The 72,089-nt window shown below is 36.3% G+C and overlaps 5 protein-coding genes across 11 annotated transcripts; 3 read left to right on the top strand and 2 right to left on the bottom strand.

The window, feature by feature from the left end:
• Window positions 1-2,184: 2,184 nt before the first annotated feature.
• LOC121414924 (acid sphingomyelinase-like phosphodiesterase 3b) lies at window positions 2,185-7,039 on the top strand. The gene is made up of 6 exons (XM_041607971.1): window positions 2,185-2,616; window positions 3,593-3,803; window positions 4,442-4,689; window positions 5,117-5,280; window positions 5,914-6,091; window positions 6,519-7,039. The coding sequence occupies exons 1-6, from the start codon at window positions 2,550-2,552 to the stop codon at window positions 7,010-7,012; spliced, it is 1,362 nt and encodes a 453-aa protein (XP_041463905.1). The 5' UTR covers window positions 2,185-2,549; the 3' UTR covers window positions 7,013-7,039.
• A 10,768-nt stretch (window positions 7,040-17,807) lies between these two features.
• On the top strand, window positions 17,808-19,689 carry LOC121416070. Its single transcript, XM_041609520.1, has one exon. The coding sequence runs from the start codon at window positions 18,089-18,091 to the stop codon at window positions 19,676-19,678; it is 1,590 nt and encodes a 529-aa protein (XP_041465454.1). The 5' UTR covers window positions 17,808-18,088; the 3' UTR covers window positions 19,679-19,689.
• A 1,508-nt stretch (window positions 19,690-21,197) lies between these two features.
• On the bottom strand, window positions 21,198-22,133 carry LOC121415446. Its single transcript, XM_041608649.1, has one exon. It carries the CDS (start codon window positions 22,131-22,133, stop codon window positions 21,198-21,200), a length of 936 nt encoding a protein of 311 aa, XP_041464583.1.
• A 1,872-nt stretch (window positions 22,134-24,005) lies between these two features.
• Window positions 24,006-35,582, bottom strand: LOC121416068 (hydroxylysine kinase-like). Of its 3 annotated transcripts, none has more exons than XM_041609518.1 (7): window positions 35,413-35,582; window positions 32,491-32,757; window positions 31,856-32,015; window positions 30,882-31,024; window positions 28,254-28,307; window positions 25,561-25,747; window positions 24,006-25,240 (listed from the first exon to the last, which is right to left on the bottom strand). In XM_041609518.1, the coding sequence occupies exons 2-7, from the start codon at window positions 32,689-32,691 to the stop codon at window positions 24,819-24,821; spliced, it is 1,167 nt and encodes a 388-aa protein (XP_041465452.1). In that variant the 5' UTR covers window positions 32,692-32,757; window positions 35,413-35,582; the 3' UTR covers window positions 24,006-24,818. The 3 variants fall into 3 exon arrangements, with proteins under 3 accessions (XP_041465452.1, XP_041465451.1, XP_041465453.1); XM_041609517.1 differs by having other exon boundaries at window positions 32,491-32,708; window positions 35,413-35,581; XM_041609519.1 differs by lacking the exon at window positions 28,254-28,307 and having other exon boundaries at window positions 32,491-32,708; window positions 35,413-35,581.
• Window positions 35,583-35,901: 319 nt separating this feature from the next.
• On the top strand, window positions 35,902-71,870 carry LOC121416067 (ubiquitin-associated protein 2-like). 5 transcript variants are annotated; one of them, XM_041609512.1, is made up of 25 exons: window positions 35,903-36,004; window positions 40,653-40,838; window positions 41,670-41,756; window positions 49,656-49,769; window positions 50,409-50,682; window positions 52,018-52,104; window positions 52,633-52,714; window positions 53,246-53,310; window positions 53,813-53,907; window positions 54,668-55,272; window positions 55,699-55,873; window positions 56,574-56,863; window positions 57,324-57,531; window positions 57,853-57,949; window positions 58,764-58,864; window positions 59,263-59,667; window positions 60,300-60,462; window positions 61,383-61,471; window positions 61,911-61,970; window positions 62,380-62,554; window positions 62,916-63,091; window positions 63,714-63,813; window positions 65,105-65,194; window positions 67,485-67,496; window positions 68,496-71,870. In XM_041609512.1, the coding sequence occupies exons 2-25, from the start codon at window positions 40,698-40,700 to the stop codon at window positions 68,858-68,860; spliced, it is 4,056 nt and encodes a 1,351-aa protein (XP_041465446.1). In that variant the 5' UTR covers window positions 35,903-36,004; window positions 40,653-40,697; the 3' UTR covers window positions 68,861-71,870. The 5 variants fall into 5 exon arrangements, with proteins under 5 accessions (XP_041465449.1, XP_041465448.1, XP_041465450.1 ...); XM_041609513.1 differs by having other exon boundaries at window positions 35,923-36,018; XM_041609515.1 differs by lacking the exon at window positions 65,105-65,194 and having other exon boundaries at window positions 35,902-36,004.
• The last annotated feature ends 219 nt before the right edge of the window (window positions 71,871-72,089 follow it).

Below are 72,089 nucleotides of genomic sequence, written 5' to 3'. Positions count from 1 at the left end.
TGTTGAAAGGGCGAGTACGACAACTTCCGGTTGAATACCCATTGAATATCCCATTTGGCAATTGGTTTCAATTTGGAGTACATGGAAAGTGAAACATTGGTTCCCTTAACCATCATTGACTATTGGCATTGGCCCGAATTGGAACCAATCATTGGTTTCAACTGGAAAAATAGCCAATTAGTCTCATTTTGGAAACCAATTAGGATCCAATTCAAACCAACTACAGTCAATTGGTTTCAATCGGAAGCAATGGGAACTTCTAATTAGCAAAAGCAAAATTAGTGGAACAAAATTATCTTAGTTGGAAATTGGGAAATTCCACCAATATCTGCTCATGCTATACCGAAGCTTGATATCTGTCTGCATGAATATCAAGGGCAAAGATATCGTGCAACATTTTATTCCATCTGGTGAAGAGCGTGTGTGTGTATTTGAGTTTTGTCAGACGTGTATCACTCAATCAGATATGATTATTTACGTCTGGGACCGACGCGTCCGAAAGACGTGACCAGTGCTCGAACCTCGAACCTCTGCATCAATTTGTAACTTCCCCACAGCTTGGATTACAGGTGCACGCCAGTAATGGTGAAGAGCAGCTGCTAGAAGCATGTACATGTACCTTATTTTTGTGTGGCTTGGGTACGGTTAGTGTTCTACTAATAAACTTTTAATCGATTGCAATTGAGATGTTTATCATTTATGGGTATTTCACTGTTTGTTATTCATTCTTTACTTGTTTCTTAAACTAATGTATCACTGGAAAATTGTAAATGATTTAGAAATACATTGCAAAACCAATTGAAACCGATTATTTATTTGTCCGTATTGAAACCAATTGGCTATTGGTCCCAACTGAAACAAATTGTGTCCAAGTGGCTCATGCAGTGGGGTTGAAACCCATTATAATTTAATTTGGGACCAATCGAAGACCCATTGAAGACATATTGGGATCAAATGTCCCCATTAGACATCGATGTGTCTTCAATTGGTCCCCCATTGAACTATAAAGGGGCCAGTTTGCCCAATTAAAACCAATTGACCCTATACAATAGGAACTCATATTAATTTGGACACATTGGGCCTATTGAAACCCACTGACACCAACTAAATCCAAATTGAAACCGATCAATGGGTATTGATCTTCAGTTGGTCCCCCATATTGAATTCTAATGGGGCCAGTAGGCCCAACTGAGACCAATTGACCCTACGTACAATGCGACCTCAACTGGTATCTAATTTGGAACTATTGAAACTCATTGATAACAACTGAATCAAAATTGACACCAATTGAAAATTCAGTGGGTGTTCAATGGGTTTCAATTAGAATTTTGGTCTGGGTGGTGTACGTTTCAACTCAGTGTGCTTATAAACTTGTGTAGAGAGCTTATATGGCATTAGAAATGAGAGCTGACTGACAGTATGATGTTAGATCAAAATATTTAGTATTCAAGTGGTATCTAAACATTCAATAGGTACGAGAGTTGTATACCAAACGGTGAAGGATAGATCGGGGCCTAATCCCATCTCGTTGGAACGAGGTATATGAATGAATAGTAAGACAATGGAATCACTTAATGCTGATTGTGAGCTTAATATGTTATGAAATAACCATGTCATATAGGATTTTGGGTGAAAATAAACCAAGACCTTTAGAAAACCAACCATAGTAAATGGTGAATTCACATAGATAATTGTAAGTAACAAGAAAGAGGTTGTGTATTCCACAAACTGTACATAACAGGCTCTCTTGTTTGTGAAAGTTGAGAAGATCATTTCATCATGTTCATCAGGGTAAATAAATAGATGGTGATTGATATGGTACATGACATGCGTAGAAGTGTAATTATTTGAGTCTCCATGTAACAATAAGGTTGAAGCTCTTTTTGTGTGTATTATTGCAATGAAACAAACGTTGATTTTGTTCAACGATGTTTGGACAAATTTAAATGTCATGTTTCCCTAGACCTTAATGTCAAATGCCTAGGAGCATCTTCAGGCAACGAGTCCGAAAAAATGGGTATTTTTACAAGGGTGGTCGTGTCTGTTGTCACAATGATATAGATAACAAATGCAAAAATATATCGCAGTCTAATGGAAACTTCTTAATCTGCGGCTACAACGATCATGATCAGAGTCCATTCCCGGACAATACTTTGATTGGAAAATCCTAAGTTTGTCAATATATCCGATGACGTCATGATTAGAACGTAGCAAAGGAGATTCAAACATTCCATCACGTTAACAAATATTGTATAAATGCACGGCACAAGACAGACAGAGAGAGAGAGAGAGAGCAGAAAAGAGAGAAGGAGAGATGCAGGCCAGGGTATTTTATCTTCCTTAACTTTCTGAAGGCTTCACTTATTCCTACATTTTGTTGATCGTAATCACCGATTACCATCGGTCTTGATACACCCGGAATTACCTGTGTGATAAGCGGAATTGAAAAACAAACATATACTTGTCGTGAACTGCATCTATCTCAGACTTCATTGCATGAATAGTTCTACTCATAGGAAGGAAACAGGAAAACTAAACCTCGAAGAAACATGTCCACGAGAGTATTGATTGGTATCTACTGTATATCCATAATCGCTACACTCTCACGGGGAGACGGTAAGTGGTTCACTGTAATCATTAATATGCACTATACCAGATTATAAATATATCGATAAGCAAATTACTGATATGTCTTCATGGGTATGTTAACTTTGTAGACTATAATAATTGGTTCAAAGATGTATTCATTAGAATAATATGTTTTGTTTGTCATAGTGAGTAGAAATCGTTACTTAGTGATTTGTAAATGATTCATAACTTGATATAGATCCAAATGCTGGTGGACTTAACGCCCACCAGATCGATACTAAAATAACAAATAACAATTTAAGTATCATTACACTCTTTGGGAAAATATCAGTTTGTGCAGATTAAGCAATATACAATCAACATGTTAAAATGAGTAATGAACATTATCATTTACATCATCAATAGTAGTAGCAGCAGCAGCAGCAGCGATATAGTAGGCCTAGTAGTAGTAGTGGTAGAAGTAGTAGAAGTAGCAGTAGTTTTAGTAGTAGCATCAGTAGTGGTAGTTTCAGAAGTAGTAGCAGTAGTAGTATTAGCTGCATCAGTACAGTACAGTCGTCGACGTAGTAGTAGTAGTAGTATAGTAGTAGTAGTAGTAGTAGTAGTAGTAGTAGTAGGAGTAGAAGAAGAAGTAGCAGTAAGAGTACAAGTAGAAGTAATAGAAGAATAAGTAGAAATGTAGTTTAAAAGAAGAAGAGTCTTCATTTAGTAAAGAATCAAAATAATAATACAAAAAGGGCTTCTACACAAAAGGTAGGTCGTTTTTGTTACATTTCTCCATTGTGTCACACTTTCCAAATTTCCAGGAAAATATCATGGGTGCTTCAGCACTCCCATTGACTTACCATGGTCATGCAATACCCTTACCATTATTTTCATGTTTATCATCATCGTCGTCATCATCATCAGCTTTATTATAGTAAAACTTTGATATATATATATACATGTATGTCTTTTTCATTCATCCATTCTTTCTCTTTTCTCATACACCTTCTCCATCTAGAAGGGAATTTTCTCCACATCTCTGATGTTCATTATGACCCTCTCTATGGAAATGGCGCGTCTCCGAACTCTTCTTGTAGCGAGGCCGTTGACTCATCCCAGTACCCTTTAGGAAGTCATCATTGTGACTCCCCCTGGGCTCTGGTAGAGAGTGTTTTCCAGGCCATGGCTAATACCAAGACAAGCGACACAGATTTTGTAGTCTGGACAGGGTAGGTGGCTCACATACTTACCTATCCCCATAATCGGGGGTAGGCTAACAAAGTTCATAAGAAATATAATAATATGTATATCCCCCCCCCCTCGAAATTTGCATTGCCTCGGTCCTGAAAGTGAAAGGTGTCACTTCGTTATTATACGTTAAGATGCAAGAATGTGCTCATCTTGTAAACAATTGAGGCAGTTATCTTATTCATCTGGCAATTCATGGTTACAGACACTAAGTTAATTATTGAAAGGTGATCTACGTTTCTTGTCACTTTACACACCCCCATCTACAATGTGTTCCAGTAAATATACATGTAGACCGTGTAAAATAATGCTTCTCCCATTGTCCACTATTCTGTATAGATATAGAGTCCTTGCCTCTATGGTGCAACCTATACGCATCAGTCATGTAATTCTGTCTGATTTTGTTAAGCGCCGTTCTATGAATAAAGTATAATCTATGAACATCCTGGGTGCTTTATACATGAAAAAGATGTTGATCTTACTGAATTTCCCTCAAATTAAATCGATGACGTTGTATCGATTCACATACCATACAACCCTTACATGAATGTATACTGTATATTTCAAAAATGTTGACACCGAATTCTTTCTGTTTTATTAAACAATAATGCGCCACCAGAGACACACCGGGTGCTGTAGACCTGAGTCTTCTAAATTCTACAAAAGTTCTCACCATCATCCAAAATGTGACCGATGAGATGAGGGAAAGGCTACCTGGTCTGCAAGTCTTCCCATCAATTGGTAACCATGACAACTATCCTCGTCACATTCTTGATCCCGACCGGAATGACTTCCGGGACAGTCTGGCCGATGTTTGGGACCCATGGCTTGCTAATTATCAAGATGCTAATAAAACTTTCAAAGCAGGTTAGTTTGTTTCGTTTTTTCTTTGGCCATTTTGTTGAATATTTTTGTTCAAGATCAGAATAGTAAAGGTGAAAATCATATGCACCATTTTACTGCCTTAGGCCTGTTACGGGAGCTTCAGAGTACGATCTACTTGACCAGATGACATGATATCCCATCTTGTCATGTCGAATTAACAGAATTATTATGTCGACATGGCGAGACAATTTATCATGCCAAGTCGACCTATAAAGTTAAATGTCGACAAACACTACAAAGGGATAAGGATTATCGCGTCAAGTTGCATTGTCGCACCATAGAGCTATCCATGGTCGCACTGTCTCTCATCGCCGAATCTTATCATTTGGAATCAGAAATGACATGATGATTACAAGTAAATAATATAGAACCAGAGTTTGAATTAAAGTGGTTTGTATTGTTTCAACAGGCGGCTACTATGTCACGCCAATCAACAGCAACTTATGGATGATAGTACTTAACACAGCTATGTATTACTTCAAGGATCCACTGACAGAAGGCATTACTGATCCAGCTGGTCAGTTCGACTGGCTTGACCACACACTAGAAGCCGCACAGAACACCAGTAAAAAGGTAAAAAGATTCAACATCTGATCATGATTTGTAAAGACATAACATAAACTTTTTTCAACTTTGGATCACCAAATACGATGAATGTATATAGAGGCCTAAAGAACTCCGGCATTCAAATCTGTAAGAAACACATAATGGTAATATCTGAAGTTGCAAAGCATCCGGTTGGTAACTAAATATTATTTCAACCCGATGCATAAGAATAAAATTGTTATTTATCGTCTGTTGATATGTTAGTCGAGCCAAGTTAGGATTCTTAGGAATTAAATGTTAATGTTACAAATTGCACAGTACATTGCATATTGCTATAGCAGAAAGTATATACATCAACCGTAACGCTATACTCGGAAACGTTACAACAATTGCAAACATGCTGTTTTCAGATTGTTTCAAAATTGTTATTTATCGTCTGTTGATATGTTAGTCGAGCCAAGTTAGGATTCTTAGGAATTAAATGTTAATGTTACAAATTGCACAGTACATTGCATATTGCTATAGCAGAAAGTATATACATCAACCGTAACGCTATACTCGGAAACGTTAGAACAATTGCAAACATGCTGTTTTCAGATCAGATAAACATTTCGATATTAAAATAATATCTTTGTTTTATAAAATACCTTTTGTATATAGGTATTCATCAGTGCTCACATCTTACCTGGGTCTTTGGAAAGAGAAACGAAAGTGTCTTTTCAAACCAGCTTTAATGTGAGGTATCTAGAAATTATTAGAAAATACAGTGACGTGATCAAAGGGCAGTTTTTTGGCCATCACCATTACGACAGCTTCAGGGTTCTTTACGACGACACGGGTGAGTTCATTCTTTTAACGAGCACAAAAGCTGGAACTATCGTATCTTCTTCCCAAATTTACTCGGCAATCGAAATGGTTTTGGTGCATGGCCAATTAGTATTGGTTTCTCTCAGTTATCGTATTGTGAGATTTTTTTTTCTTCAAAAATATCAATTTATCATGTTTCGGCAACATTAAACATTTACTATATGCCCATCATCATCTTCAGTATAATCATCGTCACCTTATCAGCACAATCATCGTCATCATCATCATCACCATCATCATGATCATTATCATCATCGCCACCATCATCATCATCATTAGATCATCACCATGTACCACCACCATGCATAATTGATATCTTTATTCCACTGAATTTATATTTAATTAAGATAACACGAAATCATTCCTTCCCCGATGATGTATGATCTAATACTTCCCAGGTATGCCTATCAACGCTCTCTACGTCCAGACTGCCATTACCCCTCGCCAAACACCGAGTCCTCGATATCCCAGCTTCCGTATGATAACCTACGATCGTGAAACGGGCGACATCATCGACATCGATCAATACTATCTCGACATCAGCACCAACAACCCGACCTGGGCGCTAGAGTACCGCGCCACCGAAGTCTACGATATCGACGATCTTAGCCCCCTATCTCTGCACCAACTCGTTGACAAGTTTCGTGGTGACGGTTCGATCTCGGATGCGACTACGGATTACTTTGCTCGATATTACACTTACAACACGGCTATGGCTCCTGCTGGCGATTGCGATGACGATTGTAAAAGGTTACATATCTGCGCTATTACTGAATTAGATGTCCCTGCTTACGAAAAGTGTCTAGAAGGAAATGGTAATGTTGTCAGAGGAAGTATCCGTAATATTATCATTATGTTCAGTATTAATCTCTTAAAATCTTTGTTGTCATGATCTGTAGATATCACTGATGGTTGTTGAGTGTCAATTGAAAACAAAACAAACGCGCATTTATATTTTTTTAACCAAAGCGTGTTGAATCATATCTATTTTTAAGCAACACTCTAAAAATTCAAATATTAAATCAGCATTTGAAAGGTTGGAGGAGTGACCTTTTCCAAATGTTACATCCAACCTTGTATAAAGCTTAATCCAACATTTTAAGTGTTGGATAGAACCGTTTAAAGTGGTAAATGCAACATTCAGAAAATGTTGTCACTCCTCCAACCTTTCAAATATTAAGTTAACATTTCTTGTTTTTAGAGTGAATAAAAGCGAAGCAGATAAAAATTGTCAATTCTGAAGGAGAAAAAAAACCTCGTGCACAAAATGGACTTTCACGATTTTTTCCATAATAAGCCCATAAATGAATAGAATAAATTCCAATAATCTTTAAACTAGTTTCTATGCATTTCATTGCTCCAATTTATTTTCTCATTTGCTCCTCTAAAGCTGTGCATGGACCAGGTATTTTTTATGGTAATTTAACAAACTTGAATTTTTAAGTAACGTATCAAAACATCTTTTCAATGTTTTGGAGGATAAGGGCGTTGTTTCTTTCAAACCATGATATAGAGATGTACGTGATTCCGTGTTTGCAAAGATTTAATTACATCGCATATTCTTTTGTTCTTTGTTTGACATGTTGTGTATCATATAAGAATATTTAACATTAAAATTATCACCATATTCGTTTTTTTGTTTAAATCAAGTTTAAATCAATTGCAATAAATATTGGAAATTTGATATGTACATGTAGGTGTACCTGGGTTATTTAATTTACCTTATTTTTTAATTTTCCCGAACGTACTTAACACATTTTCTTAACAGATGACGAGTATTTGACAAAATCATACTAATATATGTTTATATATATATATATATATATATATATATATAGCTTGTATCCTTGTAGATATCAGGTAACAGAGTATTTAATGTAGAGTATGTCTGCTGGTTATTTAACATAACTTTTGTCTTCTAATTTTATAATATATAACCATTAAAAATTGCATTCTTGTCATACGAAATTTAACTTACAATCTAACTTTTATGGATTCCATGGAATGAGAAATATAATGGTCAAAGGGGTCATACTGTTGACAGGTGCAATCAAATGAAATAGTAGGCAGTGTTTCTTCGACTGGAATATAATACCCCCATTACACCAATGCTACGTCCATGCAGTTCTCGCTACGTCAAAGAAAAATTGCCATGACGCAGTGGGAACTGCTGCAGCGTACTGAGAGCGTAGAGAGAAATGTTATTGACGTGGCAAAGTCTGCATGATCTCCGAAAACAAATTTTCCGCTAATAGTCCAGTAGACAGTCTCATAGGCCATGTACAAGACCTGGAAAAGTTGTTAAGTACAAGTTTTTTTTGTTGATTCGTGTTCTAGATGGGTATTGAAGTAAATTCAGCTTGGTTGCCACCTTGGCAACCTTGAGCAATTTTTTTAATTAGCCTAATTAGCATAATCATCTAATTAGCATATGTACGATATGTAATATACTACTTCCCTTAAACCAGAAAGACTAAAAACATAAATAATATCAGTTTTCTAAGAGGTCCTGTGACGTTGAATCCATGCATAACAATATTTTAAATATCTAAGTTATGCAATTATCGTAATCAGCCTAATTAGCATAATGAGCTAATTAGCATAAGTGTAATACACTGTATTTGTGGATGTCTATCCAGAAAATTCACAATACGTAAATAATGCAACCTTTTTATGGTTTTCTATAGCGAGGAATTCATTTATGACATTATTTTTCCATTTTAACCAATGTAATCACTGTAATTAGCGTAATTAGCATAATGCACTAATTAACATATATGTGTGTAATATATATAAAATACATATTTCATTGTCATTTCATATCGAGAATGCCCGAAAATGAATAATACAGCTATCCTACGGTTTTCTATGGCGAGGAATTCATTTATGACATTATTTTTCCATTTTAACCAATGCAGTCGCTGTAATTAGCATAATTAGCATAATCAACCTAATGCACTAGTTAACATATACATATAGATTTATTTGTCCATAAGTACCATACTACAACAGCCTGAAAACATAAAAAATACAGCTATCCTATGGTATTATTCTATGAGGAATTCTTTTGTGAAATTATTTTTCCCGTTTAACAAATGTTATTGTTTTAATTAGCGTAATTATCTTATGAGCAATATTTTACATATGAATATATATCCCTTTGTCATTTTATATCAAGAATGCCCGAAAACATGAATAGTACAGCTATCCAATGATTTCCTGTGACTAGGAATTCACTTATGACATTATTTTTACCTTTTTACCAATGTGATTTTTGTAATTAGCATAATGCACTAATTAACATATATGTGCAATATGTATATAAATATATATAGATATATATATATATATATATTCTTTTGTCATTTTATATTGAGAAAGCCTGAAAACATTAACAATTACAGCTATCCAATGGTTTTTTATGATGTAGAATTCTTTTGTGACATTATTTTCCCCGTGAACAAATGTTATTGTGTAATTAGTGCAATCAGTATACTGCCCTAATTAACATAATTAACGATTTAATTACATATATATATATATATACACATATATATATATATTCCTTTGTCATTTCATATTAAAAAAATGCCCGAAAACATGAATAATACAGCTATTTCATAGTTTTCTATGTCGAGGAATTCATTTATGATATCGTATTTCACTTCAAACAATGTTAATGGTGTAATTAGCTTAATTGACAACGAAATATATGTATTGCACCTGTATTTTAATTACCACTAACCATAGGATAGCTGTATTTTTCATGTTTTCAGGCACACTCGATATAAACTAACAAAGAAAAAAAACAGGGTAGCAGCAACTCCCATCTTTTAACGTCTTTTGGTCTGACGCGGCCGGGGTTTGAACCCCCGACCTCCCGGTTGTGAGACGGACGCTCTACCAACTGAGCCAACACACTGGTCATAGGAATATATACTTGATATATTGCACATAGATGTTAATTAGTGCATTGGGCCAGTGATTCTAATTAAGGCATTGACATTGGTTAAAATGGAAAATTACTGTCATAAATGAATTCATCAACATAGAAAACATTAGAAGAGCTGTATTATATATGTTTTCAGGCCGATGTAGACAGTACTTTGACACAGAAACCTAATATTGCAAATATATATTAATTAGCGAATTATGCTAATTAAGCTAATTACAACAATAACATTGTTTAAAGGAAAAAGATAATGTCACAAAAGAATTCCTCATCATCGAAAAACTATAGGATAGCTGTATGCCTGTATTATTTATGTTTTCGGGAATTCTCACTCAGTATAAATTGACAAAAGAATATATATATTGCACATATATGATAATTAGCGCATTACGCTAATTATACTAATTACGACAATTACATTGGTAAAAAGGGGAAAAAATAATGTCAGAAATCAATTCCTCGTCATAGAAGACCATGGGATAGCTGTATTATTCATGTATTCGGGCATTTTCGATATAAAATAACAAATGAATATATGTATTGCACATATATGTTAATTAGCGCATTATGCTAATTATACTAATTATGACAGTTACAGTGCCAAAAAGGGGAAAAAATAATGTCAGAAATTAATTCCTCGTCATAGAAGACCATGGGATAGCTGTATTATTCATGTATTCGGGCATTTTCGATATAAAATAATAAATGAATATATGTATTGCACATATATGTTAATTAGCGCATTATGCTAATTATACTAATTGTGTCAGTTACAATGCCAAAAAGGGGAAAAAATAATGTCAGAAATTAATTCCTCGTCATAGAAAACCATGGGATAGCTGTTTTATTTATGTATTTGGCATTTTCGATATAAAATGACAAAGGAATGTATATATTGCACATATATGGTAATTAGCGCATTATGCTAATTATACTAATTACGACAATTACATTGGTAAAAAGGGGAAAAAATAATGTCAGAAATCAATTCCTCGTCATAGAAGATCATGGGATAGCTGTATTATTCATGTATTTGGGCATTTTCGATATAAAATAACAAATGAATATATGTATTGCACATATATGTTAATTAGCGCATTATGCTAATTATGCTAATTACGACAATTACATTGGTAAGAAGGGAAAAATAATGTCATAAATGAATTCCTCGCCATAGAAAACAAGCATAGGGTAGCTGTATTAATCATGTTTTCGGACATTCTCGATATGAAATGACAAAGAAATATATATTTCTATATGTATTACACATGTACATGTCTTAATTAGTGCATTATACTAATTATGTTAATTACAGCAATTACATTGGTTAAAATTGAAAAAATAATGTCATATATGAATTCCTCGCTATAGAAAACCCTTAAACAGATGCATTATCTACATATTGGGAATTTTTTGGATAGACATCCACAAATATGTATATATTACACTTATGCTAATTAGCTCATTATGCTAATTAGGCTGATTACGATAATTGCATGACTTAAATATTTGAATTATTGCTATAAATCGATTCCTCGTCACAGGACCTCTTAGTAAAATGACATTATTTATGTTTTTAATCTTTCTGGTTTAAGAGAAGTCGCATATTACATATCGTAATATGCTAATTAGATGATTATGCTAATTAGGCTAATTAAAAAAAAATGCTCAAGGTTGCCAAAGTGGCAACCAAGCTGAATTTACTTCAATACCCATCTAGAACGCAAATCAACAAAAAAACCTTGTACTTAACAACTTTTCCAGGTATGAAAAATATCTACTGGACTATAAGTGGACTTTGAACATGTCCAAAGTCCGCGTAGCGGAAGCGCCGTCTAAACCGAGCGTAGTAATGACGCAGTAAAGACCTACCAACAGCTTCATAGACGTAGCGGACACCGAAAGAACGTGGCAACAACTCTGTCCATGTCTACTGTACTGCCACTACGCGGCCACCACGTAAACTCGGTTGGCTCTACGTCCAAATAGACGAAGGTACAGAAAGTCGCGCAATCTGCTGGATGTAGTCGGAACGTAGCGGGAACCGTTTCGACGCAGCATGGACCGGCTTTGCGCGCAGAATGAACTTTGTGGGCACACTACTCACCCAGCATAAACGTCACATTAATGTGATGCGGACGTAGCACGCACGTGACAATTTCACATCTGTCGAGAAATTCAAACAAAGTTGGCGCCACGTCCCAGGGTTTCTTCTGAACTTCAAGAACGTAGCGGGAACTTCGTCTGGTGTAAGGGAGTAAGGGCTGTCTTTACGGGGACGTACATGTAGTGTTGAGAGGGTATTGATCTTTTTACACAATTATTTAGTCTTTCGTGTAAAATTGATTTTATTTGATACAAGACTTGGTATGAACATGTTTAACTCTTCCAAATTTTGTTACTATTATATCTGAATAATTTAGTAATATGAGAAATGATTTCTGTTGTTTGCAATGAATACATCGACGTGAATTGTTTACTGAATAAAACTCGCACAATCTTTAAATGGAATATTTTTGCTTTTTTAAACCGTTCTTAAAAACTTGAACATGATGTCGCATTCATAATACAGCTCCAATGCCTACAAAAAAGGGTAATCTTGATTCACAGAGCTGATATTCAGACATTTCTGAAGAAAGGAAAAGAAAAGGCAAAAAAAAAACGAAAACGGAAATGAAGAAAAAGAACAAGGGAAAGAGGGGAGAGGGGAAAAAGAATTAAGAGAGAAAAAATATGAAGATAATGGCACAAAAGAGAACAAGAAGGAAAAATGTATCAGCTGTCATGAAGATCTATAATTGTGATTATATAGTTATGATTATATAAAGTTATTAAAATTCAAACCGTTTTCTCTGTCTTAAGGTCTTCTCTTTTCCTCTTTCATACTTATTTTCCCCATTCTTTCATCCCCTTTCCTCGGACTGTTCCCTCTCAATCTCTCTCACACACAAACATCCTCTAATATATGTTCTGTTTTCGCTTTATTTCACATAAATAAGTTGAAGACTTGTTTTGGACAAGATATTTTTTTCAACTTAAAACTAAGAATCCGACTTGTTTGGTCAGTGGAAATAAATAATGGCTTTAGGTAACTAAATAATTTGGCTTCATGGGGGGGATGTCATAAAAGCTATTTCATATTTTGCAATTAAATCTATTTACAAAGAGAAGACTAGATGTTCTGATAGAAACGACAAACTAAGAGTCAGCAAGTCAACACATCAGTGATCTAAAACTAGATGATGAGTTGCTTTAACAAATAATTAAGCAAGTCAACTTTGTCTCTTTTAATGACTTAAATGCACATACTTTTATTTCCCTATAATTACCATAAGCCAGATTTCATGCCATATATCCAAAACAAGTGGAATGCCTCTGGCCGTCTCACCTGCATCACGCGGTTCAATATAGCAGCAGTGCTCACTTTGAATACTACTCTAACTCGCACAAGATGTTCAGTGATACATGGTTACTCTTATTTCCTTTTTTTATGAACTAGACCAATCAACTTACAGAGATATGATGGTTATTCAACAAAAAACCCCAACATGGCCAAAGTTCATTGACCTCACATGACCTTTGACCTTGATCATGTGACCTGAAACTCGAACTGGATGTTCAGTGATACTTGATTACTCTTATGTACAAGTTTCATGAATCAGATCCATAAACTTTCAAAGTTAGGATGGTAATTCAACAGATACACCCAATTCGGCCAAAGTTCATTGACCTTTGACCTTGGTATGTGACCTGAAACGCGCACAGGATGTTCAGTGATACTTGATTACTCTAATGTCCAAGTTTAATGAACTAGACCAATAAACTTTCAAAGTTATGATGGTAATTCAACAGATACCCCCGATTCGGCCAAAGTTCATTGACCCTAAATGACCTTTGACCTTAATCATGAGACCTGAAACTTGCACAAAAAGTTCTGTGATGCTTGATTACTATTATGTCCAAGTTTCATGAATCAGATCCATAAACTTTCAAAGTTATGATGGGAATTCAACAGATATCCCCAATTCGGCCAAAGTTCATTGACCCTAAATGACCTTTGACCTTGGTCATGTGATGTGAAACTCATGCAGGATGTTCAGTGATACTTGATTAACCTTATGTCCAAGTTTCATGAACTAGGTCCATATATTTTCTAAGTTATGATGACATTTCAAAAACTTAACCTCAGGTTAAGATTTCGATGTTGATTCCTCCAACATGGTCTAAGTTCATTGACCCTAAATGACCTTTGACCTTGGTCATGTGACATGAAACTCTAATAGGATGTTCAGTAATACTTGATTAACCTTATGGCCAAGTTTTATTAACTAGGTCCATATACTTTCTAAGTTATGACGTCATTTCAAAAACTTAACCTCAGGTTAAGATTTGATGTTGACGCCGCCGCCGCCGCCGTCGGAAAAGCGGCGCCTATAGTCTCACTTTGCTTCGCAGGTGAGACAAAAATCGAAAAACTTTTTTTTCATTTTAAATGAAATACAGCATTTAATTTTAATATAAAAAATTAGGATATGTAACAAGTCATAATAGGAAGCCTTAATTCTTTATGCTTTGAAAGCATGAATAAAACTTTGGTTAAAGTTCAATAATTGTATATAATATTACATGCAATTGAGTGGTATATCAAATACAGGCTTCTAGCTCTATTTGTCGTTCTCAATTCCCATAAACCTGATTATTACCATGGGCGGAAACCCCAGGGGGTACACGTTCCCCCCTACCCAAAATAGTGGGGGGTGATAACCTTTTTTTTTTTTGCTTGTTAAATTTTTCAGCCCTTGGTCCCCCGTAACTTTGGGGAGAGATTTCCGCCCTTGATTGTTACACTTGCAGTTGTAATGCTTTTTTTTTGTTTTTTACCTTTAATTGTTTCTGATAATTCTCCTGTTTATGTACACATTTTTATGGCAAATTAAAAAAAATAAACTTGAACCTGAAATTGCATTCATCAATATGAATATTGATGTGGAAGAGGGTCATCGTGGTGAAGGATTGAGTAGAAGAAATAACCAGTTGTCTCACGATGTAGCAAACGTAGTAGGAAAGCGACGTTTCGTCTGCAAGCTGCTAGACTTCGTCAGGCAATGAGCAAAGACGCTGCTGCGCACGGGTTATATAGCGTCGGGAGCTATTGTCTGGCTCCACTCGGGCGTGAGCCGCGCTGTGATTGGCCGGAGCCGCTGGCCAATCAGGGTCCGCGCTGGTGCTTGGTGCCCGCTCGGGCGTGCACCGCGCGCTGTGATTGGCCGATGCAGCCGGCCAATCAGCGTCCGCGCTGGTGTCAGGCACCCGCTGGTGCGGGCGCCGCGCGCTGTGAACCGTGGATGCAGTATGCCGTCGGATGGTAGGTAACCATTCATCAGGGATCTCAATGCCGCTGTCCCTGTTGATATTGCTGCGGGTGCTGTCGGACTTAAATATAACTCGGATGCCATGCCTCTCCAAGCGCCGGCGGAGAAGATGCGCGATACCATCAACAAACGGGATTACTATAGCGGATTTAAATTGCGCAAGCTGTTCGGACGGGGCGCTCTTCTTCTTAGCGACGCGGTTAACGAAGGAGCGCGGGTAACCGTTAGAAATAAGAGCCGAGGTGATGTGTTGCTTCTCTGTCGTAAAGACACTTCACTACCCCGCGCTTAACGGACTTCGGGTGATGCGAATTGTAGTAGCGACGTATTTCCCTACCCCACCCCCAAATGTCTACTTGTGACGTCACCGGCCATGCTGCGGCGGATTTGACTGATATGGCTGACTGGCAGAACTTGAACTAGGACAACGCTCCTCAGATGTCATATTTTGCCTGGTGAGTTTGTCGATCCCACCCCCATTTCTATTAATTATTATAATCATCGAGCAGTGGTGTTCATTTACTGACCCCAGCTGCTTTATTGGCGTCATGGACAAACCGTAATTTTGCAATTATTTTCGGGGACCCTCATTGGGTTTTGAGTGCTTCGGTGCATCACGGCAGGTAGGCTGGGAACAGGCAGGATTGTTCGTGCGGTGGGGATTCGCGCGGGCCGGTTCTACCGAGGGCGCCCGGACTTGCCGGTAGCGGAGTTCTCTTCGGGTGGTGTTTAGAGTGAGTTTTTAAGATTTTATTTCCAGATTCTTTTCTTTTGATTGATATTATTTTGTTTCCAATCTTATAGTTTAGAATCTAGATTTTATTCAGCCTTTGTTTTTAATGCAATCTGATTGAGGATTGAAGTGATTTTAGTGGATTTTGTGGTGATTGTTTTGTGAGTGGGTGTGATTGTTTTTGACCGCGGATATCTCCTGTCAATTTAGGAGAGGGGAGGGGGTGACTATTGTCATCAACTTAAGCATTTTGAAATACAATTTTGGAAATTAATACAGCTTTTTAGAATTTTAGGTCATATTGCGGTGTCTCGAATTCACTTGGGTTAGACCGATATCGGAATCGGTGACCAAGATTTTCGGGCTTAGTCTTCACCGCAGACCTTGATCAATTATTAATTGGGATTCAAATATTAAATTCTGGTACTTTTTAGGGGTTTTACAGACTATTATTGGGTAACTTAAATTAATCGAAATGTGTTTGCGGAGTGATTGGACTAGTGCATTTGTGTAGTCTTGGTTTTAGACTTTATTAATTATTTAATACAATTTAGGTTATTTAGATTTAGATCTGGTTATAAACCGGGGAATTATTTATAGAATATTGACATTGCCTTTTTCGGAAGGAATTATCGGTGTTTCTTTCGTGACTGTGTAGCCTGGCAGTGGTTTGAATTACTTCCGATGGGTTGGGACCCAGAAGTAGTTTAGACTGGACTGAGGCCGGCATAGTTATTGTGGTTTCACTGATTATTTGTCGGTGGCTAAAGTTTTAGGTTGCGTTCCCGTCGGACGGTGTGACCAGGAGCAACCTACTGCTGAAGCGGTGAATCTTTGTCGATATTTTGACAGTTGTTCTTCGGAATAATTAGATCTGGGTTTACTTAGTTTTTAATCTAGGGTGTTAGTTTTTATTTAGGCTCAAATATTATTTTGCGGTGTGTTTTATTAAAGGTGATTGTGTGTATGCTTGGGTACACTAACTGACGAAAGTTGCGCGTCGGCTAGTTTTGCAAAGCTGCGCCGTGCAATTGTTAAATAAAAATAGTCTGATCAGAATAATCACGTTAAACTTTCCTACGCGTAAAACGACATTTAAATCAACTGGCAAGCTGAACATTAAATCAGGCCAGTACTAGCTTTGATAAAGGCTTGATGATTTTGAACAATTGTTTTATTGATTGAATTATTACTAATAGTGTTCAACCAATACATAGCAACATTGTTGCAATTAACTGGCAAACCAAACGGTATAATCAGGCCAGTGTTAGCCTTGATTTAGGCTTGGGGATTTATAATCGGAACAATTATTAATCCGGCATTTGGGATATTGCTTCAATTACTTGTACAAAATATTTACAGGGCTGAACTAGTTTCTTTTGGGTATTAATATTTTACATTACAACTTGCTAGTTTAGGCCCAAGGCTTTGGATTAATTATTGGACATATTAAATTAGCTGATTAATAATTTTGGGAGTTTAATCAGGAGTTTTTGTATATCAGAGGGATAACTTAATCACGGTTTGAGCCTTCAGTTTACAGCCGGACAATCGGTAATTTATTGTCGGGTATTCAAGCCCGAGTAACTTGCCTAAGTTTGGAATTTTATAGATAGCAACTTTAAACCTGCATAATTATCTCATTGTTTTAATAAATGAATGATAATCTTAACCAACAGTTTCTGATTGAAGTACAGGGCAGGTTAAGGATATTAAGGATTCTGTTACGAGCATACCGTGCTGGAGTTCTTAATAGACAGGAGGTGATTCAAGCATTGGTGTACCTTCTACTCCAACAATGGTGGTTGCTGTTAATTGATTTTCTTTGGGTAAATTCGGTTGAGTTTGCAGTGATCACTGTTAATTGATTTTCTTGGGGTAAATTCGGTGGGCTTTGCAGTAGCTCACAACATGGCTGAATCGGGCCATATACCGATTAATTCGTGCTCTCTTTTGGAGATAGCGACCGTACCCGGCATGACTACAGCGGGTCTCGCGGTCATTGCGGAAACCCGGACGCATGATGGGGTAATTACCTCAGATCTATTTGCGTCTGTGCCAAGCCTGGGAAATGTCCAGGTGGAAAGGTTTGATTTTTCCATTCCGGCTGTGCCGACCACAGCTACAAGCGGAGACACTCCGCCTCAACCAGCTGAAAGTTCAGCAGGGTTTCAAACTATCCCGGAACCTAATCCGGTGGTAGCTAATACTCCTAGTGGATCCTCCAATCAGCAGGCACTTTCCTTTGACTTACACTCACCTCCTGAACATACTAGAGGTGGTAATCTATCAAGTTTCAACAGTGCCATAGCTGCTGATGCTTTACGGGCCAGCGCAAGGCTGAGCTCCTTCCTGAGGCGGGACAATCCCTTATCAGGTGACAACTTCGGATCCATGCAGAGTTCGTCAGTACCTCAGAATGAGAGGCCTGATCTTCCTCCGGTGGAAGATCTCCCCCGCTATCGTAACCCGGGGCATTCACTGCATTATCCAGATATTCAAGCGGTGCCTTCAAGTGCCCCAGTCTTCGGGCGTATGCCCCAACCAGCAAGTGCTAGACTTCGCTCACGGGCAGGCATATTCTTTCAAGAATTGCCAAAAGGCCTTTCTTTTGACGGCAATACAAAATGGGACCCATTCTTTCGGAAGTTCACACTTCTAGCAGCAGATCAAGAATGGGATGGCCAGGAAAGCTTGGCCTATCTCTGTTGGTGCCTTGAGGGCAAAGCTCTTGCTTACTATGATAGATTGGCCGCACAGAATCCAGCTATGGATTTCACCGTTGCCATCCGGAAGATGGCTGCTCGGTTCAACTTTTCAGAACTACCTGAGTCCTCCCAATTAGAATTTATGGCTGCAAAACAGGAGGCCAGTGAGTCTTTGGAGGAATGGGTGGATCGCCTTCAAGATCTTGCGGTTCGCGCATTCCCAGGTAGTCCGGAGAGTTTTCTCCAGCAGCAGCTTGTACTTCGCATGTGCCAAGGTGCATATGATCACAATGCGGGGTACCAAGCCCTGAATCACCGACCCAAGTCGGTGGAGTCGGCAGCTGAGGCAATCCGTTGGGCCCAGCATTCTCATAACGCTGTGTTTGGTCGATCAAAGCCTGCAAGAGTGGCCGCAACTCGTGCAGGTAGTCCCTGTAAGCAGATGGTAAATCAGGTCCATCCAATTCCTAGCTATCCGCAGAGCAATACAGGGAATACCCTCCCAAAATCTACATGTACTGGTACAAGAACTAACCAGTTCAACCCCATTGGCATGGGGAATCTGGTCGAACGACTGGATGGGTATGAAGGCCGACTGGATGTGATCTCCAGTAGTGTGGCCAAGCTCTGCGAATCCATCAAGGCAATGAAGACGTGTCTTTCCGGAGACCATTCACTGAGGAATAAAACGCCCTCGGTTTCTTTCCTTGACCTTGAGGGAAACGATGTGGGGTCGGGAATGATGGCCGAATCTCGACCCAGGAACAGATCGGCCAATCTGGGTCAAGAATAAATCCGGCTACACCAGCAAGCGACGAACAGGGTATTGATGCTGTGGCTGAAGTATCACTATGGTGCACAAGCCCCGGTAATCCTGAAGAACATACGTTTGCCGGCGACCTGATTGATCTCGAGACAGATCTGGGAGATCCCATAGACTTTGAAACATATCCTGGAGACCTCATAGATCTCCAAACAGATCTGAACGATCTCATAGATCTCAATACAGATCTTGGTGATCTAATAGATCTCTCAACAGTTCTCGAATCAGTCCCACTGGTTACTCTGAACCAGAGTATACAAGCCGGTGAATCTTCGGCGAATCCGTCAGAGAATGAACTGGAGGCGGATCCAGAAGACATAATTGTCTGCCGCCTTAGTACCAGTTCCATGGCCTCTTTACCTATGTCATCAGGAGGCCATTCTGGAAAATCCGGAAGTGAAGACTTGGAGGAATTTCCTCTAAGCATGCCTAATAATGTAGGGCAGGAACAAAGCTGTATGCTTAGCCCAGAAACTCCTGGGTCCGCCCCACAAAACCTGGATGCGGTTTCCCAGGATAGGCCGGTCGTTAAGCATAAGAACATAGCTTTGGAGCTGTTAGGTCAAGCTGACCCATTGATACAGCTAGATTTCTGTAATCCATATGCAGGATCAGCCCATGCTGGTAGAGTCAATATGCACTCGTCCTGCTGCATTTCAGCAGGATTCCCTTCTAGGAAGGGGCAGCCAGAGGCACTGCCTGACACCCGGCAGAGGAGGCTATGGGATCCTGGAATTAGCAGATTTCCCGAGACGAAATCCTTGGGAAACCCTGACGTGGCTCGGGGATTGCTTCGGAGATAAATTATCTCTGAGGAAATTGTCCGGGAGACTCGGATCAACGCTACCAGGCGTTGTGATCTGGTCATTAGGGCAACCGCCTAGATTAAGTTAGGTTTTTGGCGGTCGATTAAAAATTGCCCATTAGAGAATTCTCCCTTCTTTGAAGGAATGTTTAGGCGAAAATAATATTCATTCGCCAAATTCCCAATGTGTTTTGGCCATTTTTGGATACTAAATTGGTGTTGTTTTGGTGTTCAAATTTAATGTTATATGGCCTATTGGATCGTTTTGATCCACATTTGTTTTAAGTTTTTGGACCCTGTGTTCTTGGGGGATGGTTTTTCTTTAAAAAAAAAAAAAAAAAAAAATTTTTTTTAGTGCTCTCCAGTGGAAATTTATGGAGGGTACAACGGGAAATAGTCGCTCCAAATTGGGTGGCCGAATTTTGTCCAGATTTTTAATTCTTTTGGAAAATATGACCAAAATTTTTCAAAACGGGGGGGCCTGTAGTAGCGACGTATTTCCCTACCCCACCCCCAAATGATTACTTGTGACGTCACCGGCCATGCTGCGGTGGATTTGACTGATATGGCTGACTGGCAGAACTTGAACTAGGACAACGCTCCTCAGATGTCATATTTTGCCTGGTGAGTTTGTCGATCCCACCCCCATTTCTATTAATTATTATAATCATCGAGCAGTGGTGTTCATTTACTGACCCCAGCTGCTTTAAAATCATAAGCAATGTACTGCTCCATGGTAAAACGGATGGAGGGCTGCTGCGAATTCATGTGGCTCAAAAGGTCATCGGCGGCGGATCTATGCGTGATGATAAACGTGTCATCTACGTAACGCTTCCAAACTCTAGGGGCGCAGTCGGGCGGGCAACTACTCAGTGCACGTTCCTCAAAAGCTTCCATGAACAGGTTAGCGATCACTGCGGAAAAAGGGCTGCCCATGGTTGCTCCTTCTTGCTGTTCGTAGAAATTGCCGGCAAACATGAAATACGTAGATTGCAAAACAAAACTCAAAAGCTCAGTTACCTGGGCCGGAGATAACTGTGTGCGCTCGGGTAGGCTCTCATCACGTCCGAGCCTGCTAAGTGCGACCTTGCATGCGGCGTCGATGGGTACATTGGTAAACAATGATACCACATCAAATGAAACCATGACCTCATGTTCCTGTATGGTTTCGCTGCGCAGGAAATCAACAAACGACGCGGAGTTATGGACAGCATGCCCATTGGAACCGACTAAGTGAGCAAGAATATCAGCGAGATACTTAGACGTGTTGTAAGCAAACGAACTCACACATGACACAATCGGACGAAGCGGGATGTCAGCTTTGTGGATCTTAGGCAGTCCATAGATCCTGGGCGGTTGCTTCTGCGACGGTTTTAGCTTACGGTAGGTAGAATCATTGATGTCACCATTCTTGTGAAAGCCGCGAAGAATAGTGGAAAGCTTGCGGGAGAGGCGATCGGTCGGGTCCTTCCCGATAGCGTGATAGGGGCCGGATTCTATTAACTCGGACATCTTGGCGCGGTAGACATCGGTGTCCAGAATAACACTGGCGCGGCCTTTGTCTGCTGGCAAAATCATAATAGACTCGTCTTCCTTGAGCGATTTCAAGGCTTTGCGCATGCCGGGAGTAATGTTCGATTTAGGCGGTTCGGCGGAGGAGAGGATAGCATTTATCTCTCTTCTTACGGAGCCGACAGTTTCGGCATCAAGCGAACGGATGGAGGATTCCACCTTCGCAACAATCTCGGTAGCGAGATAATATTGTACGAGTTGAAAATGAATGCAAAATGAAAGCAATATATCCGATGTATCACAAAATAAATTTCAGTGTGAAAACACTTTTTTGTGCAAAAACTGATAATACATATGAAGAAAGATTTGAATATTAGAGTTAAATATCAACAAAATTGCACTCTTTTCTTTTTCTTCATTGGTACAGATAATGTAAAATACATAGGACAGGTATTCAAGCAGACAAACATCTGAAAGGATAATCAATAAAGGGTTTAAATGTAATATTGAAAAAAAGTGGCTTGTATGTGTAATAATGCAAATTATTAGAGTATTATCTAACACTCCAATCTTAAAGAAGTGTGATGACCAATAAATATTTTCTTCATTCATTCTTCTTTTACACAGAAATAACTTTACATTTGAGGATGTAAGAAACATCTATGTAATGTTTTTATTTTTGTTTTAAAATGCCACTTGAACACTTATCTTATAAATATATCAGTTACATCTGAAACTAAAAAAAAAAATTTACTCAAGGATCATATATACTAAGGGTGAACATAATTGATGCAGAAACAATGAAATGAGAGCAAATTGAGCAAAAACTTTTATGTAACAGTTTACCAGAACACAAAAAGTGATTACTAGGTATCTGCATAACTTGGTTCAGTGAAACAAAAAGGTGAAATTATAGTACTGATCAATGTTAGAAGATTTTAACTACAAAAATATATTTTTGGTCACACTTACTGTTTGGCAATAAATTTGAACAACTTGCCAGAAAAGATGTGATCCCTATTTGCATTAGCATCTATATGATGATTCCTGAGAACATACATTATTATATGCATACCAGTTCATACATAGTTTGTGTAATGTTTCATGAAGTAAATAGTCAGCAATTTTCATTGACGAAAATCCTTGAATCTGATTGGCTAAAGGCAAGTGCATCAGTGAAAATCAATGGCTAATTGCTCAATGACACCACACTTTCCAGATTTTGTTACCCTAGTGGATTAGTGGCTTTAACAGAGCTGCCAACCTGAACAAGAACATATCAGTATTTTCAAGGCTGAAAATCAGTATTTTGGTGAGGAAATTAGTATTTTCACAGGAATACTATAGGAAAACGCAAATACTGAAACTTAAGAAATCAGTATTTTGGATGAAACCATCAGTATTCTTCTCTTTTTTCAGTACTTAATATGGAAAATCAGTACTACTTGGCAGCTTTGCTTTAACACATCCCCATCTAATCATTTCCCACTGACCTGTAATAAAGACAAACTGGATACCTCATTGCCTATGAATTGTGAAGCATTGAGGGTGCCATATTACCGCACCCAAAACCTATAAACATTCTCCATCCGTCTGTGAACAAACTCCCATAAAATCACCTAGCATCACCTACACTGTACTATTTTTCATGGAAAATTATAGAATTTTGAACACGTGATTGCATAGTCAAGGCTTTGGACCAAGAATTTACAATAAATCAATCAATATCAGCACAAACTGGTTTGAACAGGTTTGGGATGATTTTGCCACCAGAGTGCTCAAAAGAGCCCTGTGAAATAATCTTGTATACCCAAATCAGTTGTGAAAAGTAGCCTCCGTAAATATCAGGGTTATATACAAAGCACCTGAATTTGGATGTCTTCATTGACTTAATTACCCAATGTTTACACAAAATAACATTAGAAAATAAACGATATCATACAGCAGGTGACTTCAATTTTGACCTTCTTAGTTCTAAAGCACTCGTCAAACGACAATACTCGGTTATTTTCAAATACATTCCTTTCTTATAACTTCAGACCTCTTACTACCAAACCTACAAGAGTGAGAACAAGGTCATGTACGTGCATTGATAATAGATATACAAATGAATTCCTAAACCTAATTTATTCTGGCTACAATACACCAATTACCATTTTCCCATAATTTTATTACAGATTACACAGTCCAATGTTTCGCATTCTACCGCAGCAGAACAAAATTCAATACCGAAACACAATCTTAAAGTCGATGCAATAAAGGAAGAGTTAAAGGTCTGTTGATTTTACTGATGTTATGTTATTGAATAACAGAAGCATATGATTATTTTTTAAATACTTTATAGACATAACATGTAATAAACATTCATTATCACAGACTATTCAAGCGAAAGAGATATTACCTGAGAAACCTTGGATAATGGAAGGAATTTGGTAATAGAAAAGCGACATAAGTTCTTGTGCAATAGCTCCAACCATAATGAAAATAATCATAGAAGAACAAATTGAAAAGTATTGACATACAGTTGTTCAAAAAATTATTGCCCCCTTATCATTCAGTTGTGAAAAAATATTATGCAAAAAGATTAAATGAAATTTGTAATAATATCAAGCAAACTCAATTCAAATTTTGTTTCATAACCATTTCTGCTTTTGAAATAGACTGCTAGTCCTGAAAGAAAAAAAATCATTCGAAGTGGATAACAAGAAAGTTATTACATTCTGCAGACAATTCAGAGTTTTGGTAGGCTAAAAGAAGAGCTTGGCTCATTATGTTTCAAATCTTGAAAGCAGACTAAATATTCCACATGGTATACACATCATTCTTTTCCATATGAAGCAGTTTTCTAAGTAGACCTGCACAAGTTTCCAAATCCTTCATGATGTATTCATTTAACGGATCTCTCTGCTTCGCTTCCAGACTGAGCATGATGCGCTGTGCATACCTCACTAACACCAGGTAATACAGCAAATTTTTCTCAGTGATGGGTATATTTTTCTTCGAGAGGTACCCTTCAAGGAAATGCCTAGGAGCAGACATCCCGTGGGTCACAACAAGTTCTGACAATGCCACGGCAATGTCAAAGATGAGACAGGAGTACTCGACTTCACCAAAGTCGATGATTCCAGACACAATGAACTTCTTAGAAGACTGTTTAGGGATGGGTTCCTTTGAGATGATTATGTTATCATCATTAAAGTCTCCATGAATGATCCCTTCAACATAAAAACAGAAAATTACATGACATTATAAATTGGTCTAATTCTCTTCAAGGCAAACACACTCTGTATGATATAAAGGATCAGAAAAATTGATGTTGCACTGTACTTTTCAGCATTATTTCTTATAAGGGTAAAGATGTTTTAAAGCTACAAATCCCATCAAATATTTTGTTTCTTTCAATTTGGCTTGACCCTTGCCAAGTCTTGTAAATAGTTTGACTCAAATTATCACTCATAATGGAATTTCAGCAACACCATGATCTGTCTTTAAGTCTACATTTGTAGACTACTACACTTTAGGTAGCATTACTAACCTTTCTTGAAAAGATGACGAATGGGTTCAACATGTTCCTCATAGAGATCAATAGTTTTTGTTATAGCATCTTTCAGCAAAGTATCGTCCACTAGATCCAGTAGATGTCTTTGACCACTCACTTTCTCAAGTGACCACTCTCCACTACAGAAGGTAGTTGGTTTCTTATGGTTGTAATCTTGAAATTCCTGTTACAATAAGAATATAGGCCAAATTGCTGTATGAATGTTTACTGTCCAATTGTGCAATTACAGGTGAATCTCGCAATGTTGAATCTCTTTCATAGTACTGATATATCACACAAATCTGTTTAAATTACCAGAAACAAAACTTGGACTTTAAAAAAGGACCTAAACATGCATGTTTAATTTGTTAAATTGAGACAATTATTTGACTTATAATACGCAAAACTGATCAGACTGTTGTGATGCTAGTATGTAAATCCAAGGATCACAGGTTTAAAGACAAATGCCAGTAGTTGCAGTAAACACTGATTTCATGAGAAAGACTGTAAAACAAGGCTTAATTGTCAGTATATCATCGAGGATCTAGATCTGGTATAGTTACATAAACTGAACTTTGTGGAATCTTGAAATCTACGCTGAAAAATGTTCACACTGAAGATCACCAACACAGATAGGCACACGTGGGATAGTGTATTATTATTGCTGGAATAAAGACCCGACGGAAATGACCGAATCCGCGCTTATTTTGCTTATTTCTCAGCAATTACACAATTTCTTCCAGAATCCTTTGGCACATATTTTTTATTCATACAAGCAGACACTCGGGTGGTCATTATATTAGATTCTGTAAAAAGTCATTTTGAGATCGTTACCAAAACTGGAATTTATCTTTAAGTTTAGGTGTTTTTTCCATACACCCTTTGTTTTTCCTTTCACTCCCCAAATTTATTCAACCCCAGTATGCTCCCTTGTGTGCTATGCCTATCTGAACTACATAATCAACATGTGATTTTCTGATTTCATGATGTATACTCTATTGACAAACAACTGAAATGTATCATCTGTTACCTTATTCAAAACGAAACTAAAAGCTTCCCTTTCTCAAGAGTTTCAATAAATAAGTCATTTTTTTTAATATTTGTGGATACAGTAGTAGGCCTACGTTTCCCCCTTTCCGGTAATTATAACTGAATTGTATTATTTGTGTACTTATCTTGTTACAATTTCACCTTTAAAGGAGAATGAAACCATTGGAACAAGATAGCTTGTGTGAAAACAGAAAAATCAAAGAAACAGATCAACAGAAGTTTGAGAAAAATCAGACAAATAATGAGAAAGTTAAGAGCATTTGAATATTGTGATCACTAATGCTATGGAGATAGCAAATTGGCAATGCGACAAAGATGTGTGATGTCACTTGTGAACAACTCTTCCCATTACTTAAGTATATATTTCACTTGAATTGCTTCTTTTATCACAACTATCCATAGATCATGTGTTCATTCTACAAGAGGGCATGTAATAAATATTTTTTTAGAATACATCATGGATAGAGTGTTTGTATCATCATAAGAAAAAGCAAAAAGAGACATTTTGAGGGTATTTTATAGTCCGTCAAAAGGGAAAGTTGTTCATCAGTGACATCACACATCCTTGTCGCATTGCCAATGGGAGGATCTCCATAGCATTAGTGATTACAATATTCAAATGCTCATAACTTTCTCATTATTTGTCCGATTTTTCTCAAACTTTCTTTATTCTTATTCTTTGATTTTTCTGTTTCTACACAAGCCTATTTGTTCCATAGGTTTCATTCCCCTTTAAGGTTGCAATGCGCAGTTGAGTATATACATGTACGTATAGAAATTGCATATTATAAATGTACAACAATTATTATTATTAATACTAATCGCTCTCAGCATGGGAATCTGCACATTCAGTCTAATAGGATGGGGGGGGGGCAAGATGGCCCCCACACAATGCTTTGGTCAATATTTCCAGAACACAAAAAGAAAGCCCCGAAAAAAATTGTGATGCCACGTGACTTTTTACGAGACAATGTCATGGCAAAATTGGTTCATTTCATACTTTGCATACAAAGTTTATAGGAGACGAAATTCAAAAAGGGTGATTGTTTCTAATTCTAATTGGTCTGCTTTAAATAATTTAGGATTCAATTTATCTTTCAATGGCCTGTCATGATTTGTATTAAAAAAAAAATCAAAAAACAAAGAAATACATAACATTAAAAAAGAAAACGTCTGGAAACATTATGAAAAGAGTTGGCGTTGGCAATTTTACTTTGTCAGAAACTAAGATAACAAAGACGACAACTGGAGGAAAAAAATAAAATTTTCATCTGAAGTGAAAAAGTTTAATGGTAATACATGCAATTAATATTTCCATGAATTTGCATATCAATAATATTAATAAATCAAAAACTAAAATTTAACAAATTAGGAATAAATAATTGAACACACATACAATATGAATATAAATGAATTATAGATAGGCCTTAGTGACTGGATAAATACAAAATACAACATGGATGGATGGAAGGATGGATGGAAAGGTAGATAGAAAGGTAGATGGATAGACAGACAGACAGACAGATAGATAGATAGATAGACAGATAGATAGATAGATAGATACTGTAGATAGATAGATAGATCGATCTACAGATATAGTTCAAGAAAGAAATCAATAACATGGAATGGTTTAGTAGTACCTTTACCAACCTTTGAAGATTTCGATCTTCATTACAAAATCCATCAAGGGAGGCCTGATTGAAAATAATACAAGTCAAAACGAAAATCAGGTTATAACTTAAGTGTGTTCATTATTAAGCATTTAGAAAAAAATTGAGAAACATACATATACACATAAACTCCTCAAAAAAGGTTTGGAAATCTGACTTTGATCGATTATCCCTCCTCGGTTTTAGTTAATTTAGTTTTTGTGAATATTAATGTGCAATTGATACCAATGAATAGATCATTTAATTCTCTTTAAAATGATACCCTACATGATATGATTGTGGTTCACATGGAGGTGCAGTGCCTTAAAATGTGGGGCACGGTCAAAATTCATAACAAACAAACATGCATGGGTATTTCAAACCACAACCATGTTATCTCACATTACCATCACTATAAAAACCACAACAAAACATAAACAAGTGGATGCCTCTGGCGGTCTCACCTGCATCACCCGATTCAATATAGCAGCAGTGCTGACTTTGAAAACTACTATAAAATAATTATTTACAAAACACACCATTCATATAATGATACAATACTATGTCAATTGATATTCGACCTTGGTCAAGTGACCTAAAACTTGTCAGTGATACTTGATTACCCCTATATCCACATTTTATACACTATATCTATAAACTTTGAAAGTTGTGACAGCAATCTAATAATTACCTCTAAAATGGCCAAAGTTCAAAGACCAAATGACCTTTGACTTTGGTCATGTGACCTGAAACTCGCACACATGTTCAGTGACACTTGATGACTCATATGACCAAGTTTTATGAACTAGACCAATATACTTACAGAGTTATGATGGTAATTCAACAAATACCTCCAAAATGGCCAATGTTCATTGACCTTTGACCTTGGTCATGTGACCTGAAACTCGCACAAGATGTTCAATAATACTTGGTTTCTATTATGTCCACGTTTTATGACCTAGACCAAAATACTTTCAAAGATATGATGCCAATTTAACAGATACCCCATTATGGCCACAGTTAATTGACCTTTGACCTTAGTCATGTGACCTGAAATAATCATGGGATGTTTAGTGATACTTAATTACTCTTATGTCAAAGTTTTATGAATCAGATCCATAAACTTTCAAAGTTATGATGGTAATACAACAGATACCCCCAATTTGGCCAAAGTTCATTGACCCTAAATGACCTTTGACTTTAATCATGTGATCTGAAACTTGCACAGGATGTTCAATGAAACTTGATTACTATTATGTCCAAGTTTCATGAATCAGATCCATAAACTTTTAAAGTTATGATGGTAATTCAACAGATACCCCCAATTTGGCCAAAGTTCATTGACCCTAAATGACCTTTGACTTTAATCATGTGACCTGAAACTTGCACAGGATGTTCAATGATACTTGATTACTATTATGTCCAAGTTTCATGAATCAGATCCATAAACTTTTAAAGTTATGATGGTAATTCAACAGATACCCCCAATTTGGCCAAAGTCCATTGACCCTAAATGACCTTTGACCTTGGCCATGTGACATGAAACTCATACAGGATATTAAGTGATACTTGATTTACTTTATGTCCAAGTTTCATGAACTAGGTCCATATATTTTCTAAGTTATGATGACATTTCAAAAACTTAACCTTACATGTAGGTTAAGATTTTGATGTTGATTCCCTCAACATGGTCTATGTTCATTGACCCTAAACGACCTTTGACCTTGGTCACGTGACATGAAACTCAGGCAGGATGTTTAGTAATACTTGATTAACCTTATGGCCAAGTTTCATGAACTAGGTCCATATATTTTCTAAATTATGCTGTTTTTTTTTTAAACTTAACCTTCGGTTAAGATTTGGTGTTGACGCCGGCGCCGCTGTCAAAAAAGCGGCGCCTATAGTCTCACTCTGCTTTGCAGGTGAGACAAAATGAAGAAGCAGGGGCTTGATTTGAATGGATTTTCATCTCTACAACACAGACAAAAGAATCATGTTCTTTATTGACCCTTCATGACTATTTCTGCTTGTTTTTGCAGCTTTTCAATTCAGACATCATCTCACACTTTTGAATCTTGCTCTTTTTGTGATGACATGATCATAACAAGCATGGTATCATTTTAAAGAGAATCAAATGTTATTTTGAATGATTTCAAATATGCAATGTGTAAAATTGGTAGTTTTGGGAGAAATTAATGGCCAAACTCAGATTTCCACACCAATTTCTGTTAATTTTCCTCTTGACTATTTACTTCATTTGCATCTAAAATCAATTTATCATGATTCTTTTCATCAAACTACTTAAATTCACCCAAGATAATTGAGATATGTAGGGATAAACAACATCATACATGTATAGGTTAGAAACTTAGAATGCACAAAAGAACCAAATTACAGCAACATCATCATTACTGACAGTTTGATTAGTTACATTACTACTAGTATCACATTGTATTAATATTGCATGGTAAGATGGCATTTGGGGTGCCCTTTATCATAAATGCACGATGACAGCTTTATATAATTAAAATAAATCAATAAAAAAGGCATTGAGAGCAATGCGTTCCAAACGTACATGATGCCATTAAAGTTTGTTGATATTTGATAATTCCACTATACCTCTAAAATCTTGTGCAGGTGAGCAAGTTTTTTGCCAATATCTACTAAGATCTCATCTGGAATAGTGTTCAATGACCCAAGAGGATGACCAGGCAAGAATGACAAAAGAGTTACCATATACACACCATGTTTTCCAACGAAACCTGAAAATATCCAAGTAGATCTAGATTTATACCACGGTCACATTTACATACGGCAAGTCGACAACATCCGTTTTATTCATTTTTACTAAAACCACCTATATGTAGCTGGTCCAAACAAATGTTAAAATTGCTGAAATGTTAAAATTGCTGTTTTCGACTCGCCGTAGAGCAAATGTGACCAAAATATTATGCATCATATATAATACCAAATTCATGTACAATCAATAGAAGGTTTGTAGTACTTGTTACAATGGCAGTAATTACGTTGAGGCTTAGACAAAGATTGGCAAATAATCTTTGATTTGACAGGCACATTCTTTTAGAATAGGTTGCTCTTACATTTATTTAAATCCTATTGGATACTTATACCTTTGATAAAGGTGATGCAAAAATATTGAAATGAGAGCAAGTTGAATAAAAACATTCAACATTTGTCAACAGACTAACAGAATGCACCAGCCAACTCACAATCGTGTTACCATTTTAACTTCATCATAAACTGAAAATGGTAACAAGAACATGATTAGCTGGCATATTCATATGCTGATTGTTTAGTTAAAATAATAATTTTTATTCAAACGCTTTGTTTTCTCTTTCAAAAGGGAGAATTACAGAGTTATCAAAGAGGGTGCACTGGCATCCTGTTCTCCAGAGATGCTGTAGTCAAGCATCGGTCAAACCTCAGCCACTACGAGCCCAATGTCCATCATCAGTCTATTGATGGAGGGGATACTGCAGAGACAGACAAAGTCTCATCGGAGCATATCCCTGACAGAAATAGACAAATTTGTCGGTCTATGTCCAGTGTAAAATTGAATAGAATCATCTTACCCTTTCCGTCATTACAAGAGATAGCCTCAAGATGCACAAGTTTGCCATGTATATTACGGACTGGACGAGGGCAGCAAAACTCTTTATTGGACAGGAATGCCATGGTGTTGACTGCCAACTCCACCCTGTTTCCATCTGCAGAGTCTTTGGAGTTGTACAACTACATGTATGTAAGGAAATGAGTTGGTAGATTAGTACAACTTGTATTTGTCAACCAATATTAAGCATCAACTGTTGGCCTTAAAAATAATAATCATACTTCAAAGATCTTTGGCATTCTATTCCATGATGTAGGTAATGTTGTTTTGATGACATAAAGAAGTACACTTAGGCCTACAATTTTTAAAAAGGGTCAAGAAGATACTTTAATAATAAAAATATGAAGTGATTTAAATGACAGTTCTATGAAGTTTTTTACTTGTGTTGTGAAAAATAATCTTAGGGGAATGCAAGACTTTTTTTTCCTGTGACAGAAGTTCAGAGAATACATGTACAGTTAACATAAAAGGATAAAAACATATAGGGGTAAATTGTGACAGTTCGTGATAAAATTTGCATTAATAATTCCATATATGTATGTTATGTAAGACATATTAAAATGGGTTTTTGAAAGAAAAAGCTGTTCCTAGAAATACCTTTAGAATAAACTGATCACATCTCTCATCCTCACTGCCACCTATATCGATGGGACTTTCTAATCTGATGTAGAAATTTTGGTCTGCAAAACTTTTCAGTTCTTCTAATTTTGAAGCTTGGATATTATAAAGCTTGGTAAGGAGTTTGTCAGCTCCATGCAGGTCCAAGAAAGGTCTATTAATGAGTTCAGATCCTTCCATAATCAAGTCTTCTCAGGCTGTAGCATAAGGAATTAAAAGTGTAACAACATAGCTATTAAAGCGTATCTGAAATGAAACAGTGATAAATATACTTTATATGGTTCTGAATCTTTTATCTTTTAAACCCGCTCAGGCCTAAAATTTCCTAATTTTTAAAATGATGATGATGATGATGATAAAGAAGATAATGATGATGATAAAGAAGATAATGATGATGATGATGATAAATGATGATGGTAATCATGAAAATAAGGAATGATTGGGTCTAAAATCTAATAAAATTCTAGTAAACTATCATGAATGCAAGTGAGTAAAACTAATTACATGTATTAGGGAAATGTGGGATGACTAAAGAAGTCGGCCCTACAGGAAACGATACGGATCAGAGTCCTACCGTAATTAAGTAATAAATGAAATCTGCCCAATTTTCAATTATTAAGCTACGTGTAAGTCTTGAGGCGACCAAATGAAAACTCTTTATCTCCTTGCCTCATGCCCTGTATTCTTGGCAGTGGCTTATCAAGGGAGGGGGCAAATGCCCTGGGGGCCACTTTCAGGGGGTGCAAAAAAAGGAAAGGGGGCCCCGGAGGGGCCACTTACATTGACGAGTGGATACCATGCGCGACCAAAAAAACACGTAAAAAGGATGTCTTTTTCACGATAGGGCACGTTACGTACGTAACGTGATAAGGGTGCCAAAAACACAAAAATAATGAAAAAAGGGTATCTATTTCGCTAGGAAAATTACGTGTTTAGGGTCTAATTTGCGGGGATGATAAAACAAAATTAAAATGTTTTATAAAGGATGTCATTTTTGCCCCAACACTTCGTGTTTAGAGTCCGATTTGCGCGAGGTGTAGAAGTGGGTTCGTACTAAACCAAATAAGGTAAAGCCGACGACCGAAGGAACCGTTACAATAAAACATTCCTGTACTTGTTTAGGGGTTCATTTCAGGGAATATTTGCTAAGAGTATCGTTTTTGTTCCAATACTTGTTAAGGGTAGGGTACGTTTCACACGCCAATACTTGTTAAGGGGTTCATTTTCAGAATATGGAAATTACGTGTTTAGGGTGCTTTTCGAGAACCCTTGGTCGCGCATGGTATCCACTCGTGAATGGAAGTGGCCCCCCGGGAAGGGGGCACAAATAAAGAAAAGGAAAACAAAATATGAACAGAAAAGGCAAACTTAAGGAATAAAGGCACAGAAAAGGAATTCCAATGAAGGTAATTAATACCCAAATCCAATGATATTACAATGGTAATACAGTTTCCAACTCATTTAGAAAAATTAGTGCATTTTTAGCCCAAGGATGAATATTCGTTCCAACTTTTTATTTGTGATATAGATCTACTTCATTTCTTTTAAAAGAATTCCAATAAACAGTTCTTAAAATATTCATATTTCAAATGCATAGCACAACTTTTCATCTCTATTGCGGGTTAGAATTTTGATACTTTACTCTTTATTAATTCTTACAAACAGTTCAATTTTTTTTTGTTTTTTTTTTGTTTACTTCCATAAAAAATCATAGATAAAATACATGAAACTCAAGAAAATATTTACAATGGAGAATAGCCCATTTTAGCGATATTTACAAAATATCAGTTCTTCCATGGGGTCCTAATTAAACAAAAATAACTCAAAAAGATGTAAGATTGAAAATTAAACAAAGCATATAACACAAAACATTAATTAAATTAGTATTGAACAAAAATAAGATAAACAGGCATAAGCGATGTTGTGTCTCACCCAATTGTGAAAATGACCAGAAATATCATGATTTGCAAGGGCACGCAACACAATTGAGAATTGTAAAAGAAAAATGTCCCCATAACAAGGACAATCTCAATTTATCAAGACACGATTTGTCTTGGTCAGTAGAGGTGCAAGGCAAATATGGGAGACTCTCTCCAAATTGGAGACTTGCTTTGCAAGAGAAAACAAAAAAAACAACATCAACAATTTTTTTCCACCCAAAATTTTGTCTCACTGAGGTCAGAAGCCCATTTGTTTTCTGTGTGGATGACAATGAAAATCCTTATCAAAACAAGAGTAGGTGATGGTGAATTTTCAAAGTAGAGAGTGAATAGGGTTAATTTTTCATGAGGAATCTGCTTATCACATTTTTATTCACCTCCAAGGTAATCCTTTTGCAGCAAATGTAAATAAAGGAAATTGGTCTCCTAACCTGGAGTCCTGTTTCTGAAATAGGATACCCAAATTCTTTACAAAAGTCTCTGATATTGGAGATAATCTCTCTCATGGGAGACAGTCATGAGTCATGAAAGTCTCCCATATTGGCTGTGAGCCTCTACTGTGTTGGTTTATGACTATGAGGATATCCTTGTTTTCTGGGACAATCCCAATTTTTGGACTGGTGCCTTAATTGGCTCTAGCCTCTAGTTCAACTCTAAGTCTAGTCTAACGACATTAGATCATGACCAAAGCCAAAGGCAAAAATTACAGACAAATCCAAGGCTCAGTTTCATGCCTCTCTCAACAACTCAACTCTCAAAGTCAGCAAGACAAGCATGACAACTCAGAGTCAGGCAAGTAAAAGTCCAGTCCCAGCTAGGCCAGGGTCAGGAGCTCCGGCCCGCCTTAGGCTTAGCCTTAGCCGAGGCTTAGGCGGGCCGGAGCTCCCTGCCCTGCCCTGCCCTAGCCCTAGGACTCGGTGCAGATTTCCTCTTCTCAATTATTCTCTTGTTTAAAATTCACCTTGACGTTCGGCAACATCGTCTGGAAAGGCTGATGAGAAGCTTCACAATTCCAACCAACTAAGACGGACAACTGCGGTAATATCCGCACCAAGGCTGGAAGAAGTACACACCGTAAACGTTCCATACAACTACTACATGTTTAAGATATAGTAATACAGCTGACTAGTCTGACTATCAGCGATCGCGAGCGAGCGCAGGCCTGCGCCTAGCCTATATACTGTATACAGTGTGCAGCACAGCCCGATTGAAAGTTAAATGTCCCAATTAAAGTTTATTCGATTATAAGAGAGGGTATAAACTCTCATTCTTAAAGATCATCATCAAATGATTATAGAGTCACAAATGATAAAGTGTACATTATTGCAAAATATAAGAAAAAGATATATACAAGAACTTTAATAGTAAACGGTATTTCTCTTGAAATACATTGTAATGTGTATATTTTGAATGATAAACTCGGCTAAAATTTGTTTCCCTACTCATACATTAGATTTTTCCGGAAGTACTTGTCTGGTCGCCGCGAAATATTTTTGCCCTTAGTCACGTGACTCCGGCTTTGTGAACCATCGGATCTCAATTTTGTGAGAAAGGTAACGTAAACTTAGTAAGTATTGCGAGATGATTTATTGAAAAGTACTTTTCTGAAAGTGTTTATGAATAATATAAATAGCTATCCTTATTAAGAAATTATTACAGCACAAATTTTTGCCATTGTTAAAAGAAATTTTCAATGTTTAATTGAGGGAATCGGATTTAATTCTTGTCTTGCACGCGACATTTTTTATCACATTGTTATTGTTCATTCTGTGTGTGTAGAGCGTGCATGGAGAATGCGTGTATGCGAAACGTACACGTACACGAATGGAATTGGTTCCGTGATGCATGATGCGAGTCGTGCATGCACATGCATGTTGACTGGTGTTGCTGAGCCTGAGGTTCGCGAGTTGATGTAATTTAGACTCGTTGAGTGTGAGATAAGAATTGTTTGGGTTATAGACTCTAATGCTTTTTTGCACCGGCTAATTTTGTGAAAATTTCCCCACTAAATGGTATGCCAGAATAATGTAAGCAAATGACAAAATGTCAAGTTCAACTCAGCTCAGTCATGATGGGGTGGACATCCAAACTTCGCGCACTTTTCAAAAATATTTTGACATCAGGCTTAAATTTTTTCACAAAATATTCATTTATACAAAACCAATTCAATAAATAGTTACGACATTGACGGGAAGATCATACACTATAAAATCACGGACGAAAATGTTAAGTAGGTCAAGGGGTTTCGCCTGTGTCGCGATCTTAAAATTCTATTCCGATCGGCGAATGCGCGCTGTGCTGGAAAACCGTTCAGAAAAAGTGTGACCTAACTTCGTGGACCAAAATTTTTGTGGAGATTTAAACAAAACCTCAAGCTCAAAAAGTGAAATATTTATATAAGATTGATGGCAAAATGCTATGAATTGGTTAGTACCACATTTAAGTCACATTTTTGAAGAATTCTACTTGCAAAATGGTGATATCGTGATGCTTGTTGAGAATATCAGATTTCTTTAAAATGGGCGCTAACGGTGACAAATTTGCCGATCTTTTGCCAATATTTTCATGAATACTGAACTCATCCTACATGTAAACACCAAAGGGTATTTTTAGGTCGCTTTTCACGTTGATGGTGTCACATTTTAAGGATATTGGCTAGTTTTTTAGATAATGACCGTCCGCGAAGTATGGACACGCGCAAAGTTTGGACACACTGCCATACATGTAGGCATGGCAAGTGCTACCTCGGGCGAAGTTCGTGCAAGCTCCACTCCACTACCGGGCGCTACACTACAGTCCACCTACCCGAACTTCGGGACGGTGAACTCGATCGGATATTCCGAGTGACAAAGGTGGTATGGAAATGTTATTTATTGTAAAAATTATAGAAAAAAATATAACGAGAAAGAAAAATTGCTTAATTTCTTACTCCTCACCCATATTCACTCCGTGTCCATCCTCCGGTAATCCTCAAAATTGGTGATTTTTGGCCAGTATCAATTTCCTCACACGTACTATTCACTGCCGATTTCAAAACATCGTATGTGATCGGTCGCAGGTCAAATATTTATGCTGTTTTCTAATTATAAATCGACAACTCTAAAATCCATTACGTAAACACGTTAGTAGTGCGAGGTTAGTACATGTATGAGGTTAGTATATATATTTACTAACCTCGCAATATGTGTGAGTGGGCAAGTGCCAGTCTCCAGGAGTCCTCAAACAGTAATATGCACGTCGTCATGAATATTCATTAGCTGGCTGATGATGTCACACCCCCACTTTCCTTATGTTATTACATGGAATTATGAAATTGTTTCATTTTTTTATGAAATAAGTTGCAGCAATAAATAACTAATGCACATAATCAGTTGTCAATCCAACTGTTCTTGGTACATAAAAATATTGAATAAACCTAATTTTGTATAACAAAATACAAAAGAACAAGTGGAGATATAACATCATCAGCCCACCTCATGAATAATCATGAAGGCATGCTTAGAACTGTTTTACCAGAATAATGCAAATCTTTAAAATTCAATAAATTTGTTATTGATTATCCAATTTTTGTTCAAATTTTCAGCATATTGCTGTGTGAATTTTACTCTATTTATTCAAATATACAAATATCTTCAGCCTGGAGCATCCCTCTAATACATCGGAATGATGTCTCTAAGCACTTTTACAGCTCATATTATTACAGTCATCAGATCCGTTCATGCCTGCATTCAATATGCATATTTTCCACTACCTGGGCTGGGGAGTATTCCAACAAGAGTTCCAAGACTCAATTGCTAGGCATATATAGATCCTAGGCTTTCTCATCCTACCAGGTACCCATTTAACACCTGTGTGGAGAGTGGCAAGTCGCGCAAATTTGTCTTATTTTTGCAATGTTTATATTCTATCTCGTATTTCATAAAGATAAAATCTTGAAATGTATTGCCATGTTTTGCACCCGCCATTCGATAGACCCCGCCTTACGTTAGGGTTGGACGTACATGTAGTGCAATGCATGTGTAGGGACAGTGATTTTCCGCAATCGCGGAAAACAGACGGAATTCACGGAATCGGCTGTTTGAAACGGAAAGTGGCTTTTCAAACGGAAAATCACGGAAAACACGTTTTTTCTCAAAATGCACAAAAAAGCAACAGAAATTAATCCCAAATCCTCAACAAAATACTAATATCAACTGTAAAAACACGATCTCACTTTGCAACAACAATTATGACAATCAACACATCGTAACTACACTCGAGCCTCTCCATCACTCGATCATATCCAAATTAGTTTACACTTACGTCCGCATAGAAGGCAGAATCCGGCCGTGTGTTGCTGCCCTCTGCGTTCGGTCATAATATAATGATCACGGTGATTCATCAAATCCAAAATGGCGGATATTCGGAAGTCGTTGACAGCTCAAAACGATGTCCGAAAAGTCCCCAAATCAGCGATAAAATCCCATTTAACAATAAAATAATGCTAATAATATGAAAGGTGAGAATATATTAATGTTGATTATGTTTCCCTAATTTTTTTTTAGCTCGAATCTCTTCGATTAAAATGGATTTTAAAGCGATGTTAGTACATTGGTAGATGCAAATTTTGAGCAGCGCTAGCATTTTGACATCGCTACTCGTTTCGTATTGGTTTTCTATGTAAACGGAATTGTCATTTTTTCTTGTACACAAAGTCTATGGGCAAACGGAATTTCCGTTTCCAGACATGCTGAAACGGAATTTAAGATTTTCTGAAACGGAAAAGGCAATTTTTAGAAACGGAAAATCACTGTCCCTACATGTGAGGGCCGCTAAATTGCACCAAACCATATGCGATATGCAGCAGCCATTCACTCGGGCCCCACTATGCTCTGATCCCATGTGAAGGCCTGCCGCTAGTATGCTGTCAACTTGCTTTAATAGTTGATATCTGTGCAAATTCTATGCTGTACACTTTCTCAGGTTTTTCTTTTTTGAATAATCATTTTGAAGATAAAATCCTATATTTGTGAGAACGTTCACATACTTAGACCACAACCACAGATATCTTCATTTTTAAGCGAATTTTTTGGGAACCTGCTTCTTGAATTTGAGCGGAGTTGGCATGCGCTCTAGAAATATGGCGCAGATTCTGCATTTTTAAGGGCAACATTGACTTTTTAAAGGGGATTTTAGAGTTGAAATCAGGTTTTTCATGTGTTGATTGTTAGTGCCTGTGTATAAGAGCAATGTGTTTGGTGTACAGTGAGTGAATGTACAAGATATGCCTGGTAAAGTTGCACATTTTTTTAGTGGCCTCGAAAATTGAGACTGAGGTCATCAGTTTGCCACTATTATTTTTTTCCTGCATGCAGTACTGTCTATTCCGATTATTTTGTTCTCTTTTTTTTAATAGATTATTTCTACAGAAATCATAGACTTTGCATGTAATGTTTGTGTTGATGATGGGAAGGATCAGTGTTTACGAACGCAATGACAATGGTTTTGCAGTGCATAATGTGGGGGTTATACATGTATCTGTCTGATCAGTTGTGATTCTGTTATGTTGTGTTTTACACCCAGTGGGTGGGGGGGGGGCGGTGCAGATAAAAAGGATTCCAGAATACATAGTTTACATCTGGTTCGAAATGACATTCCCCGATCATAGAGTGAATATACAATGGCACAATAGCCAACATGTACATGTTAGCTATCTTGATTGAACAATTTACAAATTATGGAAGCTTATAAGTGCCACCCAGATGTTCATGTGGCAAGATCTTGGATCTCGTCATGTCTGCATCTTTTAGAAGAGATGATCAGATGGTAAGATCTGGGATCAAAGATCTTGCCATCTGATTATCTCTCACAAGATGTAGACATGATGAGATCCAAGATCTTGTCATCTGATCATCTCTCACAGGATGTAGATAAGAGGAGATCCGAGATATTGCCATCTGATCATCTCTCACATAGGATGTAGACATGACGAGATCTAAGATCTTGTCATCTGATCATGTCTCCCACGGGATGTAGACATGACGAGATCCGAAATCTCATCTTATCCTTTTCCCTAAGAGATGTAGACATGGCGAGGTGATTAAATATGAACATCTGGGTGGCACTTTTAAGCTTCCATAACAAATTTTTAAACAAATTATTTTGCAATCATTCATCATTGACTTCACTTTCTTTTCCCCTCGCCCATTTCTGTTTCTCTAGACTATATTAGCTATTTGTATATACCTGCTTTGTATATACCTGTATATGATGTCCTCTATGGGATCCTCAAGGGGCAACGTACGGTCGGGAGGTAGGGCAGACAAGTCCTCTTCTCAGAAGACCTCTGCTCAGAATGTCACAGCAAAATCCACACCAACAGATTCACAGCAACCAGTTGGTAAAAAGGTCAGTTCATTGACACCTGTCAGTACTGTAGTTATTAAATAATTCAGATTTCTTTCTTCATCAGTTATGGACTCAGAAGTATATGGCCATAAAATTCTAAATTAAGATCTGAATACATTTGTTTTTAATATGTTGTTTTAATTAGATATTCTCTTTTCTCTCTCTCTCTCTCTCTGATATTGTTAATTGGTTCTGAATACCTTTCGTTTTGTTTTTGACACCGGAATGCTTCAAAACATTTTCTTGATATTCTCAACATTTTTTTTTTACTATTAACGCCTTTTTAATGTTTATTTCATTCTTTTAAGGGCTACCTCAATTTTCATTTCTATTTTGTACCCATCTCATAGAATTATGAAAGACCCTATTTAAAATATAACGAAAGGGAAAAGGAAAATTGTGCATTCATGAGCAACAGAATCATGCACCGACATGTGCATGTATACTGTATGCCTCCCCCACTATGATAAAGAATTTTCTCATTTCTTCAATAAATGTCTTCTACCCATTTTTTGTCACAGTAATATCTGGCAAGTTTTTTGAAGCCAGCTTGCTTTGATAAAATAATCTAAATTGATTAACTTTATGCAAATCTGACAATGAGATAAACAAGGTAGCATCTAACATGTGTTATAATTTTGTTTTTCTTTTGCTAAATTCATGAATTATGATGGCAGACCTTTTGGTTAAGATGTTGTACTACTGTTCTGAATTCATACACCTGAATGTTCTTTTCCTACAGTACTTTTTTGTTTGATATTATTTCTTGATTTTTTTCAATCATTAATACATGACTGTCATATACAATGTATATCTCATTTTTTGCTATAGGCAACCCAAGAACAGATGAGAATGGCCCAGATGATATCTGATCCTCGCACAGAAGATAATGATGTGGTCAAAGAGAAAGTCAAACAGGTAATGAATAATTCTACTTCACACTTCTGATTAAACAAATCCATGAACCTGAGCTGTGGTGCATTGTTACAGTTCTTGTGCTACTTTTAATTGCATGTTGTCCTTGACACTTCCTTGCTTGTTTTCATTTTCAATCAAGTAGTGTCATGATTTAAAGTAATAAAGTAGGGGAGAGTGGGTGAATATGCCTCCTTTTCCATAATTCTAATCATATCTTTTTAATGCATAGCTGATAGGCCTCTTCAGGTTTTTTTTTCATCACTTGCTCTGTCGGGCATTGCAAATCAATGAGCAGTAAACAGTGATGTCAGGGGGCCTCATTTGCCCCATTTCAGTGGGGCAAATGAGGCCCTTGATTAAAAACTATTTTGTGTTGCTATATTCAAAGTAGAAATAGTTAAGTTGGTTTGATATAACCATTGAACATTTACTAGTGACAATCATAGGATTATTATTTAATTATTTTTGCAAAGGCCCTCATTTATGTATTTACTTGAATATTATGAAAAATGATTGTTGGATTGTGTTTTCAACTGTCACAAACTCAATTATATTATTATGTTTCTACATGTTCTAATGGAAATGGACACTATTATTGTACATATGCTAGTGTGGAGATGTCTACACTGCATTTTACTGTTTTAACAGTTGTATTATACAGTGTTAATTATGTTTTTAATCTTGGAGGCCTCATTTGCCCCATCGGGCATGTTAAGTTCATCGGCTTCCAGTCGGAAAGAAAAGGAAAGGGCGAATTTTCCTACAGTACTGGTATGTACAATAGTGCCTACATACAAGAGTTCACTAAGATAAAAGTTATTATATTTCACATACTAAGAATCTTTTTATAGGGTTGGCCAGAATTTGGTTATGTGATAAAGGGTAGTTTCCCCATTAATCATCACTCACAGTGATGGACCTTTTTTGTTTCGCCAATCTTTTTCAGCCCATTCGGTCACATCGCGTTATGAATTAGTTTGAGTACGCGGGGATTTTGTAACTCGATTTTTATGGTCCCATCATTCTCCATCAACTGCAGTGACGATCGCCCAAGATCTAGATGGGCGCACGCAGTGTACATATGCTCAAAAAAGTGCATTGCCCCTCGATTGTTTTGTTGTGATGGTAAAGTTCCTTTGTGACGTCACAATAAATCTTGTTGGAGCAAGATCTCGGATGCTTGCGCACAGTTTACATACATGCTAGCATTAAAACAAGATGGATCTTTTTTTCAAGGGAAACCTTGATTTTAAGAATAAACTCTTACAAAGACGTATTGATACCAGTTTCTTTGTTTATGGTTCTCAATGCGGAATATAAAGCATATATAATCACGTCTTGATTTCAGGTAACGAGGCAAAATTTCACTTTCTCTACAAGCTGGATGCACTAGCTATCTTTCGACAGTTTGGCTTCAGAAAGATAGCTACATCCAGCTTTCCTCATGAGTGATACATGTACATGTAGCTTGCCCATTACCTTCGCCAACGTGATTATTTGCCTAATAATATGCATTACTGGGTGGGTACAGTAATCGCCTCTGTGGTGATGCTACTTTCAAAAATTTGATTTTGAGGTGCTGCTAACAGATAGGTTTGAGCTCCTCCTGGCAATGTGCATTGGTTTATGAGACATTGAATGCTTACCTTAACCCTTTCTAGGCGGGGGTAATTTGAGAGATCATATGGCGGAGGGGGCACGCGGGTTGTCTGAGACATAATCTACAAAATTATTATGAATTCATTTCATGCAAATTGCTATTAATTGATTATGCTAATTTATGCATCATATGCAAAATCTTACTTTTTCATGCAACTCTCTAAATAAAGCTCAAAATGTGCTTATTTTTGGTGTAGAAACTCTTTGTGGTGTTCTTAGCAATTGTACATGAAAAGAATTGCAATATCACATCAATTTCTTATTATTTTTTTGCAATTTATTTTGTATTTTTTTTTTCATCTTTTGTTTTTCATTGTTTTCGATGAATTTTGTTGGGGACTCTTTTGAGATCATAAACAACATTGAATAAATCCATTTAGACCAGCAAAACTAAAAATAATCATACATGGTACGTTATCACAGTAACATTGAAATCCAAAACGGTATTTCCTGGATTTGATATGTTAGGAAAACAATCAAATAAGATGTGGTTGAAATGTAATTTGGAATAAAATAAAACATGCTGGTACATGTACAGTACATGTATCATCATGTGATGTACTACATATTAGTATTGTTGGAGATGAATACATATTTGTCCTGTCACAGGAACTGTATATAGTACATCATGTACATTAAATGTAACCTTCTACAGTTTACAAGTGTGTGGGATGATCGCTTACAAATTGGAATTTTTGGAACGGTTGATCAACTAAAACCATTACATTAGCAAATATTTCAAAACTTCATTTTATTTGTGTGTGTGTGTGTTGTGTTAAAATTGATAATGTAATGAAATCTTTAATTTTCAGGAAAGCTACATGTATCACTTGATTTATATGTATTTTTTAATACATCTTACTGTACATGTGTACAAAATTGTACGTACCGTATATTAATTTGTTGTATGATTTTTTCTGAATTTTAGTTCGCACATGATTTTGCAGTAAATTATAAACAGATCACTCCTTAGTATGATTTAGAACTTTTTTCTCATTCTTTTCTATAAATGATGCTTCTATTCATAGCAATGTTTTATGGGGAAAAATGATTTTGAAAAAAATAATACTTTGGTGATTTTTGTTTAAAAGAAACTCACACTAGTAAACTGTACTTGTTTCTATGGCAAAACCATACAGTTTATTCTCCCAACCTCCATGAAAATACATGTATCTGTTGTGTAACAGTCCTAATGAGTGGGCATGCTTGTGATACATGTATGATCTATATGTACCCTCCATGGTGAGCTACACGTTTTTCATTGGATACATGGGTATAATAGACCATTCCTTGGGGAGGCGGGAATGGGAGATGATGTGTGAACTTAACCTGGATAAAGTCTACATGTAGGGTGGTGGTGATGCAACATCATAGCAAATCAGCCAGTGGGAAATGATAGATTGTGTGTGGTGAAGTCCATCCCCGATGTTGAGTTGGTTCTTATGAAAACAAAGAAATGGTAATACGTGAAGGTTTATTTCTGTGATTTCAATACTTGTACTAGCTGCTCTCTTGTATGCATTGCATGCATTTTAATTGTACAAACTGCCATTTTTTCTGAAATATTAAATTTACTGTACAATAAAAACATGTGCTCAGCCGTAAAGCAGATTTCAACTCATGTTAAAGTGGAATTATGATATGGAGAAGCCAGCAATAGAAGTCTACTTGAAAATAAATACCGGTAACACTCTTGTTAATCCAGAGTTTGATTTTCATTAAAATTTTATGCTTTCAATTTTCTCTGCGTTTTTAGAATGGATTTAACCTCAGGGTGATTGTCCCTGTAAATGATTACAAGTACCCTGCAAAGCTTTCATTTATGGACCTAGGCCAAGTGACATATACAGTACATAAAAATTATTTCCTACCTTTGCCTTTTTTCAGATTTGTCCATTTGCTTTTTCTTCGACTGCTATTTTGTAAGGGGCACATGTAGATAAACTAAAAGCCTGTATTTGCAGCGAGTAATAGATTTTTGAAAACGTTTTGTTAAATGTTTCCATAAAGCAAAATGTACTCTGGTAAGCTGTGAATGGTCGCAGTCATAAGGTGGTGCAATTTCGCGAACAGGGTAAAAATGGTCAAAAATCTAATTTTTTTATATGTTATACATGTAGCTATTACCATTCTATTACCAAGTCTCAAATACTCTTATTTTTCCATAAAATGACTAATTAACAGCTAGTTATTACATACATGTAGACGTCAATGTAAATGTGAATTTTGAAATGTGTTTTTCTCAAATTGGACCTGCTGCACATAAAATGGTGTCAAAAGTTAATGCAATATTGGATCACCCTAGTATTTTACAGTTATAATCTTGAAACATCAATAATTGAATCTGTACCAATAATTGAATAATTATCTATTATTGTATGCATATTAATTATACTAATTAATTAACAGTATTTAATTTCACATTTTTACCCCCAAAATACCTGTCACTGTATTTATATGCTTGGCAAAATGACTACATCTAGGGACAGTGATTTTCCGCGATTGCGGAAAACGGACGGATTTCACAGAAAGGGCCTTTTGAAACGGAAAGTAGCATTTCAAACGGAAAATCACGGAAAATGTATTTTCCCTCAAAATATACAGAATAGCAACAGAAATTACTCCAAAATCACAACAAAATGAGAATATTAAATGGCCACAAAACCCCAGAAAATACGATCTCACTTCGCTGCAATCATGACAATTCACACATCGTGACTGCACTCGACATCAGTCATCAGCACACTCGATTGTACCCCGCACCCGTACCCGGCCGGCCGGGTTGGGCTATACTGTACACATATCGTTCCAACTACTCCGTCGTGTGTTGCTGTCCTCTACGTTTGAAGATGTAACAGCACGATATCGTCTTAAAATCCAAGATGGCGGATTGGCAAAAGCCATTGACTGATAACGATGTCAAAAAACCCCAAAATTATCAATGAAATATCATTTCACCTTGAAATAATGCTAATAATGTGAATGTGAGGATGCATGCATGCTAATTGTCTTTGTAAAAATATTTTATGCACCCGCATAGATCCGATTAGGATGGATTCTATTGTGTTGTTGGTACAGTAGCAGATACAAATTTTGACCAGTGCGAGTGTACGTGTGATTTTGCTATTCAACATGTGTAAACGGAATTGTCACTTTTCCGTGTGTACAGACTCTATGGGGAAACAGAATTTCCTTTTTCTGACATGCTGAAATGGAATTTGAGATTTTCTGAAACAGAAAAGGCAATTTTTTGAAACAGAAAATCACTGTCCCTTCTACATCATTGGTAGAAATATTTGTTGCAGTGATACACATTTTTACTGAAAATTAAGATTACAAATTAGATAATTAAATTTCTCCAGTTTACTAATTGATTAGGTTGCAGATCAGAGCTGACATACACATGTATTTCATTGATATATTTTCAAAATCGTCAATTGTTTGACATTTAGTTGTTCCCTACTTTAAAACACCCAGAAATATTAGGATAACAGTAATATTACATATTACAGTAAGTTGTGAATTAAGTTTAATTAATATTCTATCATTCAGCACATCCACCGGCTCCGCCACCCCTGTTACTTCAAACTTAATGTGCTATAGTTTTTGTTCCTAATATTGAATTGATCTAATTCATAGTAATATATTTATCTTATATTTCTACATGTAGCTTCAAAATGAGATCTTACTCAATAAATTGGGTCAAGATGCTAATATGGCACCTTGTGGAAAATTGTTCATACGCCACCCTTTTTGCATACCCAACTTATGAAATGCGACCGAATATAAATGAAACCTTCATGTCATTTAGACTTCCATTTGTGGATGTATTCAAAATTTTGCATCATTTGACAGGGAATAAGTTTGCTTTACAAAATTTGAATAGCATTTTTGGTCATAAGAGAAAATCTTTCAACAAATTAATGTATAGTCTTATGTAAAAATATGCTATACAAAAGACTTTATGCGTAGCAGTCTACAAACAATGAGGAGCAAATTGCAATGCAATACCAGGAAAATTATCCCCTGTTTGATTATGAAGTTCTTGAATGATATGTTGACACAATGAAAGGAATGTTGGTTCAGAGTGTCTGCTCCTTTACTACATGTATAAATTTCACAACCAAATATTGTTTCCATAATCATTCCTGTTGAAGGGGTAAATACTACATGTACATGTACATTGTAGGAGTGAATAGTCTATTGAAAAAATAAAAACAACCGCTCTTGCAATATGAGAAGATAATGTACATTAGCCAATTGTTTACTGTATGGAATCAAATCTTTTTGGCATTTTGCAATACTGAGTTCCTGTTATGTTAATGAGATACATGTACTCTACTTGCTAGTTCAATTTGGGGAATTCCCTCTTTATGTGCAATGTACTGTACGTATACTTCATTGCCTGAACTGCATGTACATATACACTACACTTACAACTATATTCATATCTTTGAAAAAATATTATTCATCTGTATCAGTTTATTCATTTTCATATACAGTACTCCATTCATGGGGTTTGTTTATTTTGAATTCAATCACATATTATTGGAGGGTAAATGATGTTCAGATTGATGCTCTATGGCATCCACATTCTGTCTGAATATATACATGTAGACATTGAATGTGTAACCTACATGTTTTTATGTATCCATAAAATTTTATAGACTGCAATAAAATATTGGCAGTCTATTTTAATACTCTTAGATAATTGTGTACAGAAATTCACTGGAAATCAATGTACATGTAGAATCTTGTGCACGGTGAGGTGGACAAGGAGAGACTGCATGTTGATGTTCAATCTATTTCATATCTTTCTTTCCTACCAAGACCCAATCACCATAAAAATTGGCATATTACAATAGCTACATGTAGGGAATATTGCTGGAACCCATTAGCTGATTAGGTACTGTAAGAGAGAAAAAGGCAGAATATTCATAGAAAGTATTTTAATATGCCTTATTTATGAGCGAGGCGGTTTTATATCACATGTACTTGTACATGTACATGTTACTGCAGTGCTTGGCACAGAGACACATGAAACATGCACAACATGTGTTGATCTTCATCTCTCTCTCTTTTAAATACATGTTCATGTAAACATTGTTCAAATTAGTATGCTCTATTGGTTTTAATACAATAATATGTACCTACATGTATCGATTGTTCATTGGTAGTTTTTTGTAGACAGTACAAGGTCAACTTCTGAACATGCACATACATGAAATACATAAATGTATGTACATGTACAAGTATTCAGTGGATTTACAAGCAGGCTTTTTTTTAATATTCCATTAGAATGTGATTAAACAGTGCACTGACTATTGAATTTCAGACAAATTTTCTAAAGTGCAATAAAGGGAGGGGTATTAATGTTCTTATTTCATGCAATGCCTTATTCTCTTATCCCCCCCCCCTCTCTCTCTCTCTCTCTCTCCCTATCTGATGAGACAAAAATGACTCATAATGTAAGCTCAGAAGCATGTTGTATATATATGTACAAAGTTAATGGAATATGATGAGGCTGGGAAAGGGGGGGGGGGGTCAAGACTCAACAGGGAGCTACATGTATGCCCCTGACCCCTCCCCCTTTAGTTGTAAAAATAAAATGTTGAACAATGGTGGTGACTTTTTGGGGGGGAGGGGTGGGGGCTTGCCAAATCATTTTTTTGTGTGTGTGTGTGTACAGTACATGCACCACTTCCTTCATCACTGGTCAATCCTGGGAGGGACATGAGCAGTATTTCTCTCATGGTATTAAATAGCTGTTGACCAAATCAATTTTTAGAAGTACCAGAAGATATGTTATGTACTTGTGCATACATGTATGTCTGTTTAGCCTACATGTACATACAGGAGGTTTTTGTTAAAAAAATTTCCCCCAACAGCTTGGAAGTTTTATAGACATTGCCCAGTGTGCACATTTCATGCTTGAGTGAACTCCAAACCTAAATCTTGTTTTCTCCTTATTCTCTCAAATAAATTTCTTCTACTTTCAATCAAATACAGTTCTTGTGTTAGTTATAGTTGATCAAAATTTTGATATATCATTTTAAAGCCTACATGTGAGACGTGCTCTACGAAGCTCAATAACAATCTCTAAATTCATTTTGAGTGACTTATTGTTGCTTTTGGGGTGATGGGTCACACGCCATCTTACAATGATAAATGCACGTGTACTGTACATTGTTGGATGTATGTGTATGTAATTAAAATGTAATTTTTACGTTTTCTTTGCAGGTGCATGAATTGACCAACAGATCTGAAGATGAAATCATGGTTGCACTCCACGACAGTAATTATGACACAGAACAAGCCATTATCCTTCTGCTGGAGAGGGAGGAAGGTAACCAGGTATGTTGGTTATTTTCCTATTATCTGTAATCTGCCATGTCAAAGGCTGTGAATGTCAAAGGCTGTCAATATAATTGTTTGTGCTGTTTTAATTCAAGATTTTTTTTTATTTTAAGTCTTGCACTTCTTTTGAGACCAAACTTGCGATGCCCAGAATCTCAGTTCTGAAATCGCACTTTATTATGTACATGTATAACATGCATATCAGACCCCAAATTGATCAAAAAATTTCCATTATTGACTCATTATTTTTATTAGTTTTAATAATTGAGATTATTTCATTAATTTTATTTATAGTTGACATAATGTCACTGATGATTTCCACCACAACAATATAAAGAAGCAAAAAATTCATTAAAAAAATCCTGAAATCAATGAGAAACAAAAGAAAAATCTTTTAAATATTCTCTTTTTTTTAAATACATATTCAATATAAAGGATGAGCAGTTTAGCAGTTATGAGCAGTTTAGGAGCTTTGTCTTTACATTTACAGTCAAATTTTAATTCCATGTTTGAATTGTTATAATTGATTAACTAAAATGAATAGAATGATTTAGGAAAATCAAATGTAAAATTTTGTATATTACTGCAATGTTTTACCTGTTTTATAACATACTATAACTCTTTGTCTTTCTGTAGAAGGATGAATGGGAAACTATTAGCAGTAAGAAGAGCAAAGTTCGTGGAATGCCACCATCCATGCGTAACACAGATTCATTCAACAATCATCAAGACAAAGATCACAAGAATGATGATGATCGCAGAGACAGGGGAGGGCGGGGCCGTAACCGTGACAACAGAGAAAACAGAGATGGTCATGATGGAAGAGGAGATAGAGGAGACAGAGATGGAAGCTACAGTAGGGGGAGAGGGAGAGGAGGAAGGGGTAATCTTCCACCCAGAATGACTAGAGGTAAAGTAATTCTCTCAGGAATATTTCATGAAGTAATTGTCAGTAAGTTTCACTGACGACTGTTAAGAAAGAACTTGATAATGTCATGCGTCTTTGCGGATTTCTACTCGTATGCTATTTTTGGAAAAAAATCCACATGGTGAGCAGAAAAAAGTGGAAATTTAAAAATTCCAATATTTTTTCGTCTGAATTTGTATCTTAAATGCTACCATAGATATTGCACCGCGTGGCTTTGCGTGTGGATGTATTGAGAGCAATTTGCAAGGCAGAGCTTCCGGACTCATTGTGACCATGCTGGCGCTGGCTGCCTTGAGCTGGCTGGGCGAGCTTCCATGCGGCTATGCACTTGTGTGTGCTCGTATTTGTTCGCGGTCGCGGTAAGAATTGTTTCTACCTTGTGGATTTTTTTTCAAGGGGAATTTTTGAAACCATCTGAGTTGATTATCATTGTGTTATTTGCCAAGTTTAATGTGATCATGGTCATAGATATGGACATGCAAACAGCATATAATTTTTCTCTTATTTACAACTTCTAAGCTACAGCTTAAAAAGTTTGCATCATCTTCACAATGCCACAGGACAGGGCATTTTATTGGCACCAAACTTTTTGTATTAGATAGCACTGTGATTTGCAATTTGTTTTTAACAAGAACTTATAATAAATGGTCCTTTTTTCTACTTCAGTGTACATGTACATGAGTGGAACCAATCTTTAATCTACAGGAACTAGAACTACATTCATGATATTTCATGATGGCATTTTCTGGCATTGTAATCAGCAGTAAAGACGTTGCTGAAAGAGGCGATGATCAAGGAGAAATGAAAACTAGCTGAAGACAAAGAAAGTGGAATTATGCATTTAATAAAATATATGTTATGGTGGGGAATCTCATGAAAGAATGCACTAAATTGCTAAATTGTGATCCCCAAATTTAAAAAAGTACATACCTCGGGAGGGAGTGTTTCTCCACCCACACCCTCCAACCGCTTGGTCGCCCTGCTCCCACCATTTGGTCTCTTGGCTCCGTCGCTGAAACTCAATATTCTGTTGTTGTTGTTTTTTTTTTTTTAACTCGTCATGCCTGGGTGATGTGTCTCGGATAACATACAGATTTTGTGTTTAAAAGGACACCAAGCCACCTTTTATGCAGAAATAAAAAAAGTAATGTGTTGTGGCGGAGTACCCTTATAAATGGGAGGATTACCTATTTATGTAGGGCATTTAAAAAAATGCATCTCCTATGTATTTTCTGATTTTTCATAATGAAACACTGGATTAGCTAAAGGTGAACCGTGATAATCAATTATTTCAAATATTTATTTCATTTCTTGCAGGGCGAGGAAGGGACAGAGATAACGACTATGATCGAGATCGCAATGATCGTAACGAGTCAGGTCGTGGGCGTGGCAGACGGAATGCTGGTATGTAGGAAAGCTGTAATAATAATTGAAATCACATAATTTTTCTCTCAAAAGCTTTCTAGGACAGTCATTACCTAGAGTAGTCTGACAATTTTTTTTATTATTTTCTTTAAATTTCATATTCAGATTTAAAAGAAATAGTACTTGTTGATAACTTTGGTTGGAAATGGTTATCAAACAATTAATCATTTGAAAAATCTATATTTGAAATATACATTGAATGTTAGCATTTCTGAGAAAAAGTATTTACTTTTCCAATTGTTCAGAGGTGATTGTAAGCTTAGTTGATTTTCAAAAGCATTATGTGAATTACCCATGAATACTTTGTAAATTGTTGTGTACTACAGTAATATGGTAATTGTAATTAAAAATATTTTTTTCAGTAAAAAAATGAAATGAATGTCATCTGAATCTGATGCCCGTCTGCAATGCATTTATCATCAAATCACAGAGATGTAATGTGAGATTGTGATGTGAGACATTCATTAATCTTAAAATCTAAATTTCTCATCTTATTTTTCCTTTCAGAAATGAATGGTCCATCTCGGCGATCAAATCGCGGAGGTGGTGGTGGTGGTGGTCAAAGGTCATTCACAAATTCTAAATTTGGGTAAGTTCCCTCTCCCTATATTAGATGTGTCGTGTTGGAAACCCCGTATAGAGTCTCACAAGAATCTTGCCTCGTCAGAAATCTTGTCAAGAAGCCACCATTATCAGTTACTGAAAATGTGCAATTTTATTGGCTTGAAAAATAGGAGTTGTCAAGATTTTGCATTTCATTTACTAAATTCATTTAGTTCCATAAAAGAAAAAAATATATGCAATGATTTGAGAATAAAGTGATTCCTGAATAGAATAAAAATCAATGGCAATGGTAAAACTTAAACAAAATAACAAAACATCTCAAAATCAACTGAATTAACAAGTTCGGTAAATGATCCAGATTTGAAAGACCTTAGAAATATAGATATTGGGAATATTCATTTTTTACTCTTGCATACAGCAATCATAAATTCTTAGGTAACCTCAATTTTATTTGCTATTAAGTATTACTTGGTATTGATATCAAAGATGATTTGTCTTGTATACTTTAATCTATAGTAAGGTATTCTGTTGTTTTTTCCCCTATGTAATGTTATAGGAATTTCCAAGAAGAAGATGCTTTCAAGTCCACAGACAATGTTTGGAGAAATCCTCCAACAGAGTGTAAGTTGTCAATTTTTGTTTGATGGAGGAAATCTTAATGAGGTTTGGTGTTAGGTGGTTCATGCCAATTAGGGACTGATTTGTTTGTTAGTATGGTATTTAAGGAAAAAGGATTAACAGTGAAAGAAAAAAGAATGAAATGAACAGTTATGACGGGTCTCTTTATTTTCTTTACCATCTTAAACAGAAATTTTGTTCGATTACTGTCCTTTGATATTGAGTTGTATGCTATGTTTCATTCTAGGTTTCTTGATTCCTTGCATCTAGCTGTTTAGATTTGTAAAAAAAAATCCAACAGACTCTCTCTATACAAAAACCAAGTGTTAATTGCACCTACTAGAAATGTTTGCTTGATTCAACACCATTTGCTTTTGGTCGTCATAGGAGTTTATCTAACAAGTTTGAGGAACCAACCCAAGTGGGTCAAGTGAAGTTGGTGTGTGATCAGTGATGTCATTTTGTATTGTAACTCTTGGTAATGTCTTTATATTTCAATCTACAGCATGGGATAATGCAGTGAATTCCAACACACAGCCAGCCACAAAGACAGGAGAGTGGGGTGCAGAGGAATGGGGAGCAGAGGATTGGACTGGGGATGTAAGTACCATCTCTTTATTGCTTCTTAGTTCATCTACCGGTGTAAGCCATTGTCTAGTCAAGTTTATTTATGCTTCAATTTCAATTTATTCACCATCTTTAAAAATAAGCAGGGCTCAACATTAGCAGTGGCCCGGTTGGGCTACCAAAGTTTTGATAAATTGTAATGTTTTCTATTGTTTTAGGGCCACCAAAAATATGAAATTGATGATTTTGGTAGATTGTTTGGGCCACCAAGAAAAAAAGTTAGTGTGGAGCCTTGAAATAAGTATACATAAATATCTGACATGAAATACAAATACATATTGTTTAAAAATGGATGGATGCCCGTAATAAGCACAGTGCTTGTAAGCAGGTTCCCAACATACTCTATGGTATACATTTGAGGTTAACATTGTAATACAAATTGTACATTATAACATTATGATACAAATTATACATTAAAAATGCATATGTAACAATAAACACACACCCACATATGAGAGAGAGAAACGGAAAGAGAGGGGAGACAGAGTAGATGGAAGAGGTAGAAAGAAAAGAGTCATGATAAGTACCATTCACAGTTAAACAAAATAGAAAGAATTTAACATCGTATACGTTGTAACTCTTAGAATTGTTTGTGAGAGTGAGCTGAATGGAGTAAATGCTATTCATACAAAGTCAATTCATATTCATTATATTTTGGATGTATATAAGAATGCATTTGCAATAGTTTGGTTAGGAAAGTACATTGCTTTTTCTTTATGTTTGCTTTGTGCAGCTGGCTGAAAGTCAGGTATTTACAGCAACCAATCCCGTCCCACCCATGCCCCTGGATCCCATCTCCGCAAGCCCATCATCCCAGATGCAAGCACCTGTTGGTCAGCCGCCATCATCCGGTCTCTCCAATCAAGGCATGCCCCAGCAACACTCGATGGATGTCCAGTCCTCGTTAACCGGTCCCCCTGGGGGGATGTCGGCTGGCAGCAGCTTGTCGGCGGGTGGAAGCATGCCTGCAGCTGGAACTATGTCGGCTGGTGGGAGCATGCCGGCCAGTGGAAATAGGCAACCTGTCGGGGGAAGCATAGGACAGTCGTCTGCTGGTAACATAGGGCAACCTCCTACTGGCAGCATAGGTCAACCGCATTCTTCAAGCATGATGCAAGGAATGGTTGGACAACCCCAAGGTGGTATGCCAGGAGGTATGTCTACTGGTGGTATGCCTACTGGTAACATGTCTGCAGGTGGAATGTCCAGTGGTGGTATGTCAGCAGGAAGCATCGGTCAACCCCCTGGTGGTGTGGCTGTAGGGGGATCTGTGATTGGGCAAGGAGGAATGAATTCTAGTATGCAGGGTAATACCACCATGCCTGATATGACCAGAAGGTAAGATCTGATACCTTTCAGATTAACAACTGTTTAATAGTCTTTCCATATTATTTTGCCATTTAGGACAGACTAACCATTTTCTGAAACTTTCTATAGGAACACAGATATTGTTAGGTATTTATGTTGGTGATTAAAAAGTTGAATATGATGCATTTTCTTTCAAATTTGAAATTTTTGGCTATATGCTGTGGAATAAATATAGGTGAATTATGTTCTGTATATAAAAAAAAAACATTTTATGATTATCCACATTGATGTCTGACATTCAAATATATATCTTTATGTTGATTGACACATCCAAATGCTTTTGTTTTTTATGAGTGGCTTTGATCGTCACAACTCCTAGCATTGTAGACTTGCACTTATTACTTCTGCCAATCTTTTTAAAGATAATTTTGTTTCTACATAATGTGTTTATTGCAGCATTGACCTTGCAGCTCTGTTTGGCAAGTCTGTCCAGGCCCCTTCAACCTCACTCGGAGTAAGTGATCCAGCAGCTAGCGGGAGAGATAGTAGCAGTGTCTTCAGTCAGTTCCGGGATCCCAGCAAGACTCAGAATATGAATTCCATGGCAGAACAACAGAGTAAACAAGTGCAGGTCAGTATAACAAACATTTTCAGAGATTTCACCATAGCCTATCCTGGTATTTATGGGCCCCGTCTTGCAATGAGTTACGATTGATCCAATCAGTTGTAATTCTATGGAAATCAGTGTTATAATTTTTTCTACAGGAAAGTTGCACAATGTCTTTGGTAAACAGAGAGAAGCACAGTGAATTTTCAAGAAAACAATGAATGCATGAATATTGATCTTAGTTAGAAAATATTTTGATTAAACATGCATAATAGATGTTGATGTATCTGGCCGTCCATAGTTGCGATTTATCAGATTAATTCCAACTCTTTGTAAGATGGGGCCCCTGATTACTCATTGTTTTTTGTAATGCTTTATTCACTATGATGTGAAGCTTGTACATCTGATTGACTATATGTAGGACCTCCCTGAATTGTTTTGTTTTCTAGTTCATATGAAGAAGTGAAAGATAGGAGTCGTATATACCAAAAGATAGATTTAATTTATCAGATTTCCCGAAAGCAAAAAGCCCCTCAATTTGTTAATGTATAGGAGCATTTTGAAAAACATGCAAGTCATAAGATAAGAGGTTTCACCTGTAATATTATTCATGTATATGTAGGCACTAATTGCGGTCAAGTCCTGTGTTCTGTAACGGGTTATGCCTTTTGAACATGAACTACAGAAATATCCACAATGTATTGTATTCCCCTGTGTCTTTTAGATGGGTATGGACCAATCACAAGCAGGACAGCTACCACCCTCATCAAGGGCTCCGACGCAATCCAAGCCAACCCGTAAAAAGCTTCCCCCTCCTTCCACCAAGATCCCTGCTTCAGCCGTAGAGATGCCCAACTCAGCCCGTGGTCTGGGTGCTCTGGACGTCCAGTTTGGAGCTATGGACATCACCATGGATCCAGCAGTGACTGATTTTGGGCTCTCCTCCAGCTCGATGCCTTCGTCGATGTCGTCCACGCTCTCAACGAGTGGTGGACTTTCTAATAGTGCTTTCAGGCAAGTCTTTGATGGTCATCAACTTGTTATTAAAACCAAGTTACATGATAAGATTTACCAATCAATAAAAGGATCAATTATGATCCTTGGTAATTGAGCAGACTACAAGTATCTGTTCCTTTTTATTATGAAAAATGGAACAGGATGCCCTAATTGGTTGCAGCCAAGATAATAACCTCTTAAGAGTTTTAATCCTCTCTTTGTTACCTTCAACAATCTCTTTCAGTGAAGTTCTATTGTGCAGTTACATGTATGTATTGACTCTGAAAGTTGGCCAGATCAACATGGTCGGATTGTAAATATTTCATAATGTATTCTCAAGCTTAACATGTAATTATTCTATTCCTTAACTTTAAAAAAAATCTGAAAGTAAATATTTGTTTGGTTCTTATCAAAATCTATGGTCTGTCTGTCTTTGAAAAGATCTTACTTTTATTCTGCTAACTTTGTTGTTATACAGTGTTAATAGTCCAGGGACCAGTGCAAACCATCTATCGTATAGTAAGAGTAATGAATCGCCGTACCCAGCATCAACGGGAATGAGTCCAGTTGGGATGAGTACAAATACATCGGTGAATACACCACCATCTAGTGTCCCTCAACAGTCATTGGATCCTACACAACAGAGAGGACCACCCCATTATGGGCAGAATTCACAACAGAAACAGGTATTACAAATCTCTTTGGAAGCTTTTGCATTTCTTGCAAAACATGTTTGCTATACAAATAGAATTGTTGATATCAAATTGTTTCGATATTAATCCATCCTTATGTAAATAGTACTTGATACTTTGCCTTGAAATTCTGGAATCTAAGTGTTCTTTTCATTTAATGATATTAATGAGCAGGCATTGACAATTTAACATCATCTTCAAGGAGTTTCTTCCCATTGGATGCCCATTTGCTTCTTATTCAAATGACCCTTGTCACTTTCACACTTGGTAGAGAGTCTATTGCAACCCCCAATGATTTTGTTTTTATGATTTCAGATGACACCAGACCCTATTCCTCTACCAAACCAAAACGATATGAAGACCAATGCATACCTCACATCACAGAAACCCTCCTCAGTACAATCTATTGATAGTAAGTATACTTTGCTCGTTAAGCCATTTTTTAATCAGTCATTTGACCCTGATCGTGTAATGTTTGTTTTGAATGAATGATTGTTTCTGACGTAGCAAGGGAGTGATCCGCAATATTATACAAATAATGAATGTTTATGAGTGCCATGGACAGAATACTTCTTGAGGTGACAGATTAAATGATCCATTCAACGAGGCGTAGCCGAGTTGAATGGGTCATTAATTTCATCTTTCACCGAAGGGAGTATTCTGTCCATTGCACGAATGAAAAGAACATTCATTATTTGGTTTATATGATACCTAAAAAAAATCATGTGAAATTCATGAATTTCGATGCAAAACATGCCCATGCAGTGCGAGTTTGGTCTGTTGATTGTTACATCTTTACAACATGCGCACTGCTGGTGCATGAGCTGCAGTCTCGGTACGCAAGTGCAATTGACAAAATTGTGTGGATCAAAAATTGCACAATGAATGGATACAAAATTGCATGGTTGATGACGTCATTGCAAAATGGGCTGAATGAATATCAAACAACCATTCAAATCACAAGTATCTATCTAGGTGTCATATAAATCTTATTATTTGATGGTTATTTTATACAATGATTATTATTATAAATCTTAATTACTTTTCAGTAACCAAGTGCAGACTTTTCTCTTACACCTACACTTACTTGCTATAATTTCATTAAAGAAATAAATTGTAAAGTTGCTAATCCGTAGGATTTTGTAACGGGAAAACTAAGCTCTAGTGAGAAATGAACATCAGAAAAAATACAGACATTAAAACGTTTTGCTTGTTTTTGTTTGCAGATAAAGACAAGACAACATCCCAGTTATCACAGCTTGCCAGTCTCTCATCATCATCAGGCTTTGGGCTCTCAACGAGTCAGTCTATTGGTGTAAACAGACAGGTATGTACCAATTCTGTTTAGTTTATAGTTTTAAATACTGCTATATTTGAGAGAAAGTGATTCAAACTGATTCTGAATTTTATTAGGGGGGAGGGGGCCTGCAGTTACCATTTTCCATTTCTCTATTAATATTTTTTAGAAGTTTGAGAGAAAATGTCCATCCTGTATTTTAATTGTTGGAATATGTATCCATTGTGTTGTAACCAATTGTTTGATCAAATGTATAGGTTTGATTGCCATGTGTTCCATCACTAGAAGGTATTAGCATTTTATCTATTGATAGAAGTGCAACATTTATGAAAGTTTCTGTCAGATAGTATGTGCACTCACTTGGCAGTTATGGAAATATGACACGTTTGCCTATACCCATATTCTGAGTTTGTTCTGCCGTTTCTTAGGTACCAAATTCATATGGTTCACCGGGTATATCTGGATCATCAAGCATGCCAACCACATCCAGCTCCCAATACCAAACATCAGAACTCTCCAGCGGTGGAACCAGTGCATTCTCAACCCCCATGGGGTCATCGGGCCTTTCAGGAGGACTATCCTCTGGACCTAGTACAATTGGTTACTCCTCGCCGTCTCAGACAGCAGGCAGTCTGAACAGCGGAGGGGTCCTATCGTCGTCTGTGGTCAGCGGTGGCAGTAGCAGCGGAGGAACGGTAGGAGTGTCGGTAGGGAGTAGTCTGTCAAGTTCTGGTCATTTGTCCAGCGGGATGAGTGCAAGCAGCAGTGTGTCGCAGGCGACTACCACGTTGTCCAGTACCAAGCTGGCGGGTTTAGATACCAGACAAGGACAGGTAAGTTACCATCATTTCTCAAACTCAAATTCTTGTCAACATCTGAGATCAGAAGCAGTGAAAATGATTCCCTTTTAATAGTTCCATACACACTGGAGATAAAAGAGCACATTTCACAAGTTTCTAAATCATTTCTAATTGAATTTTAACTTGATACTTATTCTGTATTCTCAGAATGTGAAACTAATTTTAACTATCTTGTCAAACTATGGTGTCAATTCCTACCATCTAGAATACAAAGGTGTTTACTGTTTGAACAATTTTTATCCATTGCTTATTTAATATGCTGCAGTTTTTTTGCATGAAATTCAGACTTCAAAGGAATATATCATCAGAGTTGTCTCGTTTCATCCAATATCCACATTACAGTGCATTTTATAATGTTAATGATAGTGATAATTGGCATTCATAAAGCGCTATTGATCTAGAAATACTTTCACTTTTCTGAGGTGCACTGAATATTACAAAAGTCTGAATGATTGTCGGAGTGCCAATACAAGAGTATTTGAGTTTTGGCAGTTCTGTTGAATATTGTATGTTTCAGTATATTCAGGGTTCAGGATGAATACTTTGTGAAATATTTTTGGAATTCTTACAAATTGTTTATTTATGATATAATTTTTTTTCTGTAGTCTTCATTAGGGTCAAGCAATCTTGTATCAGCGACGCTCAACAGTGTATCTTCATCTTCAACGTTGTCATCAGCGTCATCATCGGTGCTGACATCGTCATCGTTAGGGTACACAACGACCACGGCGGGACTTGCGGGATCAAAATCAGTTTCACAGGGATCAGGTGAGTATAATAAGGGACAGGTCTTGTATTTACCAAATGGCACATGATGTTAAACAATTATTTCATTATGTAGTTTAACTATTGGTAACTATTATTGTTAATGCTGTCTTGTTGATTTTGGTTTTACATGAAAGCTGTAATGGTCAAAGAAATCATTGAACCTCTCATTCCTAGGAAATTTTAATTGCTTGGGTTTTAAAAAATGCTGATGAAATAAAAATCTACTGTTATGGATTTCACAAACGTAATATATTTCAAGCAGACCATTGATTGAAGCCATGGCTTAACTTAGTACACCTTTGTGAAAATAAACCCGAGTATTATGTTTATGATCTCATTAAAGGAGTGATTTTTGAAAATATGTAAATACCACTTTCACTCTATCTCAAATAATACATTTAGAAAAAACATTGAGATGACATGCTTTCATGTGAAGGTATACTAAAGAGAAGTAAATACTTTGAATCAGGAGACCAACATGATGTAACCAACTGATTTTCAACTTTCGTTCTACTGAAACCTGATGATTCAGGTGGAAACACTGATTGGTCTTTATACTGAAGAACATACAATGTCTTCAAACTATCCCATGCATTATAAAAAGTTGATTCTTTCTAAAGATAGATTCGGGCGATTTAATGAAGTACTTATATCTACCTCCCTATATATATAGTGCCTTTCTGAGATGTTTTGTATCTGTTTGTTAGTTCAGATGAAAGGTTATAATGTTCTGAAAAATGCATAAAATTGGGGGCGGACATTAAAAAAGGAATTATTTAATGTAATTGCCCACGTTCTTCCTCGGTTAATCCAATTCATATTTTTTAATTTAGAAAATATTTTTATTGGCTGAACCAAATCTCTCCCTTCTTTCTTTGATTTTTCAACAAATAAATGATTTTTGTTTGTTTTGTTCTCAGCCAAACTGCCACCCAACTTGCCACCAGGGATGCCCTTTATGTACCATCCAAACCTCATTGGTGCAGGATTTCCACTTGTCAATCCAATTGTAAGTTTTACCTCTCATTTTGATATTGTTCCAGAATATTTAGTAATGTCTGAAAAAAATCCTCACAGAAAAATTCCAGTTAAGTTAGTAACAAATTGCACAATGAATTCAAAGAGGATCCAAGTTAATTTTATATTTTTAAAGCATATGTGAGAATTCACTTAGTTAATTAATATAACTTGTTTGTTTCTATCAAGAAGAAAAAAGTACCAAATCCCAAACTAAACATCTGTGCTTAAAAGACATGTACATTAAATTTGTAGAATTTTTTTTTTACCCTTTCAAATGATACCAAATGTCTTTAAAATATTATTCAACAGAATGTCCTGGACATTCCCTTCTTTCATTTGATATTATTATGTGGTAAACGCAGAATGAAACCCTTGCAAAATCTGCACGCTTACAAATTACAAATTTTCATATTTCTTTGCCCATGCAGCCAGCACATCAACCTTACATGTATGAAGATTTCCAAATGCAAATAGGAAGATTACCTATGGTGAGTCATCAGAATATGATCCATTACTTCAAATCTTTTTATTTGCTTATGTCGCTTGGCTGAAATGATGTTTGATGACTAATACTTTCGTTCTTCAGAATATATTCTGGTGATATCTTTCTAAGTCTCTGATCAGCCCAGCACACACTCAGACATTACACCATCCTCTCTGAATTGTAATGTAGTGATATGAAATTTTAACTTGATGAATTCATAATTGCAATATTGGTAATTGATTTTCATTTTCATTCGATATTTTTGTTGTAATGTGTAGCTCAACTTTTCTGTCTACATTCCCCTACATCCCCCTCTCAGAATTGTGCAAGCAAAATTAATTGAATAAGGTTGTTTAGGTTTATAAATCATTTGAAAACTTAGATGTTCAAGTCGATCTGTCTCATTCTCTCAGCCATTCCAGCAGCTGGCTACAACGACACTGAACACAGGTCGAGATACAAACTCATTAGGGAACACACCATATTCTGTCACAGAGGCAAGTAAGTTTCCAAGAAATGATGCAGCTTCACCGGTAGCTACATCTCTCTCAACGCAACAACATCAACCAACAGCAGGTTCAGCGTTAGGTAAATATAAATATTATCTTGTAGTGACTTGTATCCATGGCTCAAAGGATAAAACTCTCCTTACTCAAAATTGAGCATTTCCATGTTTCTAATGGTTTTAATTGATTCATCAAATAAATAGAAATAATTTAGCAGTTAAATTCATCAAGTTTTGAAAAGGACAGACAAGAAAAGAGTTATAAGTGTTATGCATGGGCCAGGGCTCACAAATGGGGAATTGATTTCTGTTGGCCAGAAGTATGCAAATCCTCAGAGAAAAACTTTGAGCATATATATTACACAATCCAACGATTCCAAGTTATTCCAAAATCAGTGTCTTAATTCAGTTATTCTTATATTTTATTTCTTTTGATATGATTAGCTGCAGGACAAGGGGCACATCATCAGACACAAACGCAACAGCAGGCGCCTTTCTTAAACACGACGCTACCCCCTGGTTATCCAGGCTACAGCACTCTACCTTACTACGCAGCGGGACCAGCAGGACTTATGCCACCTGGTCTTCAGTATCCTGCAGTCTTCCCTGCTGTCAGTAGTGTAAGTTAGCTTCTTCATACCCCATATTTATTTTTGTTTAATGTATATTTGACTATGATAGGAGCCAAATCGAACAACGATGTAGGATACTGACATGTAGTCTGGGTGATTCCTTAATTTGGCTCATGTCACACTATGTTCGTTATGAAAAACTCAATAGCATCTTGTACATGTAAACTCATCATCATGATATACATGTATAATGGTTATGATAGATACATTTTTAAGGAAATCTTTATGGTATAGATAGGTGGATGTATGTAAGAATGTTAGATATCTGCATTGGATGTGGATGAATTGGTATTGATAGTATTTCCAGGAATGGTTATGTTCAAATTCCTTACCTTGCAGTTCAGTAAGCAAAGCTGTTTAAGGAGGAAGACTAATGCCAGGTTGACATTTGCACACATTGTGTTGCCTGCATTCCCCCTTAAGGCACAATTGGCGCAAACTAAGCAGGAACCACAATGTGTGCAAGTGTCAACCGAGCTAAAAAGTGAGAAATACATCACCTAGATTTGAAGTCTTTGTCTCATCATTCACCAATGTGGAGACACTTTCATGTCTTTGTGAAGTGAGTTTGACTGCATCATTATTCATAATTCTGCTTGTATACACGCAGGTGCAACCAACAAACCGAGCTCAAACAGCAACGACACCACATTCTGCCTTCCAGCAGAGCGGTTACACACAACCAGCATCACATAATGCTTATGGTACAGGTAAGGTTAACTCCATGCAGCATTGGTTGTATGCTACCCTATAATGGTGAAAGGAAACAAGAATGACGTTAGTTACACTGTCAGTACAATGGCAACCACAGGCACATTTTGTCAGGATTAATCTTGTTGATGTCACTCAGGACAAGGAATGTTGTTGATTTCATTACATTATACATCACTTTTGATATTGTACCCCATCGATGTTTCATAAAGCAGTTTGTAAGTTATGTACAACTTAATACACACCACTGGTTCATATGCTGAATGAGATACAAACCCCCCCCCCCCCCCCTGTTTAAACACAATGTGAATTTCATTTAACTGTAGTCAAATGTTGACATTTTTGAACTTTACATCTAGATGCCTGTTAGCAACAAAATATTATTTTACAAACAACAGATTATCATGTTTAGCTGACTGGAGTCAAACTTATTAAGAATCTCCTTTAGCACTCAAGAACATGTTACCAGACTTGCAAATTTTAGTGTAACTTAGGATGGGCTTTATGTTACCACCCAGTTGTTGTACTAACTCTCATCTAATAATGATTCACTTATTGGATCTCTCATTGGTTCTCATTCTTTAATTGGCTGAAATGATGATGACTTATAATACTTTCGTTCTTCAGAACTCATTGTGGTGACTTGTTTAGGTCTCTGATCGGCCAACATATTTGACTATAAGGGTTGAACATGTTACTTTAGTGTATTGAATTGTTATCATAATTATGGTTCCTATTCATTTATTCTGGGGTTCTCTGGGGCTGTATGGCATTAAGGAAAAGGATGATATATTTTGCCCCATTTGTTTCTATTAAAAGTGATATACTTTTTGTCATTTGCAAACCTGGTTCAAGCATCAGTCCACATCTCTATCAGACTCTAAGGGAAAGGTTTCAAGAGGGATATACTTAGTCTAAACATGATGTTCACACATGAGTAGCAAATATGGCAACTTTCTCTGGAAGAGGCTAGGTTATATGTTTTGTTTGGTCTTAAGTCGGGTCAACTGTTATACTAACATTCTATCATCCCTAACTATTTTTTTTTAATTATGGGTAAATAAAAATAAATTAAAATGTACTTAAAAAGGGTATCCATCACATTTGACTACCCAATGTAACAACACTAATTCAAACATGTTTTAATTTAGTTAAACCAAAATGTATCATTAGTGGAAGTTATTGTTTACATGGTCAGTCCCAATCATAGACATTAGTGTTGCTATGATACTGAATGTCACCATCATCTCTAACTCCGGTGTGTGATTATGGTGTGGTTACTCCTACCAGGTTATGATGAACTAACCCAAACACCTGACTTCAGTAAGGGAGGGTACAACAGTGTTTCACAATCACAGTCTAAAGGCTCAGGGGTTACAGGTAACATTCATTACGTGATCATCACCCCCATTCATACCAAGCAATTTTTTTCTGTTGAACATTCATAATCATCTTTACGTATTGGCCAGAGAACAGGGAAAATGATGTCTCTTTCCTTCAATTTTGAGAATTGTTTTGAGAACGCTTCTCCATATCCTCAATAGCTCTCCTTTTCTAACAAAAAGCTCAACATTATCACCAGGTTTCAGTTACACAAAGTTTTTTTAATTTTATGATTGCACTATTTATCATGTGCGATCAGTCGAAAGAGAATTCAGTCGGAATAGATGAAGACTTCTTGGACACGGTATGCAATGAGTACCATTTAAGCAATGATTTACTCTCTGGAAGAACAGTTCATATTCTTCCCACCAAAAGTGCATGGGTCCACAGATAGAAAACAGATACAAAATAGATACAAAATTTTGGAGGGGGAGAATTGTAAATCATTTCTTTGCCGATGGTTATGAAATGGTTGGATGTGAATTAATTGCCTAGTATGAATGGGTCCTCACATTGGTGTGTTGTTATTTTTTTAATTATTTTTTTTTTCAATGCACTTTAATGTTCTGTATCATATCCAGCATTAAGGGCTTGAATGATAATGTATTGAATATAATCTTTATGTACTTAATAAGTATCATGTAACACGTGGGCCCTGTCTTACAAAGAGTTGCGATTGATATGATCATTTGTAACTCTATGGAAATCCATCTGTGTCATAATTTTTTCTTAATGAAATTTGCACAATGTCCTTTGTAAACAAAGAGAAGCACAGTGAGTTTTCAAGAAATCAATGAATGCATGAATGTACATCATAGCTAGAAAATATTTTGAACAAACATGAATTATACATATTGACGTTGCTGGCCGTCCATAGTTACGATTGATCGGATCAATCATAACTCTTTGTAAGTCGGGGCCCTGTTTTACAAGAAAATTTGTGCAACAGCCAGTCTTAGTATCAACTCTTATGAGAGACAAAAATCTCATGCCAGGTTCTTTTGGGTTCTTTTTAACAGAGGTACATACTCAGTTTTTTGTTTACATGAATAAGTGTGCTGCTATATACACACTGCTACAGAGATCACTTTTACTAGAATTTGTATTCGATCATTGATTGTGCAACTTGTCATTGCAAGCACGCTTCATGAAACGATGCCATTGTACAAAGAGAAAGAATGCTGTAATCTGTTAAACCATGTATAGGCTGGCAGTTGCAGAACTTTATGAAAGGATTAGTTGTGTATGATAGTTACGGTAATACTTGATGTGATAAATCGTTAGCTGAATGGTAGATGATTTATGGTAGCTTTCAGTATAAAGAGCATGATAAGCATGAAATTTGCATCATAAATTGTTTGCATTTTAGAAATTCTAACTAAATAGCATAACCACAGCATGGCAATACAGCTGTTCATTTTTAAATAATGATGGTATAGCATATGTTAACAAAATTAAAGATGAATTTCATTAGAACTGTTTACATTTAAATAAATATTTTATAATATTATTCACCATGATTGCTTGAATTTTGCTTTAATTACACAAACATTTCTGTATACAGAGCTAACAGGACATTCTGAAATTACCATTAACAGAAATTAACATTTGGCTTAGTTGTAGAGAAGTTGTCTAATCATTGCAAGAAGTATTATTGGCAGACATATGGCTATATTAGTCATTGCAACTATTTTGTAATGCTTAGAGATTGCTTCAAGTCGATACTAGTTACTGCATTTACAATCATGCCTTACAATAGAACTAGATATTTTTGGTCACTCACATTAGATTTTACCCCTTATGATTATAACCATGTGTGTCAACTAAATCTGTCTTTTGGTCTTTTTTACCCACATTCTCCCAACATCTTTCACTTCTTTTTTTCACCCCCTTTCCTTTTTTTTCCCTGTTTTATTTTTTCTTCATTTAATTGATTTGTTCATCTGTTTTTCCCTACACCTTTATTTTATTATGATTAATTATTACACCTCACTGTTCTCCTAACATGACTTTTTATATTCCCATTTTCATCCATCTCCCATTCCCCCTTTTTTTTTCATGGTTATGAATAACTGAAATAAATTTAATTTGTCCTTCATCTACTCATTCACTTTCTTCTCTTTTTTTTCTTTCTCTCTCTCTCCCTTTGTCTTGTTATGACTTGCTGTGACCCCAACTCCTCGTTCTCTCACCCTTCTTCCTTTCTTCTCACCTATTACCTGGTAATGCCTTGCTGCATCTGGTTTGCATCTATCTCTCATCTGGTGTGATGTGTTCAAACTAACAGGCAGAGTAACAGGTATAACCACATTATTAGCTTATATTCTAGTTTTCATACAGCCATTAGTAGTGTAGAAAATATGCTTTACATATCTAGGGTCTACAAAATGGCCAATGAGTGCAAATTTGATTTGTCTTTTTTTTTCAGACCAGCATTCAAAACACTAGCAAAACTTCACATTTTTTGAATTGAAGTGTCATGTATGGCATTGTTCCATTTGACAGACATAGATGTGCTTTTGATGGAACAGTCATTCTCCGAAAATGATGAAAAGCAAACTCAAAGTGGAGTGCCCATTAAGACAAACACATTTCAATGAAGGACTCAAGATTATTAATTGGATACAATTTTGATTTGTCATCAATTTGAATCCTTTCCTGCATGTAGTAGTTGATTTTGTGACTTAATGGCCTTGTGTAGTGGAGGTCATATACATCTATGTTCTTAGATTTAGCACCATTGAATATTGCATTCAACCTTCAATTAGTTTATTCAACATAGATTTCACATGTACAAGAAGTGCATGCCCAAAATATTAATGTGATGGTGTTTGTCTCTTTCATTATTAAAATGTAGTTTCATAATTTATAATTATTTATTATCTGAATATTTAGATTCTAAAATTGCCAAATGTGTTACTATAATTCAGATTTGAAAATTATCAAGTTGGTCGTAAAACATTTTTCAGTGAAAGTATGTAATTTTTCGCATATTTTATACTCTTGATTTTGTTTTAATTACTTTCAAAATTACAGATTTTAGAATACTACAAGCAGAGAAAGGCAGTCTTTTTTATGATAAAATTGTGTACTAAATTGGTGAAATCAATTTGCTGCTATGTATGAATATAATGTAGAGGAATATCAGTAAAGGGGATAATGCCCTCTTCCTCCAACATAGGCATCAAGCAACCATGGTTAGGTTAGATTCTGTGCCATTGCAATATGTTGTAATATAGAATTATTGCTAGTCATAGAAAATGCTGCTAAATCTTTAATTCCCTTTTGATTGTGACAGCTTCAGTGAGCTCAGCATCGACAGGCCCAGCTGACCTGGCCGGTTCATCGTATTCCAGTAAGTCACACACCCAGCCGTTTGACAACAAGGGAGGCTTTCATACGGGAACCCCACCCCCGTTCAACTACCCCCTGACGGCAGTAACACAAGCAGGTGCATTGAACCCAGCAGCAGCAGCCGGTGCAGCCCAACAGGCCCATTACCCCCCATTCGTACCCATCCTACCGCACCACTCCGCCATGTTGGCTCATCAGCTACCGGGTGACACCCAGGGTGCAGGATCAACTGGACGATCGCAGGGTGGGGCTTCACAGAGCTCCAAGACCAGCAAACCATCATATGGTACCAACTACTGGCCCAACTAAGATCCCAACTGACCACTTTCACCACCAACCTGCATCTGATTTATGAAAAAAAAAGGGAAGATGACACAGTAATACTGTTCTTTTATCATTCATAATCACTCACATTGATTTGTATGGTGTTCCTTATCAATCTTCAATTTTGGGTTTGCTTTCACAAATTGCTATTGATTCATCTAAATCTATTTTCGACATACCTTTATATTTTGTGTGATACGCAGAATACAGTGTGTGCAGGTGCAGTGGTGCATAAGCTATCCTCATTGATCTCTTGTTATGAAATTTACAACCTTAATTTTAGAATGTGCTCTACATTTAATGCAATTAATTTTAGTTCAAAATCCATGTTTATACTATGTTATAACTTAAAAAAATTGTAGTGTGTGTCTTTATGGAGCTTTGTGTCATGAAATAGATTGGAAATCTGATGTAGAGTATGTATTAGCTTTCTCTATTCATCCTTGTAATATCTACCAAAGAATTAGTCACTAACTTTCTGCAATATTTCCATTAACATAGAACATGTCACAGGTTTCTATAAAGAATTGTATGTTCCAGCTTATCACAGGTGGAGAATTGTTAATCATTCTTGCTTGTGTTTAGTCTGTGAGAGTTGATAATTTCATTATTTTGCATAAAATGCAATGCTAACTAGCCACACAAAACTCTTATTATTGATGACCTTCATACACCTTAATTACGGTGAAAAAACTATGAAGAAAAATGTGCTGCATTAGAATAGAGTTAAAACAAAGTATAATTTGAATGTGAATTAAACCAAATTTTTTGCTGCTTTGTCCATCAATATTCCTGAAAACCCATATAAAACCTCAAACCAGAGAGATCAGTATGTCCTTTGAGAATCTAATTCAGTATGCAACAATAAAAGAAAGAAAAAAAAAAGATTGAATGTCAGTTATTTTTAATTTCTGTTTCATGCCAGTTTTCAATTGATGCTCTTAAACCATTGAGATAGGCAGATTTGAACCATCAGTAAGAGTATATTTTTGCATGATTAAATCCCTTCTTCGTAGCATGTTCTTGGGAACAGGTATGACTCTTTCATTCCTATTCAATCTTGCTATGTGATCATAACCTCAGCTTGTCATGTGTGAATGCATAAATTTCTGCCTATAATGATTCATATTGATTCATTAACATACTATGTATGTTAAAACAGATTGCTCCTTTTCTCTTTGTTTTCCCATGGTGATACTTTAGCAGATGTCGTATTTCCTGTGTACAATGGATTTTGCATTAAGGTAAATAATATATGAAACAAAGTTTTTTTATTAAGATTTAGACCCTATTCATATGTGCATATTAATGGTTTTTAAAAAGCCAACAATAAACGCTATCGTTTTGGTTGATGCATTTTCTGAATTCTCCAAGATATCATTTTTCTGTTTGTTAGTAAACTGATATTTGGTATTTGTTTGAATTCCATCATCCTTTTACAGAAAACAGCCTGCTCTATTGATGACTTGTGCTACATAGAGGTTATCTTCCATTATTCACATTGTGCTATTTTGATATCAGTTTGTTTATGGTTCCTAATGGAGACATGGGGGTGATGATTCACAAATATTTTAGTATGACAAACAGTCGTGCTTAGGTGCCAGTGCGTAAATGTACATGTTATCAACTGAGAATTTAAGTGTGATTTTTAGTCAGACTTAAATCTTTGGGAATCGGCCCACTAGTGTCTGTCTGAAAGGTTAATTACTTTAGAAGCAAGCATGTGTCACATGGTTGCCAAATTATCTATCAGTTCAAATCCCAGCACAAGAGAAACATTTTCTGTTAATTTGAAAGATAGAGACCAAAGCCAATACTGTGAGAAAAAACTGTCTTGATTTAGTAAATCATCACAAAAGCTAGAAGTGGTTGCAATCTCTATGAATCTGGGCTCAAAATGCAAGATTTGGGTTTCAATGAAGAGTTGATTCTTACACATGATCATTCATCCAACCTTTTGTTTGTAGGGCCAATAAGGATATTATATAGATGATTTCTGTGCTGTAAATTCTTTTTTCATACAAATATTTATAGATTAATCCTTATTTAGAGGCCTTAAGATAATTTATCACATTTTCTGTTTGATCAAAATAAAAACCATGAAATGGGGAAAGTGTATTGAAGATTTTTGTATTACCCACAGGAGGAATTTCTCACATTCTGGTCAAGTTCCTGTGCATTTTCTCCTTTTGAAGATACAATAGAGTGATGCATCGTTGTGATTGATATTCTGTCTCGTCGCTGCTTTATTTGACCATTTATTGCTTCCTTATTATTATTGTGTGGACATTGTCATTTGGTGCAAAGCATTTGTAGTATGGGTTGGGGGGGGTAGATAAAAAAGAAAGCCGCCTTTAAAAACCAAGTTAAAAAGGAGGTTGGCCAAGCATTGAATGAGTATGGGTACATATAGTAGGACATCAAATATTCTATTGAGATGCAGACTGCATATTTAACATAGTCTGTGTTTGGTGTCTTAGAGCATTATTTATAAACTGATCTGTGTAAGCATTGTATCAGGAGGCTTTATTTTTACTCATGTAAGCATATTAGGGATATTTGTACATGTTATCAGAGGCCTGTAGAAACAAGTATCTTCATTTTTCCTCCTCTGGTGTAATTTGTGAAGTGGGTTTGATTGTGTATAGCATCTAGAATTATAAAGTCTATGTTGTGTATGAGAAAGGGGGTAATCTCCACAAAGCTTGCCTTTTTGGACATAGCTGAGTAGATATTTCCCTTTTTTTATTATTACTATTATTTTTTATTATGAAGAAACATTTCTACTCTCCAGTTGGCAAGTTGTACATTGAAACTTTGACAGAGTGTAATATTATACTTGATTGATGGTAAATACCTAGTTGTTATAGTGTGTAGCAATGTAAACACAGAAGATGTTTCTATTTTGCGTTCAGGTGTTTTTTCTGATATGTAATAATGCCCTGTAAATGAGATTTAAAAAGTCTTGGCTGTAAAGAAAACAAAAAGAAGTTAATTACACCGAGTCCTGTTCTTGTTCTTTCACAAGTATATTTATTTGTCAAATATCATAAGTAGGGGTTTAAGGGATGTGTTGATAGTCAATTTACGATTATAAAACATATACCAAGAATTATCGAGAGAGAGAGAAATCTTTGTGGTTTGCATAGATATTGTTAGAGAGAGAAAGGAAGAGGACAGGAGGTGGAAAGTGTGAAGAAATAGAACATGTAGG

This window comes from Lytechinus variegatus, chromosome 5 (assembly GCF_018143015.1).
Source record: "Lytechinus variegatus isolate NC3 chromosome 5, Lvar_3.0, whole genome shotgun sequence".
Lineage (NCBI taxonomy): Eukaryota > Metazoa > Echinodermata > Echinoidea > Temnopleuroida > Toxopneustidae > Lytechinus > Lytechinus variegatus.
The sequence above is the reverse complement of the archived record's forward strand: the minus strand, read 5'-3'. Positions and strand labels throughout refer to the sequence as shown.

Coding starts and splice junctions, on each gene's coding strand:
- LOC121415446 (XM_041608649.1), bottom strand. CDS start 22,133: ATGCGCAAAGCCTTGAAATCGCTCAAGGAAGACGAGTCTATTATGATT.
- LOC121414924 (XM_041607971.1), top strand. CDS start 2,550: ATGTCCACGAGAGTATTGATTGGTATCTACTGTATATCCATAATCGCT. Junction 3,804..4,441: donor GATTTTGTAGTCTGGACAGG/GTAGGTGGCTCA, acceptor ATGCGCCACCAG/AGACACACCGGGTGCTGTAG. Junction 4,690..5,116: donor TAATAAAACTTTCAAAGCAG/GTTAGTTTGTTT, acceptor TTGTTTCAACAG/GCGGCTACTATGTCACGCCA.
- LOC121416070 (XM_041609520.1), top strand. CDS start 18,089: ATGGCTGAATCGGGCCATATACCGATTAATTCGTGCTCTCTTTTGGAG.
- LOC121416068 (XM_041609518.1), bottom strand. CDS start 32,691: ATGGAAGGATCTGAACTCATTAATAGACCTTTCTTGGACCTGCATGGA. Junction 31,025..31,855: donor CTCTTGTAATGACGGAAAGG/GTAAGATGATTC, acceptor GGATATTTTCAG/GTTTCGTTGGAAAACATGGT. Junction 25,748..28,253: donor ATCTTCAAAGGTTGGTAAAG/GTACTACTAAAC, acceptor TTATTGTAACAG/GAATTTCAAGATTACAACCA.
- LOC121416067 (XM_041609512.1), top strand. CDS start 40,698: ATGATGTCCTCTATGGGATCCTCAAGGGGCAACGTACGGTCGGGAGGT. Junction 49,770..50,408: donor AGAGGGAGGAAGGTAACCAG/GTATGTTGGTTA, acceptor GTCTTTCTGTAG/AAGGATGAATGGGAAACTAT. Junction 63,814..65,104: donor ACATAATGCTTATGGTACAG/GTAAGGTTAACT, acceptor TACTCCTACCAG/GTTATGATGAACTAACCCAA.